General features: G+C 46.7%; 5 protein-coding genes across 11 annotated transcripts; 3 read left to right on the top strand and 2 right to left on the bottom strand.

The window, feature by feature from the left end:
- The first annotated feature begins 4,036 nt into the window (after window positions 1-4,036).
- POLB (DNA polymerase beta) lies at window positions 4,037-14,099 on the top strand. Of its 5 annotated transcripts, none has more exons than XM_065659385.1 (15): window positions 4,037-4,323; window positions 4,579-4,636; window positions 4,718-4,784; window positions 5,084-5,158; window positions 5,607-5,665; window positions 6,179-6,228; window positions 6,625-6,676; window positions 7,235-7,289; window positions 7,373-7,445; window positions 7,886-7,956; window positions 8,481-8,567; window positions 8,979-9,043; window positions 9,582-9,721; window positions 10,316-10,422; window positions 14,032-14,099. In XM_065659385.1, the coding sequence occupies exons 1-14, from the start codon at window positions 4,263-4,265 to the stop codon at window positions 10,408-10,410; spliced, it is 1,008 nt and encodes a 335-aa protein (XP_065515457.1). In that variant the 5' UTR covers window positions 4,037-4,262; the 3' UTR covers window positions 10,411-10,422; window positions 14,032-14,099. The 5 variants fall into 5 exon arrangements, with proteins under 5 accessions (XP_065515457.1, XP_065515455.1, XP_065515454.1 ...); XM_065659383.1 differs by lacking the exon at window positions 14,032-14,099 and adding an exon at window positions 11,616-11,757; XM_065659382.1 differs by lacking the exon at window positions 14,032-14,099 and adding an exon at window positions 10,663-11,757 and having other exon boundaries at window positions 4,038-4,323.
- VDAC3 (voltage dependent anion channel 3) lies at window positions 12,285-20,908 on the top strand. Its single transcript, XM_065659387.1, has 9 exons — window positions 12,285-12,360; window positions 14,015-14,104; window positions 14,525-14,574; window positions 16,901-17,053; window positions 17,865-17,917; window positions 18,518-18,745; window positions 19,217-19,367; window positions 20,175-20,232; window positions 20,421-20,908. Exons 1-9 carry the CDS (start codon window positions 12,300-12,302, stop codon window positions 20,510-20,512), a joined length of 936 nt encoding a protein of 311 aa, XP_065515459.1. The 5' UTR covers window positions 12,285-12,299; the 3' UTR covers window positions 20,513-20,908.
- A 206-nt stretch (window positions 20,909-21,114) lies between these two features.
- On the bottom strand, window positions 21,115-32,436 carry IKBKB (inhibitor of nuclear factor kappa B kinase subunit beta). Its single transcript, XM_065659376.1, has 21 exons — window positions 32,258-32,436; window positions 32,090-32,184; window positions 31,307-31,424; window positions 30,518-30,587; window positions 29,496-29,584; window positions 29,294-29,383; window positions 28,843-28,967; window positions 27,912-28,019; window positions 27,497-27,626; window positions 26,846-27,040; window positions 26,530-26,644; window positions 26,028-26,151; window positions 25,629-25,780; window positions 25,451-25,512; window positions 24,601-24,710; window positions 24,294-24,343; window positions 23,658-23,757; window positions 23,322-23,469; window positions 23,025-23,152; window positions 22,236-22,326; window positions 21,115-21,725 (listed from the first exon to the last, which is right to left on the bottom strand). Exons 1-21 carry the CDS (start codon window positions 32,360-32,362, stop codon window positions 21,657-21,659), a joined length of 2,274 nt encoding a protein of 757 aa, XP_065515448.1. The 5' UTR covers window positions 32,363-32,436; the 3' UTR covers window positions 21,115-21,656.
- On the top strand, window positions 32,249-45,213 carry PLAT (plasminogen activator, tissue type). 3 transcript variants are annotated; one of them, XM_065659378.1, is made up of 15 exons: window positions 32,249-32,678; window positions 33,631-34,027; window positions 37,988-38,089; window positions 38,402-38,441; window positions 38,759-38,890; window positions 39,272-39,385; window positions 39,474-39,648; window positions 40,157-40,248; window positions 40,505-40,679; window positions 40,992-41,077; window positions 41,512-41,707; window positions 42,185-42,321; window positions 42,406-42,546; window positions 43,769-43,917; window positions 44,691-45,213. In XM_065659378.1, exons 3-15 carry the CDS (start codon window positions 38,006-38,008, stop codon window positions 44,847-44,849), a joined length of 1,680 nt encoding a protein of 559 aa, XP_065515450.1. In that variant the 5' UTR covers window positions 32,249-32,678; window positions 33,631-34,027; window positions 37,988-38,005; the 3' UTR covers window positions 44,850-45,213. The 3 variants fall into 3 exon arrangements, with proteins under 3 accessions (XP_065515450.1, XP_065515451.1, XP_065515449.1); XM_065659379.1 differs by lacking the exon at window positions 33,631-34,027; XM_065659377.1 differs by lacking the exon at window positions 32,249-32,678 and having other exon boundaries at window positions 32,688-34,027.
- A 468-nt stretch (window positions 45,214-45,681) lies between these two features.
- Window positions 45,682-54,048, bottom strand: AP3M2 (adaptor related protein complex 3 subunit mu 2). Its single transcript, XM_065659380.1, has 8 exons — window positions 53,710-54,048; window positions 51,274-51,445; window positions 50,746-50,883; window positions 50,226-50,311; window positions 48,964-49,097; window positions 48,459-48,666; window positions 47,705-47,849; window positions 45,682-47,289 (listed from the first exon to the last, which is right to left on the bottom strand). Exons 1-8 carry the CDS (start codon window positions 53,980-53,982, stop codon window positions 47,189-47,191), a joined length of 1,257 nt encoding a protein of 418 aa, XP_065515452.1. The 5' UTR covers window positions 53,983-54,048; the 3' UTR covers window positions 45,682-47,188.
- Window positions 54,049-55,423: the final 1,375 nt, after the last annotated feature.

The following is a 55,423-nucleotide window of genomic DNA, read 5'->3' as shown; positions in this document are numbered from 1 at the left end:
AAATGACTTAATGGTTCTTCATGGATCTGTGAGCAGCACATTGGGTTTTGAGGGGTAGAGGTTTATTTGCAAGGTTGTGGTCAGATTTTACAAACTAATCGCCAATAATTTCCATTAGAAATGACTGTTAGCATCTATTTTTGCTGTGGTAACATCTGGGCAATCAAGATAGCCTACCACCCTGCTGTTGTACAAAGTACTGAGCAAAAATCACTGCAAGTACTATAAGAGCACAACCTCCATTTAGTTTAGAAAGGGATGTTTCAAGGTCAAAGCGTCGTGCTGTGGTCACATAAATAAAACCTTTCTATCCTTGGATGCAATTGTGTCATTTTGGATCCATTTGTGGAACGGATAACATGTATCTGGGAAGATGCTTTAAAAGAATTTGAGAGACTCTTGCCAACCTGAATCATTCATGCTAGTCACAGAGCTTATTGTAGCCTGGGAGAGGTTGGGGGGGGATGCAGTCTGTTTCTGTCTCCTGAAATCTGGCTCGTGGCCATCAGGAGGATGCTTCAGAAGGAATTTCTTTTGGTTAAAAAGAAAGGCAGGAGCTCAGCATAAAGCCATTTGACAAAGATGACCTCAGTTGTCATCTCCCTGCTCCAAGGAGGAAAAGAGAACCTGGTGCCTAAAGATAAGTAAATGTTTTCTGGGCGTGGATAGATGCAATGCATAAAGGTAAGTGAGAGGCTTAGAGCAGCGCTATCCTGCTCAAGCAGTCTTTGCAGCTCCCCTTCACTAAGTGCATGCTATGGCCCTGCCAGGCAGGACTGGGGCTCCACTGCTGTGCAAACGCATGGCAAGAGACCCTTCCACTCCAGAAGGACTTGAGCAGTTCAAGTGCAGGAAGGGAAAGGACAGCGCTATCAGTCCCACTGCACTGGCTGAAGTGTGAAGGGCAGAAATGTCCCATATCCTGGCTGAGGTCATCCAGGCAGCTTTCAGCAGACACGTCCCTTGAGCCCAAACATTTTTACTCCGAAGTCACAGGAGGTCAAGCTATAAAACATGCTCTTTTCCGCGCCAGGAGTTCGTTCCTGCCTTCAAGCACTGTTCTGTGCATACACTGCAGAGGATTTAACAGTAAAAGGCAGAAAAATGCAATAATGATGAGAAATGCGAGCTGCAAGTGGCACTTACCAGCTTACTCTGTGTAAAGGCAAGCATAGGCACAAGTAAATGGGCTTACAGATCTAGGTTAAGAGAACACATGGATTTAAGGCAGAGGGAAGATAAAGTATTCTTCCTCTTAACAAGTAAGAACAACCTAGTTGTATTTTGTGCTGTGCCCCATCTACCCTTATATTCTGATCTCCTAAAGCACAGAGGCTTCCCTCTGAAAGAAGGATCTAGTTTGGCTTTAAGTTCATGGGAGGAAAGCTTCCTTATTGCAGTCCCATCAGCTTAAAGACCTGCAAGAAATTCACTGCGTAACTGGGAAACGAAACGAAAGAAAAGCTGGCATTCTCCAGTGAAAACACCAGTCTGTACTCCCACATTTAGTCTGGGTACCAAATTTGACGTAGGTCAAAGAGGATGCTCTCAGGGCCTGCAGACAGCACCAAGAAACCAGTGCAAGTGCAGATGATTTACTTGCTCCGGTCGGAAGCGGTTTTGCTTCCTTTCTGTTGGCCTTGCGAATAAAAAGGAGGAAGTAGGGGCAGATTTTAGCAAAGAGCAATGATGTGTGAAAGCAATGAGGTGCGAGCCATGGGCCAGATCCCATGTAAACACCAACACTACCGTGAGCTGGGAGCGATGGGGGTTCCGTAACTGAAACCAGCTTTGCTTCGCTGTCTGTGTAAAGATGTGTAAGACATCCCTGGTGAGCTGAATCCTGGAATATCCATCCACACGTAGCAAGGGGGGCTGGCACTGGTGGTCTGACCCTACCCTGCATCCAATAAAATGCCTCAAGCCCCTGACATAGGAAGATCTCGTTCCAGATTTTATCCTCCCTTTGGTAGCTTATAGAGATCTCTTCACTGATGGATTTAATGGAGCCTTCCCCTGCTTTCCTCTAGGGCTAATTTATCCTTACTGCAAGGCAGCACAGGATCAGGGTCCGCATTACACTGACAGGAGGCTGCGCACGGGGAGGTGAAGCGGCACGGCTCAAGCTCCCTTCCTCACAACCCAGGATGTGTTAGGAAACAACTCACACGTTCACGGGGCAGTACCAACGCACAGGCCGAGCATCCCGACTGCGTGCTCCAGGTGCTGCATCTGAGGCACGGGGACGCAAATCGCGGCTCCTAAAAGGGTTTTGACTCCAAAGGGAAGGGTGGCTTTTGGCAGGGGACACAGATCCAGAGGCCTAAAACCCCGATTCACACGGCGCCTGTCTGCCGGGACACGAAACCCCCTTATCACGGCTCGGATGCTCAATGCACCCAGAAACCGGCACGGAACCGTGTGAATCCTCAGGACAAGAGCTCGAGCTTCAGGTACCTCCTGTACTTTCCCAGGTGGTTTTGGTGCAGGCGCCTCGTGGTGCTCGATAGATACCCCCCGGCCGGCAGGGACCGGGGCAATGGTGCTCTGGGGACGGGGAACGTCGCGGAGCAGAGCCGGAGCAAGAGATGTGGCCCCATCCTCTGCATCCTGTGGGCCGGGGGTGGTGTCCCCCTTGTGTCTATCAGAGCCCCCCTTTGCTTAGGGGAGCGTGTGCCTGTGGACATGGCAGTTACTAAAGTGCGGAACTGCTCCTTGGGGCAGTTTTCACTCATTTTTGTGTTTTTCATTGGAAGGGTGGAACAAAAAGGGGGATGTGGGGAATGTGGGGGCAGATGATGTCATTTGGGGTGCCCCACTGTCACTGGGGGGGGGGTGTGATTCAGTGGAGGAGTGGATGAGTAGAGGATGGGGGTTCCTCTGATGAAAGGGGGGTAACAGCTGGATTTGGGGCTGATTCCCCTAAAAAGACCTTTCAATGACGGGCTCTGCTTGCGGGGCCGGAGCCGCTGCGGTGGCCTCAAAATACTCCAACCCCCCTGATTCTGGGTCTGCAAGGATTGCAGATGCTGGGGGGGGGATACCCACACAAAACTCGGGGCTGCGGGGGGGGGGCGCGGGGTGGTTCCGGGAGCTGCTCGCTGCTGCCATCCCGTGTCCAAAGTGCGGTGCTGCAGGTTGAGGGGGCGCGGGGTGGTGCCGGGAGCTGCTCTCTGCTGCCATCCCATGGCCAAAGTGTGGAACTGCAGGTGGGGAGCGCTGCGCAGCGGCTTGTCCTGTTCGCTGCTGCCGGCCTGTGTCCAAAGTGCGGTACTGCAACCAGGGCTCCACGCATGCCCTACTGCATCTGCGGAACGGTTCGCGGACGAGGGGGGAGGCAGCGGGGAGCCCGGCGGCGGCTCCTCACGGTGATCAACAGGTACCGCGGGGCCGTGGTGTCCCAGCATCGGAATTGAGGGGGGACGCCGCGGAGCAGAGCCTGAGCAAGGGATGCGGCACCATCCCCTGCAGCCTGCGGGAGGGGTGCGGGCGCTGACCCCTTTGTCTCTGTGGTGGCCAAAACCCAACCCCAAACCCCCCATTCGGGGCCTGAATAAGTTGGGGGGGGGGGGGTACCCACACCAAACTCGGTACTGCGGGGTGGGGGGGCGCGGTGCGTCGCAGGGCGCTCTCTCTGCTGCCATCCCGTGTCCCAAGTGCGGTACCGCAGGTGGAGGAGCGCGGTGGGGCGGTGTTCTCGCTGCTGCCCTCCTGTGTTCAAAGCGCGGAACTGCACCCAGGGCTCCTGCTCTGAGGGGTCCGCGCGGAGGAGGCAGGAGGCAAACGGGAGCCCGCAAAGGTCGCCGACCTGCAGTACCGCGTTCCGTCCGCCAGGCGGCAGCACTGAGCACGGCCAACAGCGGGCAGGCGGTACCGGAGCGGGGTAAGAAGCCGCGGGCGCTGTGCGGGCTGAAGCCGGGCAGAGGCGGAGGAGGAAGGAACCGCGGCGGCCGCGGGGCAGCGAGGCAGGAGCCGAGGGCACGGCCGCCGAGCCGCACGGCGGAGGGAGCGGGCACTGCTCGCTCCCAGCCCCGCACCGATGCTTTGCCCGCGGCAGCAGCCACCGGTAACCGCGCTCCTGCCCCCGCGGAGCTGCCGGGGGCGGACGCTCCGCTCCGTTCCGCTCCGCAGCGCACAGCGGAACCCGGTCACGCATGCGCGCCGGAGCCGGTCGCGCTCTGTGATGTCACCTCCGGAAGGGGCTCCCTGCCCCGGGTTCCGCCGTCTCCCCGCTACCGGGACCGGAGCCGTCGCCACCGGCCATGAGCAAGCGGAAGGCGCCGCAGGAGAACCCCAATGAGGGCATCACCGACTTCCTCACGGGTAGGGCAGCGGGCGGGGGGGCCTTGGGTCGGGCGGTGGGGCCGTCGGTGGGGCCGTCGGTCGGGCGGTGGGTCCGTCGGTGCTGCCGTGGGGCCGTCGGTGGGGCCGTGGGGCCGTCGGTGGGGCCGTGGGGCTGTCGGTGGGGCCGTGGGTCGGGCGGTGGGGCCGTCGGTGCTGCCGTGGGGCCGTCGGTGGGGCCGTGGGGCCGTCGGTGGGGCCGCGGCCCCGCCGCTCTCGCCGCCGTTCTCCCCTCAGAGCTGGCCAATTACGAGCGCAACGTGAACCGGGCCATCCACAAGTACAACGCGTACAGGTACCGCCGCCCCCCGCCCCGGCCCGGGGCCCAGCCCGCGCGGTGCGAGCCGGGCCGGGGCTGACGGGCTCTGCCCCGCAGGAAGGCAGCCTCGGTCATCGCCCGCTACCCCGGCAGGATCCAGAGCGGGGCCGAAGCCAAGAAGCTGGTGCGTGCCCGCGCGGGGGGCTCCCGGGGGGCGATCCCCGGAGCCGGAGTCAGGGCTTGGGGCGGGGGACGCTGCGCGTTGGAGCTGCCGTACCCCGAGCCGTGTTCGGAGCTGTCGCTGTGCGGAGCTTTCAGTGCAGCCCTGCGATCGCTGCGCGCGTTGTGCCCGGGGAGCCTCGGGTTCCCCCTCGCATCCTGGTCTTGGGGGCCCTCAGCACTGAATTCCTTTTGTTTCAGGTAGAACGGAGTTAAAGTCACCTTGGAGTTAACGCGTTTGTCCTCCCCTCTCCCCACGTTTAGGATGGAGTAGGTGCTAAAATAGCTGAGAAGATAGACGAGTTCCTGTCCACGGGAAAGCTGCGCAAACTGGAAAAGGTGGGGCTCCTTCCCCTGCTGTGCTTCTCAATGGCTGCTGTTCTTTGCCCCTTGCCAAGCAGCCCGCGTGCTTCGCGCTGTTTCTGCTGTCACCGTGACTGGTGTCAAAGCTGAGAGCAGTGGGCGCGGTGAGCAGAAAGCAGGGAGCAAGCAGCTCACCCAGAACCTCAGAGCTGCCTCTTTGCGGCAAGCGCCTCACTTACGTCGTCAGCATTTGGATGTCCGCTGCGAGGAGCGGGGCGCCGGGAGGCCGTGGAGCAATGCTGCTCGCCCTGGCGTGGGCAGTCGTCGGGCTTGGCACATCAGGGCTGCCGCTGGTACTGCTTCGCACTGATTCATAGCGAGCCTCCAAAGCAGAGCCTGCCTGAGCTGTTTCATCTTCCCAGGGTTTCTTTGCTTGTTGCAAACGGAGTAAAGAAGGGTTTGGTTTGTTGTTTCCTTCCTGCAGATTCGACAAGATGATACAAGTGCATCCATCAGTCTCCTGACACGAGTTACTGGCATTGGGTAATGTTGCTTTCCTTCTGTTCAGTGGAGCTGTGAACAGAATTTAGCTGGGCTCTATTGTAGGTTGCAGGCTGAAGCCTTGGGGTTTTTGAAGTGCTGGTCTGAAACCTAATGACACCTCTGTGCTGCTGCTGCCTTAAGTGGGTTCAGAGGCTGCCTGTGGTTAAAGTAGTTCCTATCGTGCATTCAGCATTGGTATCGGAAGTAATATTGCCTATGTGATGAGATCTGTTTATTCTTTAGATTATTACACATTAATATACATTACCGTTATATTTCTCATACATTGCTGTAGAGTTATACCCATGCTGAAAAATGTGCAGGCCAAGGCCTCTTAAGCCACCTGAGCTGATCAAAAGTATCAGCTGCAAATGTGGGTGCTGATTTTCAGAGGGCGAGCAGCAGAAGCTACTTCAGTCATGGCCTTGAAGAGCCTAGGCAGTGACAGGGAACTCTGGTGTCCTTTTAAGATCCTTGGTGTTCCTGATGGCTGGTTGTCCTGTCTCTTTGCAGTCCTGCTGCTGCCAGGAAGTTTGTCGAGGAAGGAATTAAGACTTTAGAAGGTGAGTGTGACTTTGGGTCCCCGGTTCACGCTCCAGTGATGGCTTTTTCCCCACCAGCACTGCCTGTTTCACAGTGGTACTGTGATACCAGGTACGCCGTAGTGGTGCAAGATGCTAGAGTTGGCGCACAGGCTACAGGCAGTACATAGGTATCAGATCACAGGGACAACAACAAGGAGCTTGGCTTTGAGGGGAATGGTTTATTGAACTCTTTATCAGGAGGTGCTCTGTGCATTCGTGCTCCTTCTGCCAGCTGTGAGTAGTCAGCTTAAAATCACTTTGAGGTCACTGTCTTCTTGTTACGTGTTCTTTGCTTGCGTCATCTTCGCGTTGGTGGAAACTCACTCCAAGAGTTTTGTCCTCAAGTAACTTTTCTGTTTTTCTCAATTCTCCTAGATCTGAGGAAAAATGAGCACAAGCTGACCCATCACCAGCGAATTGGGCTGAAGTAAGCTTTCTTGGGTGCAAGTGCTTGGCTTGCCTACTGACTCTTTCAGATGCTACCATGTAATGTAAGGTTACACGGGCCAAATAAGGTTCTGTTCTGTCTGCATGCTCTACACGCTATTCAGCTGCTATTCCGAGCTTTTGTTTCCTCAGGGCTGTATTTGACCTGTGAGCATCCCTTTAGCCCTTCCCAGCATAGATAGCTCTGGCCATGGGTGAGGGCCCTCACTGCCTCCTGATGAACTGAGGTTTTTCAAGAACCTGTTGTATTTTCGGAGAGCTATGTAAATAGAAACGCATAGGTTATACAGTAATGTTACTCTCACCTCTCATACATACAGTGGGAGTAATGTGCAGCTAAACCATCTTCTAAGCATTGCCAAACTTGCAGTTGTTTTAACTGTTGCTTGGCAAAATGCTTTCTAAGACGTTTGGTCAGAATGGGGAGCTTTTTGTGATGTGACAGGAATGTGAGTTGTATTCTTCCCTCTGACACACGTTTAATTGATTAAAATGTGAAGATGCTGCTCTGGCCACTCTTTTCTATTTCTATGTGCAGATACTTTGAAGATTTTGAGAAAAGAATCCCAAGAGAAGAAATGCTGCAAATGCAGGTAAGAAGGTGTTCATCGAGGATGTGAGGCGCTGATGGCTAACGAAGGACACCTTTAAACATCCATCTTTCATTTCTATATAGGAGATTGTGCTGAAAGAGGTCAAGAAGCTGGACCCAAACTATATTGCTACAGTCTGTGGCAGTTTTAGACGAGGTTGGTAGTCTGTCATCTTATGTTTCCTTTGGGCTAATAAGCAAGACTCATTACTATGTATGTTGTTCTTCTAGAAAGTCTTTACTTGGCTTTAGTATTGCCTTGACTGGTTAGTTCAGTGATGAAACACCAGCATGAATCATTGCTTCTCCACCCTGCACCCGTAAAGAGCAGTGTATTATAACACATGGATTGTTCCTTTGCGCTTTTGTTAATGTTTGTGCTTCATTGCTGTAGGGTACAGCAAGAAATTCTTGGGTATTCTCCAACACAGGTGGGGACATAAACTTCTTGATGGAAGAATAAGGGTTTTTTTCCAAATATCTTAAATAGCGACTATTTTCTACCAGAAAAACAAGTTTAGAGGAAGAGGTTAGACAGATGTTCACCAGTGTTAGTACACTCTGTCATACATCGAGGGATTGTTCTCACTTGCCCAGGCGCAGAGTCAAGTGGTGATATGGATGTTCTCCTGACCCACCCGAGTTTCACGTCTGAATCATCCAAACAGGTGTGTTTCTTTGCTACTGTGGGTCAGCACCGTGCATTACTTCCACAAGAGTATGGTTAGATTCAGGAGATGGGTAATCTGAGACTTGTATTGCGGCTTCTTGCATCTTTTTTGTCACTCTTCTCCTGGTTTACCATGTTTGTTTTGAGGAGTTGTGATCATTTCTCAGGTCCGCGTATTACGTTGTGTTCTTCTGCAAGAGCTGTTCAATATCTTTACTCTTAGCCTTCTGTCTCTCTTTGCTTCACAAAAATTCACCCCTCCTTTGAATTCATGGGCTTTTACAATGTGATTTTATAATGCAATGTGACATGGGGGTTTTGGTGGAAATTCTATATTGCACAACTGTAATTCTATCAGCTTTCCATGTCGCTGTTGTCTTTTTTCCCCTCTGCATCAAGTTTCATGTACAGTAATAATTATAGTGATGTCCCTTACTTAGGTGGGCCATTGCATGGTAAATGGGGAAGATATTCTTGTTACTTGTAGAATAATTTCTTCTTCTGTCCTGTCACTGTTCCCAGTCGAAACTTCTGCATCAAGTTGTAGAACAACTGGAGAAAGTCCGCTTTGTCACAGATGTGCTGTCTAAGGGAGACACAAAATTCATGGTAAGGCTTTTTGGGTGGTGAGAGATGGAATGAAAAGTGGCAGAGGATTTATCAAGTTCTGTTAGCTTGAGCTTCATCTGCCCTTTTCTTAACCCGCTGATGTTTGTGTATATGGAAGAGCATGATAATGATTAGGGCAGAAGAATGGGACGTGAGAAGTGATCTTTCCTGTTGTAATAAGTAGGAAGCAATTGGACACTACACTGGACTACAGTCTCTAAGCAGTGTAAAATAGTGCTTCAGGTTACTGTGACGTCCAGCTCTTACAGTAAAATACTTCTTCAGTTCATCGGGAATGTAACTTTACTCTGCAGGATGACTGAGGGTTCCTGGGAGGTTGTTAAGGGGGAGGGAGGTGAAAATTGATGTCAAATCTGTTTAATTCGAATTGCTTTCCTTGTTTTCTCACAGGGTGTCTGTCAGCTGCCAAATAAAGAAGATGGAACAGCCTATCCACACCGGAGAATTGATATCCGGTAACACGCCAAAATACCCCCACACCCCACCCCTGACTTTAGCTGTCTGCTACACAGTAGGCATTTGCATCAAGTCCTGCATTCAGATCTCTACTTTAACGTTCAGAACATGGCATTTACTAGGTTCCTATGTAGTATGAAAGCCACCGTGCAACTGCTAGTATCTACAACAGGTTATTAGCAAGAACGCTCTATTTCACATCCTGACTTTGTGTCCGGTTCCAGAATTGTGACCTGCTTTATCACACTGCTTTGACATTAATTTTTGGCAGGGGTGCAAGCTCCATAACCATGTAGTAGCTGGACACCAGTAACTTCTGAGTCAGGGTAGATGAGCTGAACCTTTCTTTGAGATGCTTTTAGTTTCATTCTTGCATCTGGCTTGTGGGAAAGTCGAATGTATAGAGTTGCAGTATATGTGCACATAAATAGGAAGTAACTCCAGAACAGCATCTGGATGGCTGAACTCCAGATGGCTTGTGACTGTTACGTTATATACTTGCTCTAAATCTGTACTTTCCTTCCACTTTTGTTCCAGGCTTATCCCCAAAGATCAGTATTACTGTGGTGTACTGTACTTCACAGGAAGTGATATATTCAATAAGAACATGAGAACTCATGCTCTGGAAATGGGCTTCACCATCAATGAGTACACAATCCGTCGCTTGGGTGTCACTGGTCAGTCTTTGCACAGAGTGTTATTTCTCGTTATGTGCTTTGAGTGTTCTTAAATTGGTTTCTTGGTGTACTGGAAATACTTCTGATAACTACTGTAGCTCATGCAGTTTTTCACTGTGTCCTTTCTGGTATTAGACATTATTACAGCAGGAGGAGGCAGCTTATGTATGGGCAGTGCTGTAGCCAAAGTTACCTCTTTGGGTCACCTAATCTGCTTAAAGTCTTACTGATCTAAAGATTATTTATTCGGTGTCATGCACAGCACATATGTGGCTTCCCACTCTTTTAACAGGACATGATGTGTCCTTTACTGTTTTGCTTTGGAGAGAGGCTGACTATATACACACATGAGTATTGGTATATTTAACTGCATAACCACGTGGCCCCAGAGTTAATTCATTACCTTACTTCCTTTGACACTAATGAGAACCAGTAGCTAAACACTCTGTGAAAAGGTCTGTGGGGGGTGTTCTGGTTTGGGTTTTCAAGTCTGTTTTACTTACAGCAGTTCAGTCTTAATCTCGCAGTGCATTTAGCATTTCAGGATTGTACAGACCTTCCACCTTTCAAGCAGCATCTCTAATTTGCTTGCAGGAGTTGCTGGGGAGGCCCTACCAGTCGAATGTGAAGAAGACATCTTTGACTATATCCAGTGGAAGTACCGAGAGCCAAAGGATCGGAGTGAATAACTGCTTCTTTAGGTTTGTAATGTAGAGAGATGTTTTCATAACAAAACTGTCTAATGCAGGCTTACTGTTGAGTCTAGCAGCAACAGTCCTGCTTCTGAAGACAGACTGTACCTCTCCCATTTGTTAAACAGCCTTCTGGTTAAGATATTGGCATCTTGAACTGCTGTAGGCATCTGCCTGCTCAGAACTGTGTATTGGTCTGCTAGATCTTCCTTCCAAGCTGTTTCTAACTTCCTGTATCTTGTGTGGTAGACACCAGAATGAGAATCCTGAAGTACTCCTGAAGAATACCATTTCCAGCTCCTGTCTGTATCTCCTTATCTCTGCATTAAGTGTCCTGGTGCTGAAGCTCTTGTTAAGCTGTTTCCATGTCCATCCTTCCAAAACCTTTCAGTATGGCCATATGCTAATGTGACCATTCTCCTGTCACATATGACCCGTATTCTTTGTTCCTATGTTGTACTATTGGTTGCAGTGATGTGTGTTTTGTTTGCCATTACCCAGAAGACTGGTAATTGAGGCATTTCTACCATTCAGGTAGAGTCAATTTGCCTTCTTTTTTATGCAAGCCAGTCAGCTCTGATTTTCACAGCCCCTCTTAAAGCACTGTGAACGGTAGTGATTATTTTGGATGTGAGAGGAGGGCTCATCAAGATTGCATTACTAGTTGTATGTGGGACTGGGATTCTGTTGGTTAACTTAAAGAACTTAATATTAAGTAAAACTTAATAAAAGTAAGTTTTAAGTAGGAAACTATTACTTTGGTGTGTTACAAAGCATCAACATGGAATGTATTGCTGCTATTGTTTTTAAATACCTTGCAGGGATACAAGGCTAATGTGTTACAGAATTGCAAGCCTGAAAAGGCAAGGCTTTTCTACATAGCAAAACTGAGTATTGCTGATTATATGTAATACTTCTTGATTCTTTAATGATTAGGTCTGCTATCTGCCTTTATATGGGGGCAGAGAGGAGTTTGCATCTGTATTGTCAGACTACCTAACCTGACTTGAATCATGAAACACATACAGATTTAATACCTCTTCTTCTTTTTATCTGACTTAAGCCTACAGAACAACTCCATTTTTACTTGTTCTTACATAGTTAGTGTTGAACCGTCTTAGTAATCAAGATTATATCCTGATGCTCTTGCTTATCCCTTTATTTTCGTCTGGTTTTCCTATGGGGAATTCACTTTTTTTCAGGGACAAATGCATGTAGTGGTGTGTAAGGTGACCAGCAGGTAACTCAGTGTCATGTGCAGTCTTCTGATGGTGAAAATAGACGTAGCTGATGTATTCAATGTTTTTTCAGTAACTGGTGGGAATAAACAAAACGATAATTCCATCACGAATGCGTTATCCTTTTCTTAGCTGTAACCGCAGGAGCAGCAGCAAGCAGTAACACGCGCTCACCGTGGTTAGGGATGTTTCCTCGGCAGCGCGCAGCGTTACGTTGATGAGCTCTCTGTCAGCAGCAGGCAGCCTGCTTGGTCTGGGGCCTTGAGGCAGAGTTTGCTGGACGCTGCAGAACACTGAACCCTTCCACGTGGCGTGTTCGGAGTGTTCGCTCCTTTGCCTTACCGTTCAAAGTGCCCTCTTGCTCTCCGCATCCTGCCCTTCCCTGTGTCACCCTCCCCTCACCGGCCTGCAGAGGCCTCTGCCCGTCCCGGGCGCTAGGCGCTGCACCCTAGTGCTTACCGCGGGGGCTGTGTGCGGCCGGGCACACGCCATGGCCTGGCCTTGCGTGACCGCTGCCGGTGCAGCCCGGCCCCGGGCTCCGTTACCGCCCGCACAACGTAAGGACCGCGGCTCCCGGTTGGAGCCGGCACCGGGCCCGGGGCCGGGCCTCCGCAAGGGCGGGGCCGGGAGGGGCAGAGTGCGCGGCGCATGCGCGGCGCAGGCGGGCTCGGGGGCACCGGGAGCTGTGCTGGAGGCGGCGCGGCGGCAGGTACCGGCGGGGCCGGGGCCCGGGCCCGACCTGAGGCGGGCGTCCCGAGGGTCACCCTGAGCGGCGGGGCCGGGCCGGAGCCCCGGGGGAGGCAGGGTCCGGACGGAGCTTCCGCGTCCTCGGGTGTGGCGGCGCGGCCGCCGGCTGCTGCGGTGCTGGCCGCGGGGCCTTGCCTCCGCACCGGCGGTGCTCGCCCGGGGACCGCGGGTTCGTGGGCTTGGAGCCGGCGGCGGCCGTGCGGGCCGCGCTCCGTTACCCGTTGCGTAACGCGCGGCCGTAGAGGCCGGGGCGGAGGCCGCCCCGCTCGGGAGCGCGCCCGCGTGCCCGCGGCTCGGTCGTGCCGTGCTGGGCCGCGTTGCGGCGGCGGCGGCTCCGCGGTGGGCTCGGGGCCGCCTTACAGCCGCTCCGGAGGCCGCTGGTGGTGGTCTCCCGTCTGCCGCTTCGCTGCGGCGTCCCTCGCGGTGTCACCTCGGAGCAGCTCGGGTCATTGCGCACCGCATCCGGACACGGCAGCGTTGAGCATCGCTTGCTCCCAGCCCTGTTACTCCTTGATTTGTCCTGTGGTTGCTCTGGAAGGGGGAATCAAAGCACAGGATTAAGGAGCCTTTGTTTGAAGCCACTGAGTGCTGGGGCTTAGTCGCTGGCGAAACTGTTGCTTTTCCCGCATTATACCGTGTTTTGTCTCCACCGTTACCGCATCTGATTGATGGAGGCCAGGTCAAATTTAGCGTTAATAGTTGTGGGACTGAATTCAGGCTTGCAGGCAGAGCTGTTGGTATTACTTTTCCAGTTAGCCTTTTCAGTAACAAATGAGGGATTTCTGGTGTCAGGTGTTGCAGAGAATAGCAACAAATGCATCAGCTGTAAGAAAAGAGTTACCTTTAAAATCAATCAGTCAAAAGCATCATCTTTGGCTGCTTTTTTCCCTTTGTTTTTGTGGACCAGGTGTGCCTTTACCTTTCTACAAACTTATTCCAGAAAGGGAACACCAGTTTTCCACGGGGGGAGAGTTTCCCTACTTAATGTGGATTTTCTAATGCAAAATGTGGTAATGAACATTAAATATGTCATATAAGCTGTAATATCGCATTATGGCCATGACATGATGCCCATCCTTTCGAGTTTTGTCCTCCAAAGTTGTTGTAACAGTTACGTGTATTAGAAAAGGCAGAGTTTGCTGCTGTGTAAAGACGTTGCAGAAATACTCACTGGTGGCTACTGGACAATGTACAGGGATGTCTCTTTATGTATTACACATCTCTGAAAGAGCTTTCGAAGAAGTCACAAGTACTCAGGGAAGTCTTTCCCTTTGTGATTGTCCAGTGCTTATGTGGTTTCACCCCTTGGGTTCCCGTTCAGAAAGGGTCCTGTCACAAAAGCAGCGTTTGCTCATCATCAGAACAGCGATAAGGCTCCCGTGAGCTCTTTTCGCAATGTAAGAATGTGTAGTTGGATGTAATACCATTCTGGGGTTAAGTGATTCCAGATGATGGATTTGCTTTCATAACTTCTTTGAATTGAAGTTTGTTTCTGATGCAGGGGTGACTTTCATGAGCATCCTTCAAAGATCATGCAGCGGGTACTGGTCAAAGACATTTCTAAATGCTTTGGATATAGTTTAGATTTTATGCTGTTAAACCTAAGATTCTTACAGTTTCCGATGTGTTTCAGATCCAAATGGCTGTCCCACCAGCATACAGTGACTTGGGAAAGTCTGCCAGGGATGTATTCAACAAGGGGTATGGTAAGTAACATGGCTGTAGTGGGAATTCAGCAGAGGCCTGGAGCATCCAGCCCCTTCTGATTTGAACTTTAGAGGTGTATCATGATAGTGCTGCAGTAGGCAGAGAGTTGCAGGAGGAGGTTACGAGTTTGACCGGAAGATGCACTCCAGAACAGTCTCTGAAGAATGCTGCAGATTTTTACCTTCTAGTTTTTGTACTTGGAGACATTAAATCAGTTCAACGCACGTAGGTCACCATAGGAGACCTTATGTGCCACCAGACAGGTTTGAGGTAGAGTGTTAATCATAGCAGCCTACTGTCTTAGAAATAATTGCACAATATTTGCGTTCCTCAAAGAATTTAAATGGAGAAATTCTGATATTAGTCCCTTCTCTGGGAGCAGTATGTTGATGTTTTTATCTGTACTCTTCTATTTTCAGGATTTGGAATGGTCAAGCTAGAGTTCAAGACCAAGTCTTCCAGTGGGGTGGTAAGTACTGGAGGCTTCCAACATCATCAGCACTCACTTTAAAACCTGTAGCTGACAGATACCTCTCTTCTGGTGTGGAACTGATGGAGTGGTACTTCTACAGCATGCTCTTTGTTGTGAGCAGGTTGCTTTCTTCCCCGTTCCCATTGCCACATCTCAAACATACGAGTTTCTTCACCCTCAATAGCTCTCATTTCTGCTTCTGAATGCGGTTGAGTTCCTCTGCAGATGTTGGTTTTTATAGGATTTTGAGTCCAGACTGACCTTTTATCCAAAAGGCAAAGGGACAAATAAGGGCCATGGTTTAACAGAATTTTCACTTATCTCCACTGTGCTTTACAATACAAGACTTAATTAAAACTAAGTAGTTCTTCTGCTGTACCCTTTATGTAGACTTTGAGAGCATTTTGTAGACATTAATGAGGATTTAGCATTTAAGGTAACTAAAAAATACTATGAACCCCACTTTAATGATGGAGAAGTGGAGCTTCCTCATGATTTCACAGGAGGGCTGGCAAACTAAGTTTTATTTTCTTAATTTTGGTCTTCATACATTGTTTACTAGATAAGGTTATTCTTACACTGAGTCTCAGATCTGTGTGTGCTCCCACTTGATGCTGTTCTGGTTGATAAGCTGTACTGCTTTTCAGCTACTTCATAACCTTATTTGCCTTAGCTCCCTCCTTCTCTTGCATTCTTATCACGAAATGGTGCAAGTCATTCCTTTTGTATTACTGTATTCTGTCTCAATTGAGCTTTTGATGGATTGCTTGCACCAGGAACGTGTAGGCACGAGGAACTATGTAGTCTTTTATACAGTGACTGCTGCCAGTTACTGACATGTCACAATATTCGTAGTTTTCCTGGCTGGAAGTTTTTATTCTCAAATAATATGCTAATGGTTAATTCTGCCATCTTCTGAATGTGATGGAACATGAACAACTGTCTTAAGTTCTAAAATGGGCTTTTTCTTTTCCATGCAACCTTCCTGTTGGGTGTTTATCCAGCTGGTAAGAATAGTGACTGTTTTGGCATGTTGGTTCTTTATTGCTTTGTCTAGCAAGGTTTTCCGTGGTGCATGTTGTTGTTCATAAACTGTTCCACTGTTTTTAGTCCTGTTATCATCTGTGTCATGAAGTTTGACTGTGTCGATAGCTCTTAATCTGCTCTATGATCCATGTATGTAAAGCAATTTAGAGTCTTTGTCCAGTAGTCCACAATAAGAACACTGCAAAAAAACAGGAGGAGGGAAAACAAGCTAGAGAAGAGTATTGATACTATTGCTGTTGCTTCAGACTTTGTGCTTGTTAAGAGTTTTCTAGTGATCATTCTGCTGCAACAAAATGGGATTTGGGGGATGGAGGTGAGGCTAGGAACAAAACAAGAGATCTAATTTCTATTTGGGTACTAATATTGCCTCAGATTGTTATGATACAGAAATATTTTGTGTGTTTTTCCTGTGGACTCGGAACAAAACAGAGGTAGTGTGTATTGATTGTAACTGTGTCATATATTGCAAGTGGTTTGACCTAGTAAGTGCGTGGTGTTCCTGAGGATGCCAGCCAACATATCCTAGAAGGTTACAGACTGATGGCAGCAGATGATGACTGTGTGCCTCCTGCTTCCAGAAGCAGATCTGGTTCTGACACTTGGCCAACAGCATAGAACAGCATGTTACAAAATACGTATTATACAAAATTCAAAGTTATTGGTTCAATTGGACTAGTCAGTGAAGGACCAGCCTGATGGAGAGCTGTCAGCGTGTCCCTGGATCAGGTTATTTGCTAACACCATGAAGGAGAAAAGGTCTACAGTATTAATGTCCGTTACAAAGGGGTGAAGCTTCTGAAGCGTAGTTGCTGACTGAGGTAATGAGAGCGGTTGGGTTGGGGCAAAGGTACTAAAGGCATCAATGTGCTGTATGAAGAGCCTAAGTGACAACAGTGTAAAGGGTGGTAAAAATGATAGAGGGGAGCAGGTAATGAAATAATGGTGCAGATGAAATGTAAGTGAAAATATCAGGTGGTTGTGGTTTAACAGAAACCAGGACACAGGTCTTTGTGTAACAGTGCTTTTTCCAACCTAAACAAGTTCCGGGGCTCCATCAGTGCACCTCAATAAAAGAAGTATCCTGAATAGAGATGCCAAAAGGAGTAGCATCTTGTGATACAAACTGATTGGTTTTGGTGATGATAGAGGAGGATGATTTTGAGGGTTCTGTTAAAAGGTCAGGGGGTAGCAAGTCTGAGTGCTGGCACTTGACAAGGGGAAAAACTGAATGTGATTAAATATCTGAGTGCTGAAACTCATGTTATGCTCTTGGCAGGAATTCACTGCAACTGGTTCTTCCAACACAGACACAGGCAAAGCTTCTGGCAATCTAGAGACCAAATACAAGTTCAAGGACTATGGACTTACATTCACACAGAAGTGGAACACAGACAACACGTTGGGAACAGAAGTTTCCATGGAGGATCAGGTAAGAGGAAGTAGATACTCTGAAAATGTTTCAGCAGCTGGTATGAGAAAGTATTGAGCAGAGAATATTGAGTGGTTTTAGTTGCACAAAACTACCTGGAGTGCTAAAAGAAGTTATTTATATGTGCAGAATGCACAGGCTCGGGGTGGCAGGGTACAGGCATTCATTGTGCTGCTATGTAATGATCCAAAGATAGTTACTGGCATGTGAAATCAGGTGGCTGGTGGAAATAACATCACTATCATCCACTCCAGATATGAGTTTATGTCTATAAAGATGCATGCTAGCTATGTAGAACTGTCACCACTGCAGTCATGCAGGGAAATCAAAAGAGGGGTCTCATAGTTGAAATGTTCTAATAGGTAAGGACTTGAGTTTGGCTGCCTTGAATATATTTTGTGAGGTTGAAGAGAAAGTTTATGGTTTGCAGCTCATCAGTGCTTCCACAAAGGGTTGCTGGCATATAGCATCTCAAAACAGTTCCTTTTCAAACAGCTTTATGCTTCTCACTTAGTGCCTGAAGCATAAGGTAGTGAAGCCAAAACCAGTTTCTGTCTTTTTGTTCTCAACACTGGATTTGAAATCTTCCTGCAATAACAGATACACAGAGCGTGCTCTGTTACAGGCCTCTGTGGAGAAAAAGTCCCAATTTTAATCCCTTATCATACAGCATCTTTAGATGTTTGTTGTAAGACACGAGAGACATCATGGTTGTGTTTTGTCATCTCTTCAGACACTAAGTAGAGCTCTAGCAATGGACTGTAACAAATGATGTTTCAGCAGTTTTGAGCAGACCTGTTTCTCTTTGCAGTTGATTGAAGGATTGAAGGTGGCTCTTGACACTACATTTGTACCAAACACAGGGTGAGTATTTTTTGTTACCTTTGTCTAATGAGTGCTGCAGTTTCCCATGACTTTTAACTACAAATGCTTATTCTGGTCATTGTGTGAATGTTCAAAATCTGCTGCAGAATATTCTGCAGGCACTGTGGAGTATTTTGAAAGCAGTGGTTAATATCAGGCTCACAAGGACAAGGGCTGCTAAAATTTGATTCTTCAGCTTTTTGGCTGGGGAGAACTGAGCAGACAAAAAGTCACTGAAGGGAAGAAAGACCAGCTATTGGTGTGGGATGTCATGGATGCTCCTCAGATAAACTGATGATGCCCTAACACATTGCTCTCACTGACGGAGAACACAGTTTGAAACCTCATGGGTTTGTCAGAGCAGTAAGCAGAAACACTTTTGTCTCTTTTGCTTCTTGAGACTTTTAAGGAGTTTGAGTGGCACCATGTACATGTGTGTACATAATACCAGTACTACCCTCGTCCTATGCATTCTTCAGCAGCTGTTTTGAGTAGGCATTACAGTTAGTAATTAAGTGGCTTTAAGGGACATATATATGTGACTAAAACTACATACGTGTATGCTACCAGGGATAAACCAACACATTTCTTTCTCTGCAGGAAGAAGGGTGGAAAGTTGAAGACCTCCTACAAAAGAGATTATGTAAATCTAGGCTGCAACATAGACATTGATCTCTCTGGACCAACCATCTGTGGCTGGGCAGTGTTGGGCTATGAAGGCTGGCTTGCTGGCTACCAGATGGCTTTTGATACAGCCAAATCTAAGCTTTCACAAAATAACTTTGCCTTGGGCTATAGGGCAGGAGACTTTCAGCTGCACACTAATGTGTAAGTATTATCTGAGCCTAGCAAAACATGATCAGAGGAGCCAAACTAGATGAAAAGTGGATGTATTTATCTATCTATGTATGTATCTATACATAAATCAAGATATACATATATAGATATCTATAGATAGATCTATATAGAGAGAGAGATATACAACCGCAATGCACTAACATAATTTTCAGTCTTATTGTTCCCATAACCAACTGAAGTTTCCTGGAATTGTCCCTTCATCGCAGGCTTGCTTTCTTAAATCTAGGTTTTGATTGGGGTTTTTTTTGTCAGAATCTCCAGCTGTTGGAAAGCTTTATTTCACAAGTAAAACTTAGGTTTTGGGTAATAAACATGAACAGGAGCCTGCCAGCTCCATCTAGGAAGAGGATGAGCATGGGTCCAGGGAAGTATATGAGCTCTTGGTTAATTTTGAGAGCTATGATTGTGAAGTCTTGACACACTTGCATTTATTATAAACAGGAATGATGGCACCGAGTTTGGTGGGTCTATTTATCAGAAGGTTAATGATAAGGTTGAGACATCAGTCAATCTTGCATGGACTGCTGGCAGTAACAACACACGTTTCGGTATTGCTACGAAGTACCAACTGGATGAGAAGACTTCCCTTGTGGTAAGAACTTTGTTATAGGAATGAGTATTTCAAGCTATTTAAATACTGAAAATGGTTGGCATGAAGTAGTGGCATTAAATAGAAAGCATGGTACATGGTTAAAATTAAATCAGGTGTTCAGAGGTTGTATTTGAGATGATGGGAAGCCAATGCTAAAGCTTTTTATGCTAAATACTAAAGGTTTTGTTCATGGTGAAGTTGTCACTAGTCTTGACTAGTGTGCTTGGAGCCTGTGCCAGATGTGTTTTCTAAAGATAAAAAGAGGATGCAGCATTTAAATAGTGCCAGTGACTTAAGTAATTGTGTGTATATGCTGCCACTAGGGACTGAAGTAGCATTTGGGACCCTTCAAACCCAAATGTTAGTTCCAGGACAATTCAGCCAAAAATTAAAGGTGGGAAACACTTTTGTAAACTGCACAAAACTTGGGAATGTAAAAATGGGCTTGGGTATTCCTGTGTTCATGGCTCATTAAAAAACACAGTCGCTACGAAGAGAAGAGGAATCTGGACAAGACAGATTTCATTAGCTATTCAGGGACTAGTAACTAGCTCCTTTCAGACTCTAAAGAGACAGTGGAGGATGGCATAATGGGTCACAATGTGAGGCAAAGATTGTAACTATTAAGCTGTAACAGGCTTAAGCTGGAATCTCTTGAGGAGAATAGGAAAACATTGGAATACACCTCCGCTAGAGGTTAGTCTACAACTAGCTGAAAGATTTAATGCGTAAGCTCAGGGTACTGGAACAGTTCTGTCTGGATGTTTATACAGAGTGTGTAAAATATATTTGTCTTTTTCCCTGCAGGCTAAAGTGAATAATGCCAGCCTGATTGGAATTGGTTACACTCATGCCCTCCGACCAGGTATGAAATTTAACTGGTAGCAGAAAATAGTATTAGTGCTATGCTGTGGGCTATTTTACTGTCATATTCAGCATACAACAGATAAATTAGCTAGAAATATTCCCATGGCTCACAAAAGTAAACTATGTGCATGAACAGAAGTTCTTACATTATCAGTGTATGAAGTGTCTCATTACTTGCTTTCTTAGGCATAAAGCTGACCCTCTCAGGCTTGATTGATGGCAAGAATTTCAGTGCTGGAGGTCACAAAATTGGGCTGGGATTTGAGCTGGAAGCTTAATGCAGCTTAAAGTGAAGCTACAGGTGGTGCTCTGAAGGATAAAGGAGAAGTGTACCCAGTATGTTTCGGCCTTAATATTACCCTGAAATTTCAAGAAGTGTGAACTTTCTATTCTTCCAAAGAGTCATTTCAGCCCAACACTGAAGTCCAGACACTGCCAGCACATCAAAGGAAGATAGTTGAAGGCATGCATGGAAGTTGTGATGTTTGTGCCACATTTCTCTTGAGTTTCCCACATGTTCCTAAAACCAGAAGAAACTCCCACATCTCCCCCTTATTGTACTGCATCCTGCATGTCTCGCACTTCACCACCTTTTATCAAAGGTGGGCTCTGTGCTGTAGCAGCAACTTGGATTTACATCAGAATGAAATAAATTGGTCCCAGTTAGAACATAATCTTGGTGTGTCCTGTCTCTCAATAAGCACAAAGGCTATGTCCATCCACCTCTGCTTCTTTCCTTTCGTGCAACTTTAAGCATGGCTAATAGGTAACCTGCAAATACTTTAAGCTGTGTGTACACTGAGGATTTCCTTCTCTGTGGTCTCTGGGGGTAACATCCTTCCACCACTCGTGGTTTAGAAACCTGCACAGTGAAAGCAGCTTTTTCATCATAATGTTATTGAGGGTATCAAAAAGAGCAAACCAAAAGTTTACATGTTTTAGATCATTTCGTTCCCATAGAGGAAACAAGTACCAGGTAAGTACAACCATTACACTTAAGGAAAAAAAGTGCAAATCAGCAAAGTTAAGAAATAAAGTTCACAGTTCAAGTATATTAGGAAGGTGACATCTACCAGTGACTGTGCAAGCTGACTGCACGCAGAGTCCGTTGTTCATCAGAAAGCCTAAAAGGCAGCAAAACAACCACATGTGATGCTTAAGGGAAGATACATCAGGACAAAGAGTAAGAATACCTGCTGTCTTAAGGCACGATTCAGAACTTTTCCAAGCACTTAGAACAGGCATTTCCTACTGTGTCTTTGTGGAAAAAAGGTCCAAGAGGTGGTTACTAAAAGCTAGGCCATGTGTATCACATAAGCAGCAGGTGAAAGTAGGAGGGACTTGAACTTCCCTTCTCAGAGGCAGCAGCTTTTCACAGTTGCCTTCCTGAAACAGCATGTCTTCAAAAGGCAGCCAGTGATTTTACATCTGGGTTTGTTCCGGACTGTTTATTTCTTCTACCTGAAGCTGCAGCCAGCTCCAATCTAGAGCCTGAAAGGAACAAACAGAAGTACAACATTGAATACAGTTGAGATTGCTCCTGAATAAAAGGAAGTAATTTAAAAGATTTATACTGTAACCAAGTTGGTCAATACAGTTTCATGATGAACCATGGGACTGCTGTAAAGGAAACCCTTAAGCTGCTTATTTTCCCTAGTATGTAACTTTCTTTTTAAGATTCTGCTTCATTAAATAAGCATCCCTGCCCACCAGTGTATTGCCATCAGCAGACCAGCCCCATTTTAAGGTGATTGTCACAGCTCAGGTCACCAGCACGTGGCTCGCCTTCTCAGCAAGCAGGGAATAGGTCAGTCAGTTCAAGTGGGGAAGTGGGTGCTTTCTGCCTCCCATAACTACTTTCTCTTTGTCCAACAGTCACATACAGATTCCTATTAGCTGTATTACTTAATACAAGCAATTAGTTATTACTGTATTACTTATTACAAGTGTGAAACCATGAGCTTCCCCAGTCCATTTACAGAAGAATATCAAATATGTTACCATGAAGCTCTGCTCCTGATCCTTCATTGTGTCATGCATCACATTTTCTAGTTGGCTACAGAGTTTCTGTGATTCCAGCAGTAGCTCCTCACTGAAAGGGGCAATTATTACACAGTTATTTTCCATAGCGTTTTTGTTTGAAGACATGCTGCCTCTACCTTTAAGAAACCTTTTTGGCAGGTATGCTGAATATTAACCTTTATCAGTCAGTCCATAAGCTAGTAATTCATATTGCAACTGGGAAAGTCAGTGGCATCCCCAGATACACAGGGCAGGGGAAAGGAAGCATCTTCCAAGCTGGAGTTGGGTTCTTACTATCCAGAGTCACCGTTAGAAAGTTACAGAGCAGCCCATAAAGGATAACATACAAATAAATCAACAAACCAAAGCCTGTCAGTCCAAATGGTGACCTTGTTCATTTAAGCAAACCAGAGCTACACATGCTTGATTATAGCAGTGTCTCCTTTATGATACAGCTCGGCTACCATCACCTTACATGACGATGCTCCAACAACTGCTGTTGGCAGCATACTTCAAGTGAGCCCAACCATTCCACATAAAATGAACCCTTTATTATTGAGATACGGGGTAAGTAAAGCTATACATTATTCCCCATTTTTTATAAGGAAAATTCAGAACCCCAGGAAGTCCAGCTATAGGCAGAAAAGACTGCTGACAATGGAAACTGACCACAGTGTAAAATAGAAAGCTTGTGTGTCATTTCACAAAGGGAGAGCCCCAGTGTTGCAGTGCTGGCATCAGCAACTACAGAGTTCCACGCTGCCTCACCTTTTCCTGACAGATTCTGTTAAGTTGTAGGTTCCAGAAGGGACCTGCAGTAACAGGTGACCAGGACTACCAAGACGCGATGTGTTCATGCTCTCTGGACTGCCAGTAACAGGACCACGTACTTTACTCTGAAGAAAACACAGGAGATTCACATTGCAATTATTACCACTAAATTCCAGCAGCTTTGACTTTAATATGAACTCAAAATAACAGAGAAAAGAACCATACTAAAGGTACTATTAATGTCAATAACCTGTACTACAAACCAAACAAAACTGGAGGTTTTATTTCACTTACACAGGCAATTTTCAGCAAGTTCCACAGTTCTTTCTGGCGTTTCTCCTGAAGCCGAACAACTGTTTCCTCATCTTCATTCATCAGATTCATCACTTTCTCCACTCTGGGGAACAACTCCAGTGCCTTCTGCTTGCAAACTACAGTTTTACTATCACAAAAGTAAAAATCAGATCACAAATGAGCCACTACGGTAAGGGAACATTCCTGAAGTGTCTTCTTTCCTGTAACACTGAGATCTCATTAGCCGTACACATGCTCTTTTTTAAACCTCGAGAACAAAACCTCTTGCTGAAAATGCTTTTAACCCTCAATGAACACTGATTCTACAAAGCTCACCTCAGCTGAGCATAAATGACTCGGACTTTCTTTTCAAAGCTCTGGATTGCCTGTAGGAGCAGTCGTACTATTTCTTGGCTGTCACCGCTTGTCCTCTGATCTAGAATGAGAGTCAGAGTGTTACACAGAAAGGTTGGCTTATAGGACAGAGTGAGAAGATTCTCAGTGGTTTGTTTCTACTGTTTCTTCAATACTGAAACATCCCAATTTCAGGGCACGCAAGTTTGAGGGGGATGAATTGCACTGGATTTTAGCCACCTTCTTCAGAATGATGAGGATAGAAACACAGAGTTGGTAGGCTGGGTCTAATACCCAAAAGGTCTAATGTTTCCAAAGGAACAGCTATGCCTCTCATCTTCCCTATACAGAAGCAGCACCATATGCTTGCAGCAATAGCTTGCTCTGAGAAGTGCTCAAGAGGAGTTAAGAGCTCAGAAGGTGCCAAGAAAGCACGGCTGACCTAATTTAAAACTGGCTCTTCTTGACTCCAAAACAAGGGGAGTCCAGTAGAGTCCATGTGCAGCTAGCACACAGGCAGGCTACAATGCAGAGGAAGTTTTCTCAGTGCTCACTACTGCATCTCCAAAGTTGCTATCCACACAAAGCAAGCTGACTTTGAGCTAAAATGTCTTTTACCTCTTGGCTTCTCTCTCAATCTCCGGTACAGCTCTCTGGCTTGTTCTTCTCTAGAAGAAAAAGGCACAAGAACACATAGGAGTTTCTCTAGAACCAAAATTACAAAGTACTTTGAGAACTCAAATCTTTTATACAGCAGTCTGCCATGTCAGACTGATGACAGGTAAGGAGTCAAAAGCTTTCTAGTGTCAAAGTCCACCCAGTCCCCCCCAGTTTGGGCTGAAGAGACAGCACTTTCCTTGTCTTGCAGTGAATAAGCTTAGCTAGCAATACTTGTGCATCTGAAATTCAAGGTAGTTCAACTCACAAATCCTCCAGTGTTCCTCCTTGTTTACGACCTAGTGGGCTTCTCTGCAGGTCCACAATGTCTGTCTGCAGGGCCATCATCTTCTTCACTAGCTGATCTACATCATCCTCCTGAAAGCAGGGAGGAACATAAGCAATGGGACAGTTTTATCCTAAGAGACATTACCACTCACGCTGGCTCTTCCTTTCTCACTTGCATGTCTAAACACTTCCCATTCATCACTGCTTTTCCCTTTTTCTCTCAGCACACAACCACTTCCACTCCTGGCACCCCAAATTCTGGCTTTGCACTTGGAACTTGTTCCCATGCAGAAGCTGCTGCTTGTAGACAGTCATTCTGCCCTCTGTGTCCTCCCGGTAGAGGAGGACCAAGTGCTGGAAAAGAGTAAGGTATCAACTAGTCACCTCTCATTCCTCATCCTTGGCCCTACTTAGAGGGGTTACACTTTCTTGTGTCAGAAGGCTGGATGCTTTGAATGCTACCAAGAAAGGGAAATGATTGCCTTTTCAAAACTCAAAGCTGATGCTTACAAGTCTTGTGTTCAATCCTCTAATGGTTCACTTTCCCATTCAGTTTAACCTGTTCCACACCTCTTTCAGCTACCCTGGCTCCAGGACTGGCTTAGCAGACAGCCAAGTGCAACTGTTGCCATGCCTCCTCTCACATTCCCCAAGACTTCCCTGTGTCCCCTGGGCCTTACAAACACAGTGAGTGTAAATTCTGGTAATGGACAAATACGGTGCCACCTAAACCAAGGCAACATGACATCTGGAACCAGGCCAGACACGAGAAGTTTCTATTTAATGCAGGACAATAAAGAAAGAAAGGATAAGCAGATATTAAAACATACCCTCCCACAGAGTTCCACAGCTTGCTCCATCTCCTTCCAGGCAAACAGCAGCTTCTCAGAAGCTACAGGAATGAAAGAAAAGTGATTGTTTTTGTCAGGTTCAAACAGGAAAAAGGTAGACACTCTGTGGGGATAAAAGGCATAAAAAGAGCTCTTGTTTGTCAGATGCTATACTCACTAATTCCAAATTCAATCTGCTCTTTATACTTCTCCAGATCGATCTGAATGCTTGTCTTAAAGAAGTCCAGCTTTGCTTTCAGCTGCTGGGAAAGGGATGCCATAGAATTCTTCATCTTCGAGAGAGTACTATTGTAACGCAACAGATTCATCCTACATGGACAAAAAGAAGGCCCTATTACCTTCTGAAACTAAAAGTGCAGACTTCCCCTTATATCAAAAGCAGATATTTCAGAGTGCAGCAGTGAGCACGAAAGCAGTTGTGCAGAGGTCTAAACTTTCAGCTTTCCATTAATGGCTCCACTCATGGGCTTCCCCATTGCAACAGGGTCCTATTCCTGCCCTTTCACCCAGGAGCAAAAGCAGAGATTTAAGTATTGTAGAGAAACTGCCACCGTACATGGCTGCTCGCTGCCCCTGCTGAAGCCGGTTGCAGTCCTCCTTCAGCATCCGGATCGTGTGCCAGATCTGACCCCATACCTTCCTCAACTGGAAAAAGTGGAGATTCTTCTTTGGATCCTGAACTGGAAACACAGGGGGGAGGAGAAACATCCATATCAGCGTGAAACCCAAAAGTAGTGTTATCCCATGATAAAACAAACCAAAATGTCACTCCACTGAGGGGCACGTTACACCTTGCAAAGCCTACAGTTGGCTAACCCCTATGCAGCTTCCCCAGTATATCTTATATATACTTATATATATTTTGAGGAAATGAAACACTTCCTTTCCTCAATTATTCTGACAAACTGGATGAATGCTATGCCAGTCCATTTTACTGCTTCTTCAGCCCCAATATGCAAAAGCTCCCTCTTCTCTTTGCACATGAATCACACCACAGAACAGAGTCAACCCTCTCGAGGCTGAGAGCCTCTCACATTCATGCTAGACAAAGTCCTTACGGATGCAGTCAACGCTTTCTGGATGAGGACGCAAGGCAACCTGAGCCTCGTAGGTAACTTTCTGGTTATCGAAGAGGAAGAGGAGGTCTGTGTCTGCAGCTGCAGTGTCATTCACCTGCAGAAGACAAACGACCCAACTCGGTTCTCTCAGAAAAACCAAACCTCAGCACCACCACCAAAGGTAAGAGGGTGGCATTTGGTCTGTGTGGTTACTGTGACAAAAGCCTGCTAGAGTACCAGGGAGTGCTGTGCTGCCACCATCAGAGCAGTGCCTGCTGATTCACTCAGCAGAAAGGGAGGGAGTACCCAGACTCACCTTGCTATCAGCTGTATGTTTAGTGGCCAGCTTCTGGGAGAACAATGCAAGTCCAGCTTCCTGCAGTAGCTCCTGGTCCTGTTCTGGGATACCCGTATCTAACTGGATCCGGGCCTTCACACTCTGCAGAGTCTCCTCCTCTGTCACAGGGTAGGTGTGTACAGTTCCCGTAACCATGTTCAAAACATGAAGCAACTACAAGAGTGGTGTGATATGAGAAGGGCTGAAGATGCAATCTGCTCAGACAGGACTGATGTAAGACTGAGACACTGGGCACTGCTAAACTGTTCAAAGCACTTGCACTGCTCAAGAAGTCACCTCACAGCTACTTCATAACATTATGCCACAGTTCTTGTCCTCCATCAATCAGAAGAGAGGCCACATGGCAATTAAACAGCTTCAGTCACAGGATCCCCTACCAGAATATGGAAGCAAGCACACACAGAAGCTATTTGCTACTCCCACAGCTCGGGGAATATCTGTCCTCAGGTAAGCAAGATAAAACCGTCTGTCACTATCTTGTCAGGAGACAGCTAAATCAAATTCCGTGCTGCTCCTCCTCCTGGGTCTATAACTTAAGCCTCTTCTCTCATGGGCTACAGGCAACTGCTCTTTGAAAAGCTTTTCAGGCTATACAGACCCATTGCTCACCTTCAAGTTCAAAATGTCATCCAAAGCTTTGAAACACCCATTGGGTCCATATGTAGGATCTGTACCTCTCTGCCGTGGGTGCCACATTAACATGAGTTGCAGCCATTTCTCCAGCCTCCCAGCCAAAACACTGAAGGACCAAAACAAGGAGGTCAGAAGAGGTGAAAGTGCATTTGTAGTTACTATAAGGCCTGGCTGTCGCAACAGGACTGATGAACAACTCCCCCCACCCATCACGAATGCAGTGTTTAGAAGGCAGAAATACACTCTTAACTACACAAGTCTGACAAGGGACACAAGCATTGTGTCATGCACCCAATTTATTCTCAGGTTAACAGAGTAAGGCATATAATATAAACCTTTTGCAGAAGAAACAGTTTATCCCAGTGTGGGAAAACAGATTTCCAGTGCTCACCTGTTTAGATTGTTCGGGCAGGGTAAACTACTAGAAAATTTGACTTCTCCAGATAAGTCTTCGTAAACGACAATATCCAGCTCACTCTTCTGTCGCACTTTTGTATGCCTGATGAATTCAAGCAAGTACAATAGTGAAATAATCATCATAGAATAGTCTAGGTTGGAAGGGACCTTAAAGATCATCTAATTCAACCCCCTGCCACGGGCAGGGACACCTTCCACTGGAGCAGCTTGCTCCAAGGCCCTGTGTCCAACCTGGCCTTGAACACTGCCAGGGATGGGGCAGCCACAGCTTCTCTGGGCACCCTGTGCCAGCGCCTCAGCACCCTCACAGGGAAGAATTTTCTCCTAATCTATAAATCTCCCCTCTTTCAGCTCAAAGCCATTCCCCCTTGTCCTATCACTACATGCCCTTGTAAAAAATCCCTCTCCAGATTTCCTGTAGACCCCCTTTAGGTACTGGAAGCTGATATAAGGTCTCCCTGGAGCCTTCTCTTCTCCAGGCTGAACAAGCCCAGCTCTTTCAGCCTGTCTCCATAGGAGGAGGAGCTCCAGCCCTCTGAGCATCTTTGTGGCCCTCCAACAGGTCTACATCCTTCTTATGTTGTAATCCTTCTTATGTTATAATCACCTGCTTTTCCCAGCCTCCATGTTAGTAGGCTCTTAAAGCTCCTCTCAACGGATCCAATACAGATGCCGCTTTGGCTTCTGCTACCTGTCCTGCAGAAGCCAGTCCTGATCCCAAAGAGTGAGGATCAGGAATGCTGAACTTGCTTAGGTAAGTCAAACTCCTGTGAAGGGAGTCAGCCTTTATAAAGGCAAGGAACATAGGGATACTACCCTAAGAATCAAGGGACCACACTTCTAGTTCCTGTAAACAGGACAGTTGCATTGCATACCCTCTTATCACCCGGCCCCAGCTCACTCACCATTGCACTGGCTGCCAGTTGGGTAGGAATGGCCGGAATCCTGTAATGCACTCGAAGGCCAGTGTGCCAAAGCTCCAGTAATCCACTGTCACTGTGTATTTCTGCTGTTCCAGCAGCTCTGGAGCCTGAGACAGTTCACACAAATAAGACAAAGCCACCCATCTCTTAGCTCTGTCTATCCCTTAAGACCTCATTAACATTTGTATAACGGATTAAAGGCTGTGCTGAACGCTTTGTCTCTCATGAGCTTTGGGATCCATTCAAGGAGGACAAGCAGAGGTTATTGGCACCTAAGGCTTCCTGTGAAAAGCCAATGTCAGCAAAAAAACCCAGTCACCTTTGCTAGCTGCAGCACCCCAAATGCACTTAATCCCAGCCCAAAGCCTGATAACAGTTAACAATATCCCACTGCAAAATGGTAGCTGCTCTTCTGGCTTAACTCCTTCCTTACCAAGTACTGTAGAGTCCCAACAAAGGATGTGCACAGGCTACCCTGATCCAACTCCTTAGCATAACCAAGGTCAATGATTTTGTGTATTAACTGAAACACACAACAGAGAATACAAACACTGGAGAGAAGTCCTGTTAAAAGCACACCATACAGCAGAGAAAGAACTTGTCTGTGCAGGCAGAGACACCTAGTTCCTGCTTACCCTTTGCTCTCCCTGCTGCAGCACAATGTTCTCTGGTTTCAAGTCTCTGTGGATAATCCTGTTCTCATGAAGGTACCTGAGAGCAGAAGCTGGGAGAGAGAAAAAGCCACTTTTAAGGAGTATAACTAAAAGTGCCTAGCATGAGCTCAGTCAAGATTCATTTCTACCTAGTACAAGCACGGCTTTTGGGTCAAATCTTGTATCATCAAACACACAATGAAACTCCAAGTGCAAGAGGAAAAATCGGTGTCAAACACCTCTGGACACCTCTGGAGACAGTTTGCTCTCTAGGTATCATTTCCTGATCACTACAGAGTACAAGGATGAGGCAGCAGAATACAAATGCTCTGGGAGCACAAAGGATGGGAGATGATGCCTAACAGCCACACCTGCAGTAAAAGTAATGACAAATGCACATTTATTCTCTTGCCAAAAGTTCACTTTCTAAGTGTACACCTGCCCTAAATACACTTCTTGAATATCTTCTCTCTAAGGCCTTAGTACCTGTCCAGTTCTGCCTCAGCTGCTACTCTGTAAGATTAGAACATAGCTTGACCAAAACATGGCACCCCAAAAGCATCTGGACAGCACCAGGCAAATGGCACCAGAACTGTCTAAAATTCCACATAGTGGCCGCCCAAGTGCTAACAGAAACCCACTGATCACACACGCTCCAAAGGCCTGATGGTCAGCTGTTAAGCTAAGGGTGAAATCTGATGTGCAATGTAAACTAGAGTCACTTGGCCAGTGTTCAGCTATTCAGAACCTCCCAGAAAATCCTGAGTGGCATCTCTGCTGGCCAAGAAAACCCATCTCTACATTTGCAAGAGCACAAAAAAAGTAATATCAAAGGTTGGCTCTCCCACAGGGAGAACTGCAGAGCAAGACAGGAAACAAGTATACTCTTTAAAGGTCAGCCTAAGGTGGTGTCATTAAGCTCACTGCTTAATAGACTCAAGAGTGGATTCAGCACTGAAAGGGCTTTCATACTTCAGACAACTGAAGGTACTGCTACCACTTACCAATATCAGATAACAAGATGAGAATAGCTTCTTCCCGCAAGCCACAGCAATTCTCCAGCTGATTCAGGTACTGCAAGAAAACAGCACAGAATAGTCTTTCTCTCCTGTATCCCAAGTGAAGTTCAGTCCCACAAACTCTCACAGATGCAAGAAGTTCCAGTAACAGCAATGAAACTCTCTAGAAGCACAAAACTCTATGGGGTTGTGACTGTCAGCAGTAGCAATTACAGCTTCAGACCTTGCTCTCAGCACACAGGAGGAGAAGAAAGTGGGTGAAAGAAGCCAGTGTCATCCCCACTTGCTTCATCCTTTACAGCCATTTCCCCTGTGCCTGACAGTATCAGCTCAAATCTCAGCTCTAAGCTCTGGGTTTTATCTAGGAGTAAATTATGCCGAAGGTTAGAAAACCAGTAAGATTAGAATTAACCTCCTATGGCAGATAAGAGTTAATCACTTTCTCTAAGGGTACAGCCCACAGAGGTACCTGGCCCTGTCATGGTCTTGGCCATACACCCAGTTCCACATCGCTCACACATGCTCTCATGCTCTATGTGCCCTCACAGTCTCACTTGCAGCCAAGCAAACACAAAAAGCATCTGAAAGCACTTAAATCTTCAAAAGCTGAACCTGATATCAAGGACCAACCCACCAAAACCTGTTGGTGCCATGGCAAGAATTAGGCAGCATCAAGATGTGAAAACAGGTTTTACAGGGAAGCTTCAACAGAAAGCCTAGGATCAGCTGAGAAGCTGATGATGTGGCTTTTCATCACCACCACAGGGAGCTCACCTTGCGGAGGTCTCCACCTTGGCAGTACTCCATGGCCAGCAACGGCAAGTCATTTGGTGCAAGCTTCTGCATCCCTTCAGGGACATCACGGGCAGCCACCACATTGGGATGGTTCAGCCTGAGGAGCAGAAATGAGGCAAGTGCGCACAGTGAGCGGAACCAGGGTAAGACCTGAAAGGTGTTCTGCAAGAGCTCTGCAGTGTCGTGTGCTCACGGCCAGCACACACAAGCCTACAAAGGTTTTAGCCCTTTTATAACTTGTGAATTCTGATGGTCTGTGATTCATGCATCCTTCACGGACCCAGGCTCACCCCAACTCCTTTAGTTTCACACACAGAGCATTCCTTCAAGGTCCTGAGAGCTACAGGCACACACCTCGCAACGGAGCGCGGCACAGTCCGTCACCAGCCTCCAGGAAAGACCCAAGCCACGACCAGAGCGCCGCATCCAACAGACCCAACACCCAAAGGACGACCCTCAACGGGCAGGCAGCCAGCCAGGGGGCCTACCGCCCGTGCTTTAGGGGCGGCTCAGAACGGAGCCCAGGGTCCGATCCGCGGCCGCAAACGCCACGCACGGTTTATTTACCGCGGTCCCGTCCGGAGCGGAGCGGAACCGAACGGGCTCCCCCCGGAAGAGGCGTCCGATGGCCCCTCCCGCCGCCACCGCCGTTAGAGCCGCGCTCGAGGGCCGCGCCCGCCCGCCCCGCCCCGGCGGTGATCGGGCCCCGGGCCCGTCCGGGAGCGCCAGGCCGAGGCCCGGCCGCGGTGCCGCCCGCCTCACCGCTTCATGATCTGTATCTCCAGCGCCCAGCGGTCCCGGTTGCGGGGGCTCAGCTCCTGCCGGCACTGCTTGATGGCCACCTGCTCGCCGGTCTCCTGCGGACACAGGAGGTTCGGCTGAAGGCGGGCGCCGGGGAGGGGAAGGGAAGGGGGAGCGGGCGCTGCCTACCTTGTTGTGCCAGCGGATAACGTTCCCGAAGCCGCCGGTGCCGAGGCGCTCCTTCATCTCCCAGGGGCCGCAGGTCTGCGCCTGCAGGGCCGGCGGCCGGCTCATGACGGGGCCGCGCCGCTCCGGCTCCACGGGGCCTGGGCCGCCTCCGCCAGCGCTTCCGGCTCCGGCGCAAGCCCCCGCCCGCCCTTAAAGGAGCCGCGCGGAGCGGGAGCTGCCACCGGGGACGCCGCCTCGGGGCACGGGGCAGCAGGGAGCGGCGAACGGCACCGAGCCGCTGGTCGCCGTGGTGCGCCGCGTCCAGAGCCGCTGCACGGATGAATGCGCGGCCCCCCCCGGGGGATGCGGGCCTCTGGCACGCTGCATCCCGACCCTCGAGCAGCCCTGCCGAAACCCCTCCTGAAACGGGAGCGAACTAGAGGTAAGGCAGTAGATGGTGCTTGTGAGGAGATGCTGGTATTGTTGGTTTCCCTACAAGATGTCAAGCACCACGAATAGCACCCACACCACTCTCTGGACAGCTGTAGTGGCCCTTAAGCTGCGGAAAGTTGGGGAATAGTAGCGTCTGAAATCGTCCCCCATGGCCATTACTTTGTTGGCATCTTTAACCCAAAATTCTAGTAGCAACTAGCTGTTATCCTTAAAAATGACAGGAATTAGCCCCTGCTCACTCAGCAGTGTCCGGTCATCCTTTTCTCAACAACTGGAAACGACCAAACAGAGCCGCCCTTAAATCAGATTTATTTCTGGCTGTAATGCTCACCACCAGCACTGGGACTCTCAGAGAAAATATGTGATAACATTGATGGGTTTCCATACACAGAAGAGCTAAATCTGCAGAGTAACCAGGGTTTCATCTTTGCCAATATGCAAAATACCTATTGCCATGCTTCCCAGCCGAGGATGCTGTGGTGCAGCTTCTTCCTGAAGCTGGAGATCCCTCACACACTATTTCTTATGTCTGTGTTTATGCCAAATTGTGCGAGGAACCTGATTTTTAGTGAATCGGTTCATAAAAGTTAGAACACATCCATTACTGTAACAACTGCATCACTGGTTGTTTTCATAACCCTGAGTTTACTTTGCCTCTCACACTGATAACCCAGTGCTTCATGACCACACACTGGTGAGTAGATCTTGTTTTTCTAGGATGCACAGTAGCAATAAACATTTAACTTTTCGGTCCCCAACATGCTATTCCTTACTTCTGTCTAAGGGTCTTTAGAAGTTCTGCTCATTGTCCCCACTTTACCCATTTTGTCCCCGTGGCACTGTCCATGGCATGTGCCTGCCGGCCGAGGATTCCCAGTGGATTGCCAGCACACTGCGCTCTTTCTTGTAATAGGACTTTCTCAGTACTAACTAAGCTACAGATTGCAGCTCCTCTGGTCGTGTTGGAGGTAACACATGTCACAGTCCCACGAGCATGATGCACAGCGTGAGGGATACGCGCTGTTCTCAAGTCACTGAAGCTTAAGGTGTTCAACGGGGAAGCGTTTAGAAGACTGACACCGCTCTATTGAATGGGAGAGAGAAAGAACAACGCGGGCTGCCGTAAACCAGCGTCCCCAGCCCGGCCCCGAGCCCCGGGCAGGGGCCGCCCCGTCCCGGAGCCGCTCCGGGGGGGACGAGGGATCCTGGCCCCGAGTCTCCACCCCCTGCGCGGGGCTCGGGGCAGGAGGCGCTGGGAGCGCTCAGAGCAGCGGCGGACATCAGGAAACCGCTGCTCTGCAGAGCTGCATCCGCGGATCCAGCGGAGAGAAAGCAAAGGTAGGTCCGGCTCTGCACCTGCCTCACAAAGCGCAATGCCCGGTTTCAGCATCATTGAATGCATTGTCATTGAATGCTATTAACTATTGTTATTTAATGAATCCCGCTGAAGCACCGCGGTGGTTAACTAACTGAGCTATTGCCTTTCAGCTTTGGAGGAGGTTCCTAACGCTGGGTACAGCTGATAGCTTTCAGTTATGCCAAGAAAGCTTCAGCTCTTGCAGGGGAAGGGCTGGCAGCCGCAGCTAGCAGGGGGGAGGTCTCCCATCCAAAGCACATTAGCAAGAGAACGTAAAGCAAAAGAAGAGTTATGGACAAATACCTTAATGGTAAGGAGAGACCCAGAGAGCTAGCTGTGAAAGGAGAATCCATCCCAGCCTGGGAAATCAGGCTGTGTGCTCATCCCAGGCTCCCAACCAGGGTAATGGAGGGACAGCGAGCAGGAGGGCGGATCTTCTTCAGATCACGCTTTGTAAATGCAGCCAAAACCACAGGAAAATATTGAGAATGATTCCCAAAACAAAGGCAGAGTTTGAAATATCCATTTCCTCCAATGCCTTCAGAGACTGCAGAAGCTTTCTCGTGTGGGGTTTTTACACAGTTCTTTTCCCCAAAGGCACAGATCTGTCTGCTGTTACATCTTGAACAGAAATAGTTCAAGTCTGATATTCATCTGCTCAGTTTAGCAAAGGGATACAGAAGCACTTTCTCCAGAAGGCAGGAAAAGTCAGCAAGGATCTGCAGTCTTTCACTTATACAAGATCAATATAGCTGTTCATCAGCAAGAACCCTCTTAGTGCTATAGATTCAGAATCAAAGCATTCTGAAATGCACATACTAAGTGATTGGAAGGCACACAGGGGTTTGGGGGAAGCTACTTTGATTTCAGTTAATGACTTTTTGTTCAACCTTGATAGATACATTCTTTTTTAGGTCTTATTCCACACTGGTAAGATAATATACTCTTATTGCTTTGTTATTATTAACAAATTAATAAGTGGGATTTCAAGTATTCCTGCTGATGATGCTTCAGCAAAGAGCGATACATTTGGGGTATCATATATCTTTACGTCCTAATATACCTTAAAGTGTAGAACCAAACTATCAGAGCACCACATCTAAGCCTCTGGCTTGCTGCTAGAGGATTTTTGGTCAGATAGGAAGCAAAGGGTGAGAGCAGAAGGCAGGAGCTGTTCAGAGGAGCCCTACAGAAAGCACACTGCTAGTGAAGTCTTGTAAACATGGTATTCTTCAAACAGCCATATGGTTTCAATTTGATAGGGCTTATCATTCAGAACATTCCAATTGCCTGCCCTAAGTTTTACCTTTCCCGAAACGGAAAACAAACATCTGGCAACATCTGTTGTCAGTTTTCCACACATAACAGCCACCAATGGGTAGACAAGCATCTCCCACGGACAGGGGGAAAGGTGGAAGGGAGAGCGTGTAGAGAGGCAGCAGGAATAAGTGCAAGTCCAGACCACAGCTGATTTAGTTCAGATTCCACTGAAAAAATGCCTATTTTGAAGCCACTCTTGCAGCTTTTAAAAAGGCTTGCTATGCAAGGCAAAAAACTTCCTAAGCAGTGAGAAAGGGCTTGAAAGTATATAAAAAGGTACACTACAAAATCTGCATAGTAATACAAATCCCCTGGAGATGCTCTGAATTACAAGGATCTCATTGTCGAGATAAGACTTGGAGTAACTAAGGTTCTTGGAAGCTGTTCCTGTGAATCTTTTCAGTCTGACTTGCAACTTAAGTCTCCTCTTTGTGTGGTCTAATGATGAGAAGCTAAAGGCTAAATTATCCTGCTGCACTCCCAGTTCTGCTTCACAGACTGGGATATTTGTGCCTTTTGCCTTTTCTTTGAACAAGTATTTAAAAGAAACCAACACAACCCACAAAGAAACTCCCTCTTTTTTTTAGCCCTGAATCCCAATTTATGACTCATTCAGCTGTTATACTCCAATTTCAGCAGCTATTATCCAGCTGCCTTCTCTGGATTCATATAAACAGAGTCTGAGCTCCTCATTTCTGGAAGTAATTTCTCAGATAATTGGGTTGGCTTTCTACTTGCTCAGAGATCTTATCATGGAGATGATAAAAAGGTGATAGTGTGGGAGACAGTGCCTGAATATTATTGCAAATATTTGGAACTGCAGAGCAATCCTAGAGATTAGGAATGAAATTCTATCTTCTCGCCTGCTGCTCTGCCTCAGTCCCAGCTCTTGGTATGTATAGGAGGCATTATACTTTTAAAGAAAGAGAGAAAATGGACCTCTGGTGCTGGACGTGGTCAAAGCAGGGGGGTTCCCATCTACATCACACTCTAGCCATCATTTCAGCCATCTAAGCTGACTGCTATAGCAGTCTTGGTGAGTACAGAGGATCAAGCTAAATCTGTTCACACTGGTGATTACTGTGTCTTGTTCAATTGTAAAAAAAGAGCTACTGTTATGCATGCAGGAGTAACTATTACTTTTAGGAAGAAAATGATGGGTTCAAGCCAGAAAACCTGTGATAAAGTTACTTATCTTATTGTAAGGGTTCAGATTACACAGCTTTTAAGGACTGGAATTGTCATTATTATTACTCAACTGTGAAAACTGATAATACTTTCCCAGTTTTTAAAAGACATATTGGACCTTGCTAGTTAATGCCATAGACACCGTATCTAAACCTCTGACACTGTACAATCAGCTGCATTCATTATGCCATGAACAACAGCCTCCTCCCCCCACCAGTGTCCTGCGGGTGTACCAATAAATCCTCATTTAAAGTCCTCAAGTTCAGCAGTGTTTCTAAATATAACATAGGACTTCTCTAGCTACCATACTGGTGCTGCTGAGATCAGGCTTTACTGAGCTCTTTTACATACACACATGTACATATGTATATACACATATGTGCAACTTCTATGGTTAGTACAAGATCACATAGATAAAAGAATGGGCAAAATAAATCCTCCAGGATTTTTCCTCCAGGGATTAACAGAGGAGCTGGAAGCCCACAGGAAAGCACGTGGCCTTCATCAGGAAGCAGACTATCTTATAAACCTTTTGCTGCCTTTACCAGCAAAAGGTTTCTAAGGTTTCTTTGTCAGCAAAAGGTTTCAGCAACTTCACAGAGTCTTCAGACGGAGTCTGAAGTGTAAAGATCCTGAAGGGATTAGCAGAAATAAGAAGCAGTTGTGACTGCATAGGAGTGCAATGGACAAATGAGAGCACCAGCCCAAAAGCCAGCCTGCCAGCCAATTGGCATACTCTCCCTCTTCAGCAAAAGCATAACAACAATAGTAGAAACTAAAGGCTCAGCTAGGGAGAAGAAACACTGAAAACCAAAGACATAGCAGCGCTGTCCCCACCTATCATCAACCAAAGCCTCCTTGCTGAAGCATCCTCAACACAGGAGAGGCCCTCACTCTTGCCCAAAAATAGCAGTCTGTGCAGAAAATGAAAATCGTCTTAAACCACTGACCCAGACTGACCCTTCAGCAGGTTTTTGAGTCCTTGCAAGAGATCTCTTAGGCTTCAGTGACCTGAATCTCAGTGAACACTTTCCAATCAGCAGTACAAGTCCTTCATTAGACAAGTCCATCTCTCTAATAACACACGCAACCCGGCTGCCTTCCTTGAGAAAAAGGACTTGGAATTTACTTCTACCAGTGTTACTCCCCGGAAACATTCTCTGAGTTTCCTCCAGACCTAACAGGGTGTGCTTTAGCCTGTCATGTTTCTAAATTTATCAGGTAGAAGCACATCTGGGTCCAGCCTGACAGTTTCCCCTTGTCCAGGGTCACCAGGACAGCCAGTCCTGATGGCTGAGAACTGCAGAGTAGAAAGCATGTTTTAATGTAAAAACAACTGTCATAATTTAAGACCTGCAGTTAAATTTATCCCTTTGAATTCCGTTCACATTGTAAAATGCCTTTGTTCAACATCTTGTTTTTTGTCTCTGGAGGTAACTTGAGATTTGGACATGATGTGGAAAACACTCAGGATGGAAGGCAAAGTCCCATGTCTGCTCCTGCTGGTGGGAGCCATTGTGACTGCTCAGTGCCAGGTAAGAGGCTAATGCATCAAATAATGCTCTTGCTATCCTCCTGTGTTTAAAGTAGTACATCCTTACCATTGACTCCAGCTGTCTCCATTGGACAGAAGGAGAATCTGCTTAGATCTGTGGCAATTCCATGGTTTATAGTTACCCACGCTGAGACACTAAAGGCACTTTTCACTGTACTGTCTGACAAGGAGGGCAGAAAGTTGCTCAGAGCTCTCCTGATTTACAAGGCCTCAAGAAGAGGATGGAGGCACTTGTTCTCTCTGTTTTCTTAAGAGAGCAGTTACTCACAGAATTAACCTTCTTTGCTTGCAGGGCTTACGCACACGTTTCAAACGGGGAGCCAGGTCCAGAGGTAAGCCATGCGAACTACAACTGTGTTACCTGGAGCTTTGTGAACGCAGGAGGAGAAAGCAGGTGATGCTGAGGGAACGGAGCCTGAAAGCTGTTTGTCATGGTTATCTGGATGAGAGATTCAGAAGACGAAAGAGCAGACCATCAACACAATGCACAACTCGATGAATAAAGTTTTCCTCTCCCTCTGCTCTTCCTCAGAGACAGAGAGGCTGTCGATAGCGGAGCTTTTCTCCTGGGAAGAGAAGGGAGTTCTTTCGCTCAGCCAGGTCTTTTCCCTGACTCTCTAAAAGAGGATTTTCCTTTCTCCAATTACAGCCATTTGCACAGAAAAATCATCTGGAGAAATCTACCAGCACAGGGGAACCTGGCTGAGGCTTTCAGGGAGCAGAGTAGAGTACTGTAGGTGCGACAGCGGTTGGAGTCGCTGCCACACTGTGCCTATCAGAGGTGAGTATGAGGAGGAAAAAGAGAAAGGAAGTGGTGGGGGATGAGAGATTTTCCATCTAAGCATCCTAAAGAACTCCATTCTCAGGAAAGGAGTTATCACACAGAAAATTTGGCTTGAAATAGACTAGGATAGAAATGAAAATACTAATATGTACTGACTTAGGCAGGACTAAGAGGGAGTGGGCAAGAGGCTGAGGAAGGCTCCTAATAGCACGTGGAGAGAACGGAGCAAAGGAAGAATGTGAGCACTATACAAAAAGACTGTAAGCACATGACAGAACAGCCTAAAGGAGACTGACAGGAGAGGAATGATGGGTATGCATCGATAGCTTCTTACTTCTGTGAAATATAACAGTATTCTGGCTTTTGCTTATTCCACAGCCTGCACTAGAATTAAATGCTACAACGGGGGCCAGTGCTCACAGGCATATTATTCCCCACAGCTCTTCATCTGCCAGTGCCACCAAGGTTTCTCTGGGAAGCAGTGTGAAATAGGTGAGTATACCAACGCTACTGGCTTTAGTTATGCAGTGCAGAAGGATGAGGTACCCAGAAGATGTACATTTTAATCCCTTTTGTTCAGATACTACAGTTAAGTGCTACAAAGATGCTGGAGTAACATACAGGGGTACATGGAGCATGACAGAGAGCGGAGCTGAATGTTTAAATTGGAATAGCAATGGCTTGATGGACAGGAAGTATAGCAGCCGAAGAGAGGATGCTGCTGAGCTGGGACTGGGCAATCACAACTATTGCAGGTGAGGGGCTGATGGCACCCAGGTCAGAGCCACAGGAATCAGCCTAAAGGCTTGGAGCAAAGGAATGGCTGTTTGCAGTAGTCTAATGTCAAGCAAAGAAATGAAGTGCAGCCCATGAGCGGCAATTGCAATTTCTGTAGACATCTCAGCTTCAGATCTACCTAGACTGGATGCTTATGGAAGACTACAAAATGCATGTACCTCTCACCCCATAGTCTTTCCCTTGTCCCTTTTCAGTGCCTAAAACTCCCTTTGTAGGCCAGTTTCCTGCAGCTCCAGATCCTGCTCATAAACTAAACTTCACAAACAAGCTGTCCACTCCTGCCAGCTACTGGCTGTTTCATCCTCACTTACATGTACTCCACAATTAACACAGGAATCCAAATGACTTCTGAAGGTGCAGTCCAAGTCTTCACTGCAGAGCAGGATTAAGTTACCAAACTAGATGGCAGACATGGGACTAATAACAATAGCTTCATAATGATGCATAATGTCATAACTCTTTCAGAAACCCAGATGAGGATTCCAGACCTTGGTGCTATATCTATAAAGGGGGAAAGTACATCTGGGAACACTGCAGTGTGCCCTCCTGTTCAAAAGGTACATGCAGGGGGACAGGGAATGGACTTTACAGCTTCCATGATTCACTGCATATCTAACGGTTCTCTGGGGACTTGTGCTATTTCTGCAGCCTGAAAAGTTGAACCTCTATCATTAATCATGGTTAAGCTTTTAATATTTATGACACTGAGAGACTGAGATAAGTATAGCTAGTATACAGCCTTGACAGAAATCCCAGTTAAGAAGAGCTAACAGGTTCACATCCATTAGTTAATATACAGCTTTCTTATTGAAGTTGGAAACAGCAACTGCAAATCTGGAAGAGGCACAGATTACCGAGGCAGCCACAGTGTTACCAGCTCTGGAGCTACCTGTTTGAGGTGGAATTCCCGAATCCTTGTCAACAAGTTATATACTGCTTGGAGAACAGATGCTTACCAGCTGGGCCTTGGTACTCACAACTTCTGCCGGTAGGTAGTCACAGAACTGAAGTCCCACCAAACTTCCTTGTCGTCCTCTTAAGGCCAGGCTCTTTTATGTGGGTTATTTAAACACAGAAGTACATTACTGTTGGGAATGAAGCTCACTGACAATAGTAATTTCATTCCACCTGACCTATCTATGCTTTTGTAACATCAGACTCCATAAATTCAAGTTCCACGTGGTCCTAGGGCTCTCTGTTATCTCTAGAACACTCAGGTGACAGGCTGCCACCTTTAGGTCTCCCCAGACTCTCTTCACATTTGATAATACAAATAGTTTTTCTCTTTCCTGTGCTGCAGGAATCCTGACAATGACAGCAAGCCCTGGTGCCATGTTCTGAAAGGAAATCAGCTCACATGGGACTACTGCAATGTGCCTACTTGCTGTAAGGATACGGCACTCCTGTGTCTTCTCTTTCTTTGCAGCATTACTGTTCTGCATGTCATTTGTATTAAGCTCAAGCTTCTTATAGCAAAATAAGAGCTGGAGGGGGAACCTCCACACCCAAAAAAAAAACCCAACTCCAAAACCAAACCAAAACCCCATTCAGCAGGTCCTTTTTAGAGTAGAAAGAGATTCTGTGGCTCCAGCCTGCCAGAAGTGCCTTTTTCTCCGCCAGAAGGGAGGACAGAAAAGGCAGTTTCCTTACTGTATTTTTCACATCAGAATACAAGTTTCCTAGGGAACAGGAATGAGTCAGTTACTACACAGTTCACGCCAGGCTGCTTCAACATGCACTGGCAGCTAACAGGCTCTTAACCCAAACTCCAAGCAAGAAGGCCTGAACAAAAATCCTGTCTCTGGGTTTGTCACCCACAGCCACCTGCGGCTTGCGGCAGCGCCGAGGACGCCAGTACAGGATTAAGGGTGGCTCCTATGCAGACATTGCAGCTCACCCTTGGCAAGCTGCCATCTTCGTGAAGTACCGCCGGGCGCCTGGAGAGCACTTCCTCTGTGGAGGAATCCTCATCAGTTCCTGCTGGGTTCTGTCAGCTGCTCACTGCTTTGAGGAAGGGTAAGTTGAGGATTCAGTACTGTTGCAGGGACCAAAACCAACCAAACCTCAACACAACCAGACTGAAACTGGAAGCATCCAGTCTTGCCTTACTAGAAAAGGCTTAGAATAAAGCTTGTCATTGTACACTAAAGAGTGTAAAGTTAGCTGTGCAGAGCATGACAGGCAATTGTTGGGCCAACTAACAGCATGGCATTAAGGTATCACTGCAGAATAGCAAGTAGCTGAAGAACAAAGCTGTCAGTACAGATGCAGATCTGATACTTGAGAACAGCAAGGGGCTGGCAGAGGAGCTTTGCCATGATGGCTATAAGTAATTAGTGCAAAACCAAAGGCAAATCGGGCTCTTCAAGTCAAACTGCCTGGGTAACGAAGTAGTAACAGTGCTAAACTACGAAGAGCAGAAGCTCCAGCAGCACATCTTCAAGGGAAGGGTGCACTCAACATGAGAAGAAAGTTAAGATTTTTGTTCTTCAGCTTTAGTGCAAATCAGCTGAAGATTGTGCTGGGGAGAACATCTCGAGCCACTCCTGAGGAAAATGAACAGAACTTTCAAGTGAAAAGCTACACCGTGCACCAGAGATTTGACTCAGAAAACTTCGACAATGACATCGGTAAGAACTTTACTGACCTAGTGACTCTGCAAAGGTTGTGGATGGCTCCGGTTTGTGCTTAATGAAGTTGCTTTCCCTCTTCAGCTCTGTTGCAGTTGAACTCGGATGCAGAGGACTGTGCTATTGAAACAGACACTGTCCGTGCTGCCTGCCTCCCAACACCAGCACTACACCTGCCTGCCTGGACTGAATGTGAGATCTCTGGTTATGGCAGAAACGAAGAATGTAAGTAGAAGATATTAAAGTTTGTGTCCCCTGCCCTCAAAGAATTCAAGCCTTTAGCACTGCTTAGTATGTGGTCCCCTGAATTATCATATGGGCTTATATCAGCACTACAAAACATACGCATAGTAGGAGATAAACAAGTTTGGTTTTTTGTAAGTTATTTCATTGATCTTAGTTCTCTCAGCTGCATGGGCTCATAGAGTCTTTTCAGATATATATCTAGGGTTATCTGCTAATACATATCCGCTAATCACATGCAACTACCTGCAACTGTATAGCGTATTAGCAGATAATCCCAGATATATATTTGAAAAGGCTGGCTAAATGGTTTCTAAAGTGAGCTACAACAAACAGGAATAAAACATGTCTGAAGGTATAACAGGCTGACTTGTATTTAAAACAAACAAAATCCCCCAGCTTGCATTTTACTGGTACTTTCTACTAGTTTTCATTTCATTTGCTAACTTGCAGCCTCTGTGAGACAGAGACTGTGAAGAAACCACCATAAAAAGACCTAATAATGATTTGAACCCATAGTGGTTTTGGAACAGACTTTGTAAACATGCAAGTGTGGCATAAAGTGCTTTTAAAGCCAGTCCCCAGCATTGCTTACAGGGAGTGCAGGGTACACCCTTTGAGAGGGAAAGGATGCTGCAATTGTAATTCAAAACTAGACTGAAAAACAACAACCCTGCCAGCTTTCAGCTTTGTGCAGTTGCAGCTATGCAGAAGAATAAAAGCAACACCAAATCCCTTCCATTCCAGCATAACACAAGCGTACATTCCTATCCAGTTTCTCAGTATTGTGTACAACAAGGCATCCGCTTTTTGTTAGTGCAAGCCTAATACTAAAAAGTCAGGATCCTGTTTTGTACAGTTCGTGATTTTCCTAGGCACTTGCTGTGACTTCATTTTGGTTGATGTAACTGTGCAAGGATGACTTACCCATCCATAAACCCCAGCAGTTTTCAGAACTTAAGCTTGTTAAAGAAGCAATATTCTCTCTCAACTAGACTGAAGCAGTTCTCACTCGCAAAGCAGAACCCCCAAGAATCAAAACTAGACCCTTTGGCAAAGAAATAATAGTTTACCCCCCTCTGCCCCCAAATACTTCCATTTACTCTCCTCTAAACTACAGAACCTGAACTGCTTTGGGGCTTTTTAAATATATATACACCTACACAGACATATTTATGTATCTATATTGTATTTTTTCTTCCAGTTTCTCCGTTCTATTCAGAACACCTGAAGGAAGGCCATGTGAGACTGTTTCCAGCCAGTCAGTGCACAACACAGCATCTAGGCAACCGGACAGTTACAGACAACATGTTATGTGCAGGAGACACAAGGAACCTTGATGATGCCTGCAAGGTAAACTCCATTCTGTCCTTGAGAGTCTGAGCTAAGCAAAGAAAAAGCTTCAGAAAATGGTTTAAAGTTGTTCTGTACTTGGCTGTGTGGAAGTTCTAGTAGACTTTTGTCAAACACAGCAGAACTGTTGGCTCCTCTTTGCTTCCCCTGCCCCTCATAGCTAGAAAAGCAGGCCACACTTGATCAGAACACCACAGACTGAAAATCCCAAATATAGGAAATGGCACAAATCTGAGCAGGAAACTCCACCTCAGCAGCATTTCCTAATATTTTTTCTTATGTGAGCAATGCAAAACACTCAGCGGGGTGTTCTGTAAGAGAACGCCAGTGCTGCTCTACTGAGAAGTGCAGAAAATATAGTAATAAAAGCCAAAGATGGTGGGGAATGAGGAAAAAGGAGGGCATTCAGTCCACATCCTTTCCATTTAAACAGCTCTTTAATACACACAGCAGTGTAAGTCACCCTGGATCAGTGAACAAGCTTGAATAAGAGTATTCCTCTTTTTGTTCTGACCAACATCTCACCTACATTTCATGAGAGCCATACGGAGTTAGATGCTTTGGTGTTAGGGTTTCGGGGTGTCTCCCCATGAGGGGAGCACTGAGGGAGTCTAGAACACGAAAGGGCTTACGTGGAAGTACTGTTACTAAGAGCTCTTGATTTGTTAGCATAGGGTATTTCCATGGACACCACTAAAGCCAGGGAGTGGGGGTAAAAACAACACAAACCCAACCAAAAAAGAGATAGTTATTAACCTCCTGCTTCTCTGTAGGGTGACTCTGGAGGGCCTCTGGTCTGTATGAAGGATGATCGGATGTATCTCATTGGAATCATCAGCTGGGGAATAGGCTGTGGCCGCAAAGACATACCTGGAGTTTATACAAATGTGAATCGTTATCTGGACTGGATTCAGGACAACATGAGTCCCTGAGAAAGAAAAATGAACTATCCACAACCTTGTGGCCATGCCCTTGCAGCTTCCTTTTGGTGTTTTAAGGATACTGACAGTGCTTCCCTTTGTCCTACGGCTTTTCATACCACAGGAATGTGTAGGAAGGGCACATTCTCAAGTTTCTCTCCTTTCCTTGTTACAGGTTATTGGAAGCTAACACTCCTTTCTCCCCACATCCCCAGGCTTTCTCCTTGCATCAAATCACAAGTACTATCAAATTTAATTTATAAAGAGAGTAAACCAAGAGACAACATTGTGCATCCCAGGAGCAGCTATGTTGGTTTGGGAAAGGGTATGAAATGAAGGCAAAGGGGAATTAAATTTCCTGAAATCTTAAATCTCACTTCTTCTTTGACTGTAAATTTGCAATACATTCCAGTCAAGCTGAAGCTCTATCCTTATACCACTTTACTTTGGTTATGTAAGTTGGTTTCAGCTTGATTCTCTGTCCTCAGAGAAATGGTGGTTAAGTCCAGTTAATCTTCATAACTGAAGCACAGTCCTTAGCCTGCTACTCAAAACCCTGCTAGTAAACAGAAATGGTTTAGCTGTCCTAACGGCAGCTTCAGTGAGGTTCCAGGAAGAGCTCAGTGCTCCTTGCACGAAACACCAGGAAAAAAGACCAAGAGATAAATTCATTTTAGCTTTTTCAGACAGTGGCTTAGTCCCAAACTCACAATCCCAACTGCATAATGACATTTACCCCCTAAGGCACCCACTATCCACAATCCAACTGGCATAATTCACCTTCCTCCTCAAATACCAACTATATTTTTTGTACAGCCCACACAAGCCACTCTGGAATGACACGTACGACATGTAAAACTGAACTTTATTGATGCCCTTGCTGAAGGTTATATTTGCACTGAACATGCTCAGAAGTAAGGCCACCTGCTATGGCTTCCATCAGTTGCACTGAAACTTGCAATTCCACATGCAAGGTGCCACTCATCCACTGCAAGTATTCATCATACACAAACCAGAATGTGTGTTACCCTTTGCTTAGAGTCACCTTGTTCTGTTCACAAGCATGAACTGTGCATGCTGCACTCCACAGCCAGGGACAAGTTCTGCTACCACAGAGAAAACACATTGGCATCTAGTGGCCAAAGAGCACATTACAGACAATACAGAACACTGCAGATGCCTCTCAGTTCATATTTATGCTGTAGAGAGATGCAGCACAGACTGGAATGAGCTCCTAAAGAAGAGATGGTCCCAGCGAAAAATCCAGTGTGGGCTTGAATCCACCTGCAGAGCAGCTGATTGGTACAGGAACTGGAATGAGGTAGGACAGCAAGAAATACTACAAAGGTACCAGGACACAATTACCTCAAAGACAGACATCAGTGAGCAGAAGAACAGCAGTATCACCTTCATTTGTACTAGGCAGGCAAGAAGACAAGAAGAGGTTCCAACAGGTTACTAGGAGAGTGGTTGTCTTCATTTAACCACAGCTTCAATTTCCATCAATGTGCTCATGCCTGCCTGTCTCTTTCCTGACTCCCCAGAGAAACCAGGAGAATCCCTACCTTCAAATACTGATGAAATAAGAGGAGAATTACATTCAGATCAATTACAAGACCATATGTGCTGTGTCAGCCCTTTGTAGGATACCATCCTAAGATTTGGATGGGTTTCCAGTGCATCTCCAGAGATTCAACATACTTGATGGCCAGAAGAGCTTATGAAATATGTAAAAAAGCATATATTTTTTCTCTTCCTCCCTCTGTGATACCATCCCCAATTTCAGGCTTCTTAACTTCTCATGCTGGGTGGGACAATCTACCTTTCCACTTCTCTCAGTCTCTTCCAGGTAGAATGACTGGATGATCTCTCTGCTGCCAAGAACTATAGAGCTCTCCACCCTAACGCCCAGTGATGGAGAAGGGCAAATGCTGGACCATCACACTGGAGTTGAAGTTTGGGGAAATTCAACTTTGTGTAATCTACGAGGGCTAAAAGCCAACCAAAACATAAGGAAGAGGAGTTACAAAAGGCAATAAACCCCTAGAATTTCCTTGAAGACAGCAAAATGAAGGTGATACAAGCATACATAGCTGACTCACTAATCCCAAGAGACCTGAACACCTCTTGCATCTGCCATTGTTCCAAATGCTTCAGACTCAGCTAGGGATGAGATGGTTTCAGGTCGACCTTACCTTTCCCTGCTCCCCAGCACCCTAAGCACTGACTCTCCTGCTCATGCTACTACAGGCAAGGGAGCAACCCTGGACAGATGGATGGGGTAAGAGGCTGCATCCAACAGCCGGGGACAGAAGAAACAGGAAAGTGCTCTTCCTTGCTATCAGGATCCTCTAGGTTCGTACTTGGAACTTGCCAGCCTTAGTCATGTATTTTATCCCCTTGAAAGGCTTGTACTTCTCCCCATACATGTCCAAGCGATTCACCTTCAGTCCTAAAGGCAAACAAACACAGCATAAGACTGACTGCTGCCACAAGCAAAGCAGACAGGCCTTCAAGATAAAGGAACAGCAGATCATGCCAGCAGTGCAGAAAGCAAAGGGAAAGTTTTAGGAAGCAGTAAAAAGAATGGAGAAAAGCTGACAACTGCTAATTGTCAGAATCACTTTTTAACAACACATCCATACCCTAGAGTGGTTTACAGGTCTGTAAGCACAACATGCAAGGAAATGTAGATAGGCTGTTTCAGAGCATCAGAGAGAACAAATCCATGTATCCATAGTCAAAGCACACCATTTTTTTGACTTGAAGACCATGTTTCAGGTAGAATGTACTTCAGAAGGCCTGCAGAGCTATTTCAGCTACATGCAGAGCAAGCAAGACACAGCAGAGAATATTCAGTCACTTACCAGATATAGCCAGCTGCTGAATTTTAAACTGCAGGTTAATGGTGGGGTTTTCATCTGGTTTTGACGTCCCAGCTTGCAGGCTCATGCTCCCCTTCAGGCTTGGCAGCTTCTGCGGGTTTATTTTCCCCACATCCCATGACAGCAACTTCAAGGAGAAAAAAAACTGCAGCAGTGAAACAGAAATGCTGGAACAGCCCTGAAGAAGAGTCCCCCTCCTATGACAGCTTGAAATGTTTCTTTATGGAAAAAGTCTTAGTATCTTGCCCTTCATATTGGACAGACACAGTACAGGCTTGTTGTCCCTCTCTCTCTGCATGAGGTTCCTCAAAAGCCTATCACAAATGGCATTTCCACTACTTGTGCTACAGGCCCCAACCTGAATCTGCAGTATTTTCAAAGGACCAAGTCTATTGCGCAGTATTAGGCATGACAACTAGAAATCCAGAAGTCTGCAAAGCATCCACCAGAGCAATGCCTCATCATACAATACCAGCTCTTGGATTTTCTGTACACACCAAGCAACCAAGACCATAACCCACTTGCACACTGAGCTATTTGTTGTGGGGATTAAGACAACTTATAGTATGCAATTGTGCAGAGAAAGTTCTCACCCCAAGAAAAGAGCCAACCTTCAGAAAAGTCATGTTCAAGGAAATGTGCTTATACCCATGAACAGCTCAACTTCATTTGCTGAAAGGTGATAATAAATAACAATACTAATAAAAAAGCAGCTCAGTTCTCGCTTTCCTCTCACCTTTGTAACTGGATCGAAAACGTGTGTTCCCTGAGAGGGTGTGAGGGTCATATTTAAGACACCTTTTGGCATCTGGCTGGTGACAATCACTCCCTCTACAGTCTTCCCCATAGTCTGCTTTGGCCCCACTGTGATCTCAAAACGTCCCAGTGAGCTGCTATCACGGAAACTGATGTTGTGCTTAACGTAGACAGGAATTGCCACAAGACTGGAAGAAAGACAAGAACAGAAAATCCTTGTCAATCTCTCACCTCCATCTTTGCTTTACCTGAGGCAGTCCTTGTCTTCTACACTGAAAACATTGGAAACCAATCTCCTTAAAAGAGAAGGAAATCCTACACTTGTTTGATCCCTTCCAACCCAAACCATTCCATGATTCTATGTATTTCTACTTCATTTAGCACTTGCCACCTGATCTTTAAAAGCAATTCCTTGGGTATTTTTCCCTTCTACTAGCCAGGAAGATCCTAATTTTGTAATTCACAGCACTACATTCATCACCTACTTCTGAGCACTGACATGGTAGGAGAGCAAGCGAAAATTCCCATCAGGTGGAATGAAGGAGAGTATTCTCTCTGACTCCCAGCGCTTAAAACGCACACAGGGATGGAAGCTGACATCATCCAGCAACCGAGGGTTCTGAAATAAAAGGAAATCACCAGGTTAAGGAAGGCAGTTCTATTTAATATAACCCCATCTTCTCAATCTTCCATCCTTGAAGATGCACCTCCCATCTGATGCACTCTGCCCACTTGATAGTATCTACATGCAGACACGTTAAGCTATTTGATGCTGTTACAGCTGCGTAATAGCAGTACTTATTAATCTCTATCCTATGTTAGGAAGTTCAGTCATGTCAAATAATTACTTTGATGCACATCATTAAAAAGACAACTGTCGCGGTTTAAACCCAGCCACACAGCTTGTCCACTCACTCCCCCGCTTCTTTCCCTCCCTCTACTCCTGGAGGAACAGAGAGGAGAATCGAAAAGAATGCAACTCCCACGGGTTGAGATAAGAACAGTTTAGTAACTAAGGTATAACACAAATCACTGCTGCTACCACCAATAATAATAATGATAAAGGAAATAACAAGAGGAAAGAACACAACACCTCAACACCAGCCGGCCGATAAATCACCCCCCCCTAGCAACCGAGCACCGACTGATACTTCTTCCAACCCTGCAGTCCCTGCACTTCCTGGTAACTCCCCGTTACATCCTGGGCATGACGTGCTGTGGTATGGAATACCTCTTTGGTCAGTTTGGGTCAGGTGTCCTGTCTCTGCTTCCTCCTGGCTTCCCCTCCTCCCTGGCAGAGCATGGGACTCAGAAAGTCCTTGGCCAGACCAAACATTTGAGCAGCAACTAAAAACATTGGCATTATCAGCACTGTTCCCAGGCCAAAAAATCAAAACACAGCGCTGCACCAGCTACTAAGAAGGAGAAAAATAACTGCTACTGCTGAACCCAGGACAACAACCTTTAGGATATCTGCCTAAAAACACCACTGTATCTCAAAAGCTTAGTCACAGCACACAATACCAGTACTTAAAAAAAAAAGCCAAATCTCTTTAAATTCAAACACCTTTAGGCTCAAAGTTGCTGAAGTTCATTAGGAGCTTCCATTGTCAGTTCTTTCTCTTTTTGTCTGGCATACCCATGTTCTGATGTACTGAAATCCATCAGCTGAGACCGAGATCCTAGCAGCAGAGCTGGAAAACCCTTTTCAAATACACTTAAGTAAAGATACACCCTTGAGCTTTACCATAAAGGAGAGGGTAAGGTCTGGCATCCCGGTCAGCTTGACACAAGCATCAATCACCCCTTGGATTTCAGCAGTAATTGTGGAACCTGCAACAATAAAGTAAATGCAAGAGGTTATGTCAATCTGATCCAAAAAGTCCCCATGTGGAAAAACTATCAATAGGAGGAACTGACACCAGCAATATCCATTTGAATGGTCAACGGCAATAGCTCCCAACTCTAACAAGACTAAGATGCACAAAAACTGAGGAAAAAGGGCTATGAACAATTTTCATGCATGATTTTCACTCACCTCCTATTTTCCCAATATAGAATTGCTTACAAGAATTCAGGAACAAGGACAAGTGAAAACCTTGGTACCCCTCTAAAATAACACCTATAAGTTGTCAAGATTCCAGAGTAAGAATAGGAATAGAGCTTCCCAAACTTACATGAGGCACCTCCTCTTTGAAGACCTAAATCTCTCTTCAAGCACTATCAGGACAAGTTACCCTTATCTTAGCCAGAAGCAACTTCCATACCTGATTTGTCAATGATTGCATCTATCTCCTCAATCACATCAAAATATGCCTCATTGTTGGTATATTTGACACCAGTGCGTCTCCAAGGCACCACTGACAGCTGTCCAGTAGGGAGCTGGTCACCCACATTAGTGCTTCCTGGAAGAAGAAAGGCAATCACAACCACCACAGAAGTTAGACAGCGCTCCAGAACAAGTCCTTGGCATTATATAACTTAATTGTAATTAATCTCTATCTCTTTAGAGGAGAGCAATTAAGTCTTCCAGACTCACTGTCTGTAATCTACAACTTACATCTCTCTTATATCCAACTCTAAAACATACCACAGGAAGGCACACAGAAGTGAAACTAAAAGCCACCCCAACAAAAAACCCACAGCAAACTGACTCATCCAGGAAGTCAGGTCATGGTGGAACTGGAAATGTCATCTGCCTGGTTTGGACAAATAAAAGAATGTAGTGTCCTAATTCACTTCTGCAGGAATATTGCCACATGGTCTCCCCAGTTTATCTCCTTTTTTCTCTGTACCTGTGATGGTGTTGACAACTGTTCGCAGGATAGTGGGTGGTTTTATCAGTTCCTTAAGAATATTAGACTCTGTTGCCAATGGAAAGCCATTATCCAGCATCTCCTCCAGGACTTCATAAACGACCACCACATTGTCCTTGATCATCACCTCTGAACAGACACCAAAATAATCCTGTGCAAAAGAAATAATGGTTCAACAGTCTCTGAAAGAGTCTTAGTGATCATTCAGTTCAGCATCCTCCCACACAGAAATACATCAAGCCTCTTCTTGGAAACAACACTGAAACTCCATGTAGTAGTACAAGCACATCAGTCTGACCACTCCAACAGACACACACAGCTCCAAGCACACCTCTGCCACTGCTGCAGCAAACCAGCACATCACCACATGCTCTTATTTCCTTTCTATGTAGAAAGATCCCCTTTGACAGCTGAGATTAGTGTTTGGAAGTGGCTCAGCTGCAACCGAGTGAGCAGCAATATTAATAAAGCAAACTTACTTCCTGCAGCCATTGGACACAGTGATGCTTTTCACCAGGCTCCAGTGCCATAAATCCTTCCTGGCTGCCCTCACCTTTTCCTGCAGTGCTCTCAGTATTATAACTGCTGTTTAATGAATTCAAAGCCCCTCAAAGCTTTTGATTTCCTTTTGTTAAAATGTTTGCACATATAAACGCAATGGTACAATTATTATCAATTCTGTAAAGATTTGTTAGGATTTATTTTGATGTGGAATAGAAGGGAAGCCCAGCTTCTATGCTTAGTCTGTCTAGGGCCATGTTTGTCTTATAGGAGAATGTTTCTGAAGTACATCTACCTGTGCTTTTGTCATTCTGAGACCACTTGGGGTGGGCAGACAGCTTACACATCCTAAAATGTATTAAACTAACAGCAGAAGCCCATTATTCTGAAAAGTCTAAAGAAGAATTCTATCCATGTAACAAAACTTCCTCATCATGTAAGAGGTGCATAAAGCAGAACCTTAGAACACAAATCATAAAAGTTCCACAGACTAGTTTACTCCCCAGCTTAACTTCTGTTTCTTCAGCTCCTAATCAGTGAACAAACACACCTCACCCCATCACAAAAACCAAGATCCAAGTGACTGACACAGGACATTTATGGCCTGAACAGCCAACCCGCTCCCTGGCCTCAGTGAAACACAATCCAGCCCACACTCGTGGTCTGACTGGTGCCTGGAAGCAGGAGCTCACATGACACTTGTTGGCCCAAGTACCCACATGTCCTGTATTCTGGCAGGATGCTGGTCACAAGACATGCCAAATCCAGACTCCACAACAAACGTTTTCACTGTTTCCCTAAGCTGACCAGCAGTCATGTCAGCACAGAGGGAACACGGTGCAGTTTCTGGTGTCCTCAATACAAGAAGGACATTGAGCTGTTGGAGCAAGTCCAGAGGAGGCCACGAGGATGCTCAGGGGCTGGAGCAGCTCCCGTATGGAGACAGGCTGAGAACACTGGGGCTGTTCAGCCTGGAGAAGAGAAGCTGCGTGGAGACCTCAGAGCAGCTTCCAGTGTCTGAAGGGGGCTACAGGGATGCTGGAGAGGGACTTTTCATCAGGGACTGTAGAGACAGGACAAGGGGTGATGGGTTCAAACTGAAACATGGGAAGTTCAAGTTAGATAAAAGGAAGAAGTTCTTTAGTGTGAGGCTGTTGAGGTCTGGAATAGATTGCCCAGAGATGTGGTGAATGCTCCATCCCCGGCAATGTTCAAAGCCAGGCTGGACGTAGGCCTGGGTGACACGGTCTACTGTGAGGTGTCCCTGCCCACGGCAGGGGGGTTGGAACTGGATGATCTTAAGGTCCTTTCCAACCCAAACCATTCTATGATTCTATGAGTGCTCTGGGGAACCTCCTGTGACTCAGTTCTTTAGGAACCAAATAAGCTTTCAAGAAGCATTGCTAGACATAAGCACACAGGTAGATAGTCACTAACTGACTAAAGCCACAAATCCCAAAAGCTCCTTGTGAGGACAAGGCTCTCCTGGGCTCAGTTCACAGCTCCTCGAAGAGACAGGGCTGCAAACCATAGAATCATAGAATAGAATCACAGAATACTTAGGGTTGGAACAGGGACACCTCACACTAAACCATCCCACCCAAGGCTTCATCCAACCTGGCCTTGAACACTGCCAGGGATGGAGCACTCACAACCTCCCTGGGCAACCCATTTCAGTGCCTCACCACCCTCACAGGAAAGAATTTCCTCCTTAGATCCAATCTAAACTTGCCCTGTTTAACCAGAAACATCAATCTTGATTGCTGAAAGGTCCTTCCTCACACAGGCTCATCTCGAATCAATCCATCATCACCCTGGGCTGCATGCACCCACCGCAAACCCTAGAGACCCTCTGGGGGGGGGGGGTGTGGGGTGTGAGGGGTACGGGGGGAGCAACCGAGAGACCAACCGCACCTGGAAGGTGTCGACGACGCGGTGCAGGAACTCGATGACGAAGAGAGGGGGCACTTCGCTCTGGATAACGGCCACGAAGAAGATCTTGTGGCGGTAGACGCTGAGCAGGTAATGGTGCGGCGTGGGGATCACGGGCGGCACGTTCTCCGCCTCCGAGGCCCTCTCCTGCGCCTCGAAGAAGTAGTCGCAGACGGAGCGGCTGACGACGCTCTTCCAGTGCTTCTCCAGGAAGATGTCCCCCGCGGCGTTGATGAGGAACAGGCTGTGGATCATGGCTGCGCCCCCGGCCCGCGCCCCCGGGCCCCCCGCAGCACCGGCCACCACAGCCCACCCGGCCCCTGCCTCACGCCGAGCTCCGCCCCCCTGCGAGCGGATTGGCGGAGCGGAAAGCTCCCCCCTCAACCAACCCTAACCCCTCAGCGAGCGTTCTCATTGGTGTGATCTACCCACAGCCACGCCCGATAGGCAGAGGAGAGGCGGGGGGGGGGTGATGACGCGCTAGAACGGCTCGCTGCGATTGGGCAGCAGCTTGCCATGGTTCAGCCCAGACGGGAGCGCGCACACTCACGCCCCGCCGGCTGAGACGCCGGAAGGGGCCGAGCTCTACGGGAGCGCGCGTAGCGGGTCCGGATGTGCGGGAGGGAGCAGCGGCCGCCGGTTTGTTTCTGCAGGGCCCCCATCGGTGCAGGGCACCGGACGCGTTAGGGGCCCGGTGGGAGCCCCTGGACTTCCGATCGGGCAGACGCCTCCGCCGGTAGTTTTCCAGTGTTACTGCTCTGCTGCAGCAAACCTGGACACAAGAGCGATGCCGACGCCCCCGGCGCCCCGTTGGGTAACTGGGTAAGCAGATAACCCTCGTTACCGGGGCTGCCGGCCCCGGCACCGCAGGACTCGGGACCGAGCCGTTACACCCAACTGAGCCTCACGACTGCGGGCAAATACCTCCGAGTCTGGAAGATGAGTAACCTGAATGGACCTGTGATGCCTGTGCAAAACACGGTCCTGCTCAGAGCTTGTATTAGATCTTATTTTACCTTCATACGTTGTAGTTATTTTCCTTCCAAAAGGGGTGGAGATCAGTGTATTTGCTCTGATATTACTTTTTAATACATCCTTACTTAAGGTATCAGGTAATTCACTAAGCACCAATTGAGCTTTCTGCTATAGCAGAAAATAACGAAGGAGAAACGGCCTTTATATAAATGTCTTGGTTATGGTCATGATTTGTAACAAATGCATTTTTAAACTTCAAATAATGCTTTTGAAAAAAATGCCTCGTGTGCAATTAATTACACATTTGAGAGCAACAAAGGGGGATAATTTGTCATTTGATTACAGTGCTTCTAAATTTAAAATAATAATTATTTTAATAAATCTCTAGTTTTACCTTAAAGGTATTGTAAAGATCATTTTATTGGTCTGTGAGAATATTGGAGACTCTATTAATGGGAGTCATACAGGTATCACAAATGGAAAGCAACAGCACATACGTAAATTGACCAACGACATAAAGCCTTTATGCATTTGGTTTTCTGACCTTTCTGTTTTTAACTGGGACCTTAAAATCAGCAATCATGGTATATCTCTTTTCAATACAGGCAGCTTGTTTTTGTCTCACTTTTGACTGTATCGTACACTGTTTAAAACCTGCCATTTCCCTCTGACTGCTTGCTCCCATCATCAAAACTGCTAATGGTTCACCCAGTTCATGATG

This window comes from Lathamus discolor, chromosome 22 (assembly GCF_037157495.1).
Source record: "Lathamus discolor isolate bLatDis1 chromosome 22, bLatDis1.hap1, whole genome shotgun sequence".
Lineage (NCBI taxonomy): Eukaryota > Metazoa > Chordata > Aves > Psittaciformes > Psittacidae > Lathamus > Lathamus discolor.
This window is presented reverse-complemented; position numbering and strand designations above follow the sequence as displayed.

Coding starts and splice junctions, on each gene's coding strand:
- POLB (XM_065659385.1), top strand. CDS start 4,263: ATGAGCAAGCGGAAGGCGCCGCAGGAGAACCCCAATGAGGGCATCACC. Junction 4,324..4,578: donor CATCACCGACTTCCTCACGG/GTAGGGCAGCGG, acceptor TTCTCCCCTCAG/AGCTGGCCAATTACGAGCGC. Junction 8,568..8,978: donor AGGGAGACACAAAATTCATG/GTAAGGCTTTTT, acceptor GTTTTCTCACAG/GGTGTCTGTCAGCTGCCAAA.
- VDAC3 (XM_065659387.1), top strand. CDS start 12,300: ATGCGCGGCGCAGGCGGGCTCGGGGGCACCGGGAGCTGTGCTGGAGGC. Junction 12,361..14,014: donor TGGAGGCGGCGCGGCGGCAG/GTACCGGCGGGG, acceptor AGATTCTTACAG/TTTCCGATGTGTTTCAGATC. Junction 19,368..20,174: donor ATGAGAAGACTTCCCTTGTG/GTAAGAACTTTG, acceptor TTTTCCCTGCAG/GCTAAAGTGAATAATGCCAG.
- IKBKB (XM_065659376.1), bottom strand. CDS start 32,362: ATGAGCCGGCCGCCGGCCCTGCAGGCGCAGACCTGCGGCCCCTGGGAG. Junction 26,645..26,845: donor AACATACAGCTGATAGCAAG/GTGAGTCTGGGT, acceptor TGTCTTCTGCAG/GTGAATGACACTGCAGCTGC. Junction 23,470..23,657: donor GTCATTTATGCTCAGCTGAG/GTGAGCTTTGTA, acceptor CTTTTGTGATAG/TAAAACTGTAGTTTGCAAGC.
- PLAT (XM_065659379.1), top strand. CDS start 38,006: ATGATGTGGAAAACACTCAGGATGGAAGGCAAAGTCCCATGTCTGCTC. Junction 39,649..40,156: donor GGCAATCACAACTATTGCAG/GTGAGGGGCTGA, acceptor TAACTCTTTCAG/AAACCCAGATGAGGATTCCA. Junction 42,322..42,405: donor AAACTTCGACAATGACATCG/GTAAGAACTTTA, acceptor TTCCCTCTTCAG/CTCTGTTGCAGTTGAACTCG.
- AP3M2 (XM_065659380.1), bottom strand. CDS start 53,982: ATGATCCACAGCCTGTTCCTCATCAACGCCGCGGGGGACATCTTCCTG. Junction 48,667..48,963: donor TACCATGTCAGTGCTCAGAA/GTAGGTGATGAA, acceptor TCTTTCTTCCAG/TCTTGTGGCAATTCCTGTCT. Junction 47,290..47,704: donor TCAGCAGCTGGCTATATCTG/GTAAGTGACTGA, acceptor GTTTGCCTTTAG/GACTGAAGGTGAATCGCTTG.